We start from the raw sequence: 72,089 nt of genomic DNA, 5'->3' as shown, positions 1-72,089 counted from the left end.
TAGTTGTTTAAGGAACACAGAAATTAATAATTGGCGAGTATCGTAGCAAGGCAGATTTCCTTAAACTTACACTAGTCTGAATTAAACAGTGCTGGTGTTTCCTCCTGGTACAAAATGCCTCTGGCAGAAGCAAGACTTTCCCCAGGAACTTTCCAGCAAGAAGAATATGGAGTTAATGACTCAATGTCAGATAATTCATTATTAGCATGGACACAGATACAAGTTTCACAGAAAGAAACTACAAGATAAAAATCCCTCATGTTTTGTTCTTATTACATGCATAAAATCAATTTAAAAATTTTACACTTTTTCTTCCCATAGAAGTTAATAACAGGATTTAGGGTAAAAGATGGCAGTGTACGAAGGCAAGGCAAAAACCTCCTCCCAAAATCACATAGAACATGAAAATACAGCAAATACAACTAGCCCTGAAAACAACCTGAAGACTACTGACTTCCTACATCTGGGGAAGAAGACCCTACAGAAGAAGGTAAAGTGGCAAAGCCATGATCTGGTGAGACCCAAGCCCTTCCCCCACTCTGGCCCATGGGCAGAAGGAAGAGGAAAGGAGAGGGTAGGGAGTAGAAGCCCAGGATCCCTGAAGAGCTGGCCCTGGAGATCTGCTCTGGGAACATGAGCCCACATTGCATGATGCCCTGGTGATTGGTGGGGCTGGAAACACTTGGGGAGGAACACTTGGGGAGGCTGAGATACCAGCCTCCTGTGCAGAACAGGCATGCTGTACTGGCCTTCCTGAGAAAGAAGGCAGAGTGGGCGGTTTGAAAGACTTCCAGGCAGTGAGAGGGGTGACAGAGGGGCAATGATTGCACAGTGCTCTCTGCTTAGGAAAAAGGTTAGGTGGACAATATCTCCCCAGCCCACCCTCAGCCCAACAGGCTGAGGTTTTGGTAGTTTGCATCTTTCATAGAACTGGTTCATTTAATCTAAATTGTTAAATTTGGAATATAGTTGTTCATACTACTTATTTGTTTAATGGCCATGGAATCAATAATGAATATCCCATTTTCATTTATTGTATTGGTAATTTGTGTTTTACTTTCTTTGTTCCTTTCTTATTATGTTATTTTTGCTTGCTTTAGACCTGTTTTACTCCTTTTCCCTACTTGCCTAAAGTGGAAGCTTCGGCTACTGGCTTTAGATTTCTTCTTTTCTAACAAAGACATTTAATGCTATAAATTTCCATGTAAGCACTATTTTCATTGCATCCTCTAAATTTTGATGTAATATTTTCATTTTCCTTCAATAAAAAATGTTTTTTAAATGTCTCTCAAGACCTTTTTTTTGAGCCAGTGCTATTTACAAGTGTGTGGTTTAATTTCCAAATATTTGGGATTCTCCATGTTAGGCTGGAGGAAGGAAAAACAAGGACATGCAAACAGAACAGAGAGATGCCATAGGGGGAGAACAGACCAGACCCCAAGGTCCGTGCCTTATATGGGAAGGGGACAGCTCTTCCTGAATTCCATCCTTCTGATGTGCCAGCTAAGACCCGGATGTCAGCCTCCTCCCTCTTGGAAGGAAAAAAAGTTTCTAGTTGTCTATTATGTCACCTTTAGCCAATCATACCTCTCCATGTCCCCTAGGATAGCTTGCCCACTCCTCCCCCTCCTAATCCCTTATAAGCCCCCACCTCCCTGACCGGGTGTAACTTCCCCAGTCTGTAATACCCAGTCCACAGAACATCACCCGGGAGTTGCACTCAAATAAACTACCTGGCCCTTTGTTGCCTCTCTTCACCTGCTTATTTCGGCTAAAATTTATCTTATACTCCAGATGTGTTTCTGTTATTATAATACATTTTTATTGTTCTTTCTCTACTAGGTGAATTAAGACCAAGAAACATACCAACTGCAAAAAATGACAATTTTACTTCTTCGTTTTTTATTTGGATGCCTTTTATTTCTTTATAAGAGTGGTGAGAGTAGGTACCCTTGTCTTTTTCTGATCTTAGAAGAAAAGGTTTTTTCTTTTTTTTAACATTGAGTATGATGTTAGCTGTGGGTTTGTTACATATGAACTTTATTATGCTGAGGTATGTTCTTTCTATACCAAATTTACTGAGGGTTTTTTTCTTTTATCAAGAAAGGATATATTTTGTCAAATGCTTTTTCTCTATTGATATGATTATATGATTTTTATTTTTCATTGCATGAATGTGGTGTAGCACATTTATTCATTTGTAGATGACATGATCTCATACACAGAAAAATCCTAGACTTAAAAATCTGTTATAACCAAAGAATTGAGTAAAGTTGAAGCATACAAAATCAAAATATAGAAATCAGTTGCATTTCTCTATACTAGTAAAATATCTGAAAATGAAATAAAACTATCCCATTGTAATAGCATCAAAAACAAAATACCTAGGAATAAGTTTAACCAAAGAAAGAAATGAAAGATATGTACAAGGAAACTACAAGATTTTGATGAAAGAAGTGTTAAGAACTCCTAAACAAATCTAAAGAGACTGTGATCATGGATTGCAAGAATGAATATTTAAAAACATCCATACTACCCAAAGCCATCTATATAGTCAATGCAATCCCTATTAAAATTCCAATGGCATTATTCACAGAAATGGAAAAACAATCCTAAAATTCATATGGAACCACAAAAGGCCTTGAATAGCCAAGCAATCCTGAGAAAAAAGAACAAAAACAGAGACATCACACTTCCTAATTTCAAACTATAACAAAAAGAAGCTACGGTAAGTAAAACAGGATGGTACTGGCATTTAGATAGACACACAGACCAATGGAATGGGATAGAGAGCCCGTAAATAACCCCCCACATATATATTTGACAAAGGAACCAAGAACACTCAGTGAGGATAGCCTCTTCAACAAATGGTGATGGGAAAACTGATTAACCCATGAGGAAAAATGAAACTGGACCCTATCTTGACCACTCACTGACAGAAGTAAATATCAGGTGGAAACACATAGGAGAGAATGATTTAGTGAGACTCGTTGGAAAGCCTCATATTTAGGTTAATTAATATGCTCAGTATTTTATTACTGAAAACTGTAAAAGAGGAAGATTAGTTGTTTTCTAATTGAGGGTTTTTGAGAAAAATTCCATATTTATGAAGTTATCAGAAAACATGTTCATCCCCTTGTATTCGATAAATTGCTCACAGATTATGATTAGGGATTGAGGATCTTGTTAAAAACCAAATCACTTCTAGTGTGGTGGGAACAGATGTCTCTGGGTGGGAACAATTTCTGCACTCCCAGGTGGTGTTTCTATCTGTGGCAACACTGGCAGCAGGTATGTGTGAAGGATGGTGTTAAGACACAGCAGGTTAATATGCCAAAGAATGAGAAGTGTTGCCAGGTAATAAATGTGTTTACACATTTCTAGGTAGTGATGTATGTTCCAGAAATCTGAGAATAAGTTAACCATCAAGACTAAACATGTCAAAAGAGCCTGATACACAGATTCAAATGCTTTTGAGGTATTGCTTATGGACCATGAATTTATTTTAACCCTAAATAGATTTTATCACTTGCTACTGAGCTGCCAAATGTCATGAACAGGTGACTTATGCTAATAAGATACATTATGCACACCTGTGAACATGTCTTTGAAAAATATGCTAATGCATGTTAATTAACATGTGAATGTGGAGGGAACTGGATTTCTAAGTGTGTGAGTAAAAGGTAAAATCTGGATGATTAGCCTTCAGAGAAAAAGTAAGAATAAATTGATAAGTATCTCAGAAAACCTATTTAGAGAAAAATAATCTGATTTAAGGAAGAGAATCGTAGTAATTTATTTTTTATAATGAATTCTTCCTTACATCTTTTTGCTTGAAGAATGACCATTTTGTATCGCCTAATTTCTTTATCAGCCAAAAAGGCAAATTGAAAGCTGTTTTTATTTTTAAATGCTCGGGTTAATTCTCTTAGGAAAACAAACTTATTCTTATCAGATTAAATTTGTCACATTTTGTCATAAATTTGTCATAAGAAATTGATATTTCTGGAAGAAATTAGAATTACAAAATTTAAGCACAAGTAATTGAGGATTTGATTTCAGAGAATAAATGCACAGTTCATTTAATTAACCAATAATTCACTTAAATTTAACCATAATATATGAATAGTATCCTACCGCAGAGGTTAATCAGATAACCCTGGTTATCTTGTTTTGGGGATTTGTAGTTTGTTGTAATTGGATTTTATCTGCTGACAGTTTATTATATTCATGACTGTTTAATTTGAGAGAAAATACAAGATAAGTTTGATACAAAGGATCTATGAAATACAGCAATTTTTTTGTTAGTGCTTTATTTTAAAAAATTTTATTAAATACCAACAAGATTGGAAATGAAATTATCTCTTAAAGTAATTTGCCTTTGTATCATTTAATAATTGATTAAATTTTCATTAACTCAGTGAAGGAGAAACAGGCCATCTGCTCTTATAAATATAAACAAATAACTTGGCAGTTTCTCAAGGAAAAAGAAAGTCTTGTCTTTTAATCTGTGATCCTACATTCTGTTTCTGTGAAATGGATAAAAACCAGGGAACATCACCAAGATGGGGACACAGGATGCTCCTGAATTTCCCTCCTCCCACAGATGCACCAAATATAGAGCTACATACACATCAGTTTCTTCTGGGAGAAATCCAGAAATTACAAGAGTGACTTCTACACATCAGGCAACCAAGAAAATGTCCACATCAAACCTGGTAGGGAAGGCTGAGACACACGCTCACCATCACCCACCCCCAAGGCATGGCACCCTGAAGTTAGGGGGGAGGGAGCCCCAGCTCTCAGCTTCTCCCTGAGGTGTGGCAGGTGTGTACCACACATGCAGTACTCCAGCTTTTAAAGCTGCCACACTAGGGACAGGCTCCAAATCACCAGCAGTGAGAGCTATATGGGCTTGTGATCACGATTCCCAAGGGACTGTAACAAAAGAAGCAGTGTCTCTGATATGGGCACATGTGCACTACCCACACCTATCCCCCTCACACCCCACCATCACCCTTGGTGCAAAACCCCAATTTCCCAGTTTTTTTCCTAGAGGGAGTTTAACTGAATGTTCTCCCAGTTTTTTTCCTGAGGGCCTAGCTTCTAATCCACCCACGCTTTGGAGCCACCTGGGAGGCTCCTGAGAGCCTGGCCCAACTGGTAGACAACTGCCCCTCCTTCTCCCTGTGGCCCCCTCCAGCGACAACTTCGTCACCAGCGTCCCCTGGGAAGAACTTGCTCACACATCTAGCGTACCTACTTTAACATCTACCACTAGAGAGACGGGCCCCAATCACCCAGCTCTGAGAGCCAATGGGGCTTGTACTCCTGAGCCCCACAGCACTATGGCTATCAAAGGAACAGTTTTTAAACAGATGTGCAAGTACTCCATGCAGCTATATACCTGGGCTCAGCACAGAAGGAGGAAAAACACTGTCTTCCAGTTTCTCCCTAGGAGTTTGCATCCTTTTCCAGCCGCTGCCAGTGGGAAGAGCCTGTAAGTAGCCTACTTCTAGGTGCTGACTGAAAATCTCCTGTGAGCCTACAGGAGTCAGGGGGCACCTCTTCCACCGCCTCTTAGGGCTCCCTCCAAGAGTAAAACCACATCTCCAGTTTCTCCCTGAAAGAAACTTGTGCACACACCTGGTGGCCCTCTTGGCTGCTGTCTGAGGGCTGAGTCCCCCATTTACTTAACTGACAGCCAGTGGGTTTAAGCATCCACAAGTCCCACAGGACCATATTAAACAACAAAAAAGTACTTTTCTAATGAGCCACAAGCACTTCCTGCAGCTATGGCCCCTGGGTCCAATGCAGAGGGAGCAGGCTAAGGGGTTCATTCTCCCTGGAAGGGATTTGACTGCATACTTTCCCAGCTGCTGCCTGAGATTCCGGCTTCTAATCAGCCTGCATGTGGGAGCCGACTGGGATTTTCTTAGGAGCCTGGTAGAGCTGGTGGGCACACCCGCTGCTGTCTTTCCCCCACCCCCAGTAAAGCCAGGTCTCCAGCTTCTCCCTGGAAGCAGATTGCCCACACATCTAGCGCCCCAATTGTTACAGCTGCCACCCTACTGACTCCCAAATTACCTAGCTCCAGTCGCTGATGGGGCTTGGCATTCACAAGCCCTCTGGGACCACACAAAATAAAGAAGTGGTTGTTCTTGAGTGCACAGCACTTTGAGTGACTATTCTCTGCGGTTCAGCACAGAATGAATAAGTAAAAATGCCCAGCTCCTGTCTGTCCCTGTGATTGACTAGATTGCATAGCCAACATCGTGAATTTTCCACATTACATGCAGGTCAGGCTCTGTCTCCCACATCCTATCATTTAACTTTATTTTTTATAATATTTGCTTTGAGAATGATTTCATAAATCATATCTCAGAATTCTTCATTTAATTGGTAGTAAGCTGTTTTGTCTTTTTTTTTTTTTTTTGGTTTTCCAGTAGTTACCCTCCACTTCTAAGCTGAAGAAATCCCCAGTTACTTGTTTTGACCCTGTGAGAGTGTGCTGAACTGCTATTTGCGCTCAGATACATCTTTTCCCTTTTCCAGGCTCTCCCATTTATTACAAGGGCAGGACATCAGAGAAACATATTTTTGAGAATTCCTTTCTGGCAGAGGTCTGACTACTTACTTCCCAAGATGCATGACACAAAGTTTAGAAAGTTGAGAGGAACCAGAAGCTCCTCCTGGTCCAGCAGCAGCACATCTGCAATGAGCTTCCATTGACATGGTTTTAGGAACGTGAGCTAAGAATTCCACCACAAATTCTCTGCCCAAATGGTGGAAGCCGTTGCCATTCCTGAATGAAGTAATTGGCACATCTTGAGTGTCTGGAGAATAGAAATGTGAAAGCTGGAGGCAGTTACCCTCATTTTCTCATCTCAGGCTCTTGTAGGGTTTTCTAAGAACCTGAATTCCTATACTTTTTCCTTACTATATGCTGACCAATACAAAGGAATTGTCCACTTTGTATTACAGAAGTAGTGTACACAAGTCCTAATTATCTCTATGCCCTTGCGGACAGGGCTTCAGTACATGAACTAGCTTTGTCTAGTGCTCCTTCCTGGGAAGCAGAGATGAAGGAGCAGGAGCCAGCAGGCGATGTGGTACCCAGGCTAAACAATTACTGATGGTTTTCCTAAATAAAAAGCATTGCACTTTTTAAACGTTGTATAACTACTTAAGTTTTGGCCAGTTTTACAAGCCTGGTTTTCTACTCTATTATTAATTTTATACCTTTCCAATATATATTTTTTTCTTTCTTAAGAAAACAAGGCAATTTCTTTTGCTTACAACCAAATTTTGCTGCAAAAGGAAACAGAAGTCATGTCATCAGATCTGTTGTGAATTATGGAATTCCTTAGAAAGCTTTTATCTAGGAAACTGAAATATAATGGTGGATGAATCCATACGTGCTTTCAGAAATCACATATGAATATAAGCTTAACTATTTGCCCTGGTTATATGAAAGGTCTCACTTTCCAAGATATTAACATCATAGCATCAGTGTTCCTATTTCTCTAGAGAGAGAGAAACTGTGGGTCTTTAGAATCTAGTCTGAGAATACTCTTAAAGGACAATTGGTAAACTTATTTTTGGATTACAATAGTACTTGTGTGATTGATTTATTTTTAAAGAAAGTTTTCAAAACGCTAGAAGATTGATGATGAAATTTGTCATTTAAAACTTCTCTAACTCCACAATATTACTCAATATTTGCTTTCACCTTTAATTCAGAACCAGTCTATCATTTAATGATAAAGTACTTAGTTATCAAAAATCCTTTTCAGAATTTCATATTAACTATTTTTACATCTATTTTTAAAATATGCTATTTATTTTTCACATTTTTGTAAAGAAAAGAAACCTAAGCAATTTCTTTCCATGCTTATTATAAGACATGTAATTTTTAAAATGCTACTTTTCCTTCAAGATTTGGAAACTGTCAGGCGGAATTTTCTGTAACTATAATAAAATGCCTCTTAGAAGATTTTTGTCCCGCTTCAGAGTGGGACAGAAGAATTCTTAATGAAGTCTACTTTGTATTTTCCATATGTCTCCCTTTAAGACTGACTTTTATTTTTCTAATGATCAATCAAATTATTTTATTTTCCTTGAGCATCTTCTTCAGTCTTTAGCATTTCTGCAGATTACCTTTTATCTTAATATCTGATTCGTTTAATATGTAAACTCTAAATTAGAAAGTTCTAGCATATTGGCTGTATAGACACTTTAAAAATCTTGTAAATGTTCAGGATATTTTTCTCTTCTCTAAATTCTCATATATTGAGGTATACACACTGGCATTTGTTCATTATTTAGGTGGTTCAACCCCAATAAAGCAAATATGGGACTCTATAGACCCCAGCTTAAAACTACAGCCCTCTATCTTCATCTTTTGTATTGATCATAAATGTTTCTTCTAGACAACATTTCTGAAGCAATTTTAAAAGATAATTTTGAAATGTCACACATATTATTTAGTTAATTCTGTTAAATTCCCAGTTAGTAGAATATCGGTGGTATGTGAATTCACTAGGAACCCATTACTTCAGTCATAATTACCCAATTTGTCTCAGTGACAGTTTTTCTTTCATTTCTAGTGTTTGTTGTTCAATTTATCTCAATTACCTGTCAATTTAAGTACCAGTATGTCTCGCAGATAATTCTTAATTGCCACCTGGAAGATATACTTTTGTCTCTATTAAACCACACTGAGATGTTGTGAAAGTCTTCTAGATTCATTAATATTTTAAAACATTGTTCTCCCTGAGCTGATTATTATACAGAGCTTCTTTTTTTTGATATTACAACAGCAATAGTAACAAGTTATTGAGAAGCTCACTTGATAGTCTATTGCTTTGCGTGTTACAGACAATTACTAAGCCATCTATTTCATCGTATTTATATTAGTCAAATTAAAATAAATCTAATTTTGTCGTGCTGATTCATCTTCAGTAACGTGAACATACAGTATATACTATAAGATTATTTTTGTTGTTATTATTACCATCAGCTAATATATGTCTTTGCTGAATGCATCATGCCTAGTATTACAATAACCTACTATGTTATGAGCATGAGCTCATTGAACTTTACCACAATATCACTAATGAAAACAGGACAGACCGCATGTGCAAATGTGCACACCTAAAATGCTGTTTACCTGGATGTCTGCATTTATTGGTTGTGCCCCAAAAAAGAACCTTGCAAACAGCAGTAATAAGAAACCACTAAAAGTAGGTATTGAGAAAGGTAAAGCCAGTGATTGTATTAATATTCAGCTACTTTATAGTTAATTTGTTGTGGAAATACTAATTTGTTCTTGAATAATCAAGATAAAGCGTTATTATGGGGAAATATTTAATAACAGCACAACCATACCCCTTTTTTTGTGTGTGTTGTGATCTTTTTTAATGGTAGTAGCAAACTGGGCTACTAAAGATATAACTTTGCTAATCTTTTCTCTTAGAATTAAATAAAAGTCATAACCTTAAAAAAAAGGTGTAGAAAATTAATATGAATCAGGCTTGGGAAGATTTAGAAGTCATTTAAGAATTTACTGTTGCAGGCCCTGAAAGAGGTAGCTAAAAATTACATTTAATTTATGAATTTGAATTTTATCAAGAGTTCAATCAGGAGTATAAAAAGCTAAACATAAAAGAGATCAGTCAAAGATTATTCAGAACAATAATTTAGGAAAAGACCATAAAGTTATATATCATGGTGGAGGATTTTGACAGAAAACACTGACCTTGGAGTAAAGTAAATCAGCCCATATTTATTATGGTGAAAATAATTAGCTTAAAAAGGTTCAAGTTTTCTCACTGGTAGAGGGAATATTGAGCTAGATTGCAGCTTAACAGTAAGTTTACTTCTAGCATATTTGATTTTTAGGTTGTCATAATGACACTGAGACCAAGTTTGTAGTTGTTGGGACTGGAAAGAACAGGAAGAATCCTAAAATCAGTAGGAGTAAATGAAGAAGGAGTAGCTCACGAAATTAGAAAGAAAACACAATTGTTGATTTTTATCTTGAAGCCTAAGTCAGAGACAATATTAAACTCTCAAGTAGAAAGTAAATTAAAAACAAAAGGCAGAGGACAAAATATATACAAATTAAGAAATGTTATTTTGTGTTCAATGAAGTGTATTATTGTATAATTGAGGTTCCCTTAATATGAAGAATTGGGGCCATGTTTGCAAATAAGCCTAGTGTCATTAGAGTCTAGATTCCTTCTAGGGACATTATGAAAAACATCCTGAAGCCATGACAGTCCATTGTCTTTTTTAAAATAAGATGTAATAAGACTAGAGACTTCAGGAAGGTTCTGTCTCACATTAAGGAAAGGAAGAAGAGGGGAAATCAGAATGTCCTTGAAGAGAGAAGAACCAAGCAATCAGCCCCAGCACTGTTGTGACCTGTCATTTCACTTCTGGAAATGAAAAAATCTAGGAGTAAAGAGAACCCACAGTTGTTTAGGGTAAAACAATAGCCACTCAACAAATAATAAACATAATGTAGCATTAAACAACAAATGCACGTCTCATTTTTGTACTTAGAAATAAATCTAATTTTATCTTAAATGAGTCTACGTTTGACATTTAATCTGTGTTGGTATGCTAACCTTTGCCCTTGGTTTGTGTAGGAAGACTTTTTCCTATCTTAACTAAAATCTGAATTCTACAATACATGTTCAAAACTGACCTTTCAAGATATAGATAATGTTCTCCAGAATTATGGAAACTCCAGTAGTAACTCTTTAATAAAAATATCCAATATTAGGAGTTTTTAAAGAATAAAAGTCAGGATTAAAACATGGGAAGTATACTTTTTCAGTACTTCCAACCTGTGTGCTAAATACTTTTTACTAGACTTCCTAACAAGTAGTAAAATGGGGAAAATTGAGGTGTATTTTGGTGAAACCACTAACCAAAAAGAAATTCAGGAGTAGATACTGAAAAGATTTAAAAAGACTAGGCAAAATGAAAGAATATGACCAAGTCCAGAAGGGCTTTACAGGGATTGTGACTTAATGAGGCTTCTGGATTTAAATAGTGTGTATGTGGAATGATTTTTATCCAAAGTAATTTAATTGTTCAAATATATACCTCAAAGAACTTAGTTGTAAATAAAATTTTTATGGCTGGGTATGAAAAATACTATATGTGTTTTTCTGCAAGCATTGTAACTGACTTTTTTTCTGAATAAAAGAGAAAAAGCTCAATTTTTAAATGTATTAGAATAGGTGGAGTGTTGTCTGGATGTATTCCTTATTTGTAAATTTTTCCTTTAAAGGAAGGTAATCTAGTAAATAGGTTTAAAAACTTTTTTGGAATAGATTTTGGGGCCACTCAAACCCTAGATGGTTGTAGGGTAAGGTGAATATGATATTTGATAGACAGTCACAAGTGGTTTTCTTCTATGTATGCTGTTGTTTTTGTTTCTTGTCAAGTTCAACATCCTTTGGTTTACATATCTATAGAACTAAAAACCCAAAGAAATCATAGGAAACTATGTTGTTACTTTTTTCTGTCTTTAATAAATGCCGCATTTTACCCACTCCCCTCTTTACTGAAGAGCCCTCAAAGTCTTACTTGTGCCAAGGAATAATGGCATGCAGCAACTTAACGTTTTTCTTCAACATGGGCACATTGTTATAGTGTGTTGGCCTTTGTGATTTCAAATCCAGGCTGATAGGAAGAGAAATCAACAAGCCCCAGACTTTATACATATAATTTTCCATCATTAACCTTCATATTTTGTTTAAAAATCTTAAAACATTCTTTTATATTTATTTTTATAAAAGAATACTGAGTAAGTTTCTTAATTTCCAGCTTCCATTAAGAAAACTTAAGCCAACTCACACTTCACATTATTTACTGGACAGCGTTTGAAAATAAATTCCTACATACTGTGAGGCAGGGCATTAACATGTGAGTGGAAAGTAGGTGGTAGTCAGGAGTCACATGGGTAAAATTTAAAAGTCACAAATGCTCAGTGAATCAAGATATGAAATTATGCATCCAGGAGATTTGTAGCTATAGAAAAAGCGATAATAAGTAATTAGCAGTTGTGCTTGAATGGTCAAAATACGAGTAATTTGTGACTTTATAAAATCACTCCTTATTTTATATTTTTATGGTATTGAACAATCGGTATTACCCTATAAAAGAACTAGAAAAAAAGAAATGAAAAAAAAAGATTCACAGTGATCAGAATTCTGGTAGCACAGATAGATAGTATTATTATTTAGTTGTTGCAAGAATTGGAGAAACAGGCAACAAGAAAGCAGGAATTAAAATAGGAAGGATTTGGAGAAGTTGGAGGTCTGGCACCTTCCAGTTTGACCATTTATTTAAAACTCCTAAATCAGGGCGCTCCTTGGCCCATAATGTATTCCTGTTCATTTAGAAGCGTGCTGGGACCTGGATGGGCCTTGTCTAGGCTGGGATGTAGCTGTCCTGTTTTGCTGAAGGAGGAGTTTGTGATAATACGTGAAGATTCTGACTACTGGAATGTAGGCTACAGATTTGAACCTTGAAGTGTTAAGTTGGCAACCATGGCCAAGATGCAGAATAAGTCAGTGCAGAGTGCATCTTTCTGGAAAACAACACATAAAAGGGGTCTCCGTAATATCCCTTTTTGAGATACTAAAGAGATTTAATTTGAGGCCAGGGATTCAAATTTTATAAATGACATCTGAAACTTGATTTTTTCAAGACCTCACTCCAGTAATACTTGTTTTTTTACATCCTCTTCAACTTCTCAGTCGGTTGATCAGTTTCTTATCTTTCTTCTACTTTGCATTATGATGGTTGATATTTTGCTTTATCCCAGTCCTCCACTAGGACTCTGACCAAGTCTTGCTCATTTATCTCCACTTTAAACCCAAATTCCTGACTACACCTTAGTCCCCCTATATCTGGAATCTTGCCTGCTTTCAGGCCAGTCTTTCCAGTAATCAGAGGGTCTGCCTTTGAATGTGTTTCTAGTGGCTGGACCATGACCACCTCCCTCCAGAACTAACTGCTTGAATTTTGCTTTTGTCTCCTACGGAACACCCACCCACTGCCCATTTGTTTACTAACCTATCGTTGTTCTTTTCTCCCAGCTAGGTTTATTGAGATGTAGTTGACATATGGTGTAAGCTTAAGGTATCCACCACCATGACTTTAAATATATATATACATATATATATAGTAAAATGACTAACACAGCAAGGTTAGTTAACATATCCTTTATCTCACATAATTATGCTTGTGTCTGTGTATGTGTGCGTGGTAGGGACATTTAAGATCTCACTTAGCAGCTTTCAAGTATTGTAATAATGCATATTGTAAACTATAGTCACCATGCCACAAATTATTAGTTCCCCAGAACTTACTCATCTGATAACTGAAAGTTTGTACCCTTTGGCCAACATTTTCCCATTTCCTCCAGCTCCCAGCAACCAACATTCCACTCTTTGTTTCTAAGAGCTCAGCTTTTATTCATAATAACAAAGACATGGAAAAATCCTATGTGTAAGTTGACAGATGAATGGATAAAGAAAAAAATATATATATTTATATTAAATTGAATATTACTCAGCCTGAACAAAAGGAAATTCTGACATTTGTGACAACATGGGTAAAACTTGGGGGCATTATACTAAATGAAATGAGTCAGGCAGAGAAAGACAAATACTGTATGATCTCACATGTGGAAACTATAAAAGCTGAACTGATCCTTGTTTCTGTGGTTTTTCACAGTCTTCCATCCTTCTCTAAAGACGCTTTCATTCTGACCAGACCCAAACCATTCCAAACCAACTTCTGTTGCATCAGTAAGGATCTGAGGGCTGCACAGAGGCTATGTTGCAGTTCACAACTATGGCCTGACATCTAAACAAAGTGCCAGGGAAGTGGGCAACACACCTTACAAATTTCTGCTTCGCCTCAGACCCCAGCCAGAAATCTCCTTGGAAACAAGCCCCTCTGGGTTCCTCCGTTGAGTTAGGTATCTCTCCTATATATTCTCAGGCTCATACTGGCTTCCACCCTGATTCTCTATTATGTAATTATGGGCCCCATTTGCCTGTTTCCCCATGTTAATCTAAAGTCTACCAGAAAAGACATTGTGTTTATTCACTCTTTTATTCCCAGTGTTTATAAGCATGTCTCTTACATATTAAATAGAATAAACAGACCTGATTCTAAACTTTTTTGTTTACTTTTCCTTTCTTCCTCGTCCCCCATTCTGTTTTTGTTACATACTAACTAGGAAATCGGGGGAAATTGCTCAACATCTCTGAGCCCTTTTTCTTAATTATAACATCTACTTCACGGTGGTTTTGCCCCTATCAGGAAATCAATAGTAAGGTTGGCATGCCTAGATTACTGATGATAACAGAAGGAATTTAATAAATATTAATTGATTTTCATCATAAAGAATGGTGAAAACCTCCCATACCCCTCCTCCAACCCTTGGTAGGAAAGGTAGAATGTCATGTTAACTAACATCTTTAACTACATTGTTTCATTTATACATTAAAATACTCTGAGTCAGGTGTTATTATAATCCCATTTATAAATAAAGAAATCAAGGCTCTTAGTGGTTAAGTAAAACACATGACCTCAGAGTCAGTGATAGGATTTAGGATTTAAACATGGAAAATTTCTATCCAGCGATACACTAACTGTTGCACCATCCTACCTCCTAACCATCTTCATTTTTTTCCTTTGCTGAGGCTTCTTCACTGTTTGAAATTAAGTGCTCAAATACTCCTATATCCTGACAGCATTTCCTATCATACTAAATGTTCAAAAGCCTCTGGTAGAAAATTTTATAGCATCAGAATCCCATCTTCATGACTGATCATGCTATTGCTGAATTGTCTCATTTTCCTGAGCCCCTGACATTGTCAAGCTCTATCTACAAGAATCTTGTTTGCTGAAAGGCTTAGCAAATAACTTAATATAGTGCTACTGCATTAACGTAGAAGAACATGAGATTTTACAGTGTTCACTTTTAGAAAAGTATAGAGCCTGCTTGACATGTAAAAATTATATTTGGACATTGTCCTAATAACTTTTGTTAAGAACAAATAATTGCATTCTGATAGATCATCACATAAATTGCAAAAACCAACTTACCAGGGTGAAAACCACTTATTTCATTCTCTCATACAAGCCATTTTTTTGTATTACATAAAATGCACTTATCTCTTAGTGGTAATTCATACATATCACTTAATTTTTCACATGACAGTTTTATGAGAGTTGCAGATCTCATTCACATTTAAGAATAAAGCATTATGAGGTGAAAATAAGAAAAAATAAGTGGATGGAAACAAAAACTCAGTTTCTGGGCTCAGTTTCAGAGAAGATGGCATAGAAATACTTTCCCTATTCCTCCTGTCAAATACAACCAAAAACCCTGGATATTAGACATAAAACAGAAAGGGACTCAGAAAGTGAAGACAAGAAGACAGCACATCTTGGAACCTCAGGACCCAAGGAAGGACAGGCTGATGAGTGCCGTGGGGTTTCGTGCCTCGTGTACCCAGTCTAAGTGCTAGAGAGGCTGGCAGCACAGAAATGCCAATGGGATCAGACCAAAGCCTGCTCTCACTAGTGAAGTACCAGGAAAAGGGCACCTAGCAAGACAGAAAACTTTTAGATAATAATCGCTCTCCTCTGCCAAACACAAACTAAACGCTCTAGCCCTCACCTACCTCTGCCAGCAAAGGCTGAAGGGAGAGACTAGACTGCCATCCTTGCCAGGCTATGATGAAAAGCCTCAATCCCTTGCCAGAATGGCATCAGAGAAGATCAGATGGGAAACCAGGACATCCCTCCCAGCAGTGGGTAAGCAGGCCTCCCACTCCCAGGACATCTGTGGGCTTCCTGTCTCCATCTTTTTGGTGAGGCGGTGCAGTGGAGACAGAGGCAGGGCTTTCTCCAACACTCAGTGGTAACAGGGCCAGCCCAGTACGGGCATCAGCAAAGAGCAGTAATGAGGTGCCCCTCCCCATCCCAGCCAGGGTGATTTCAGCAAAAGCCCAGTAGGAAGCCTGATTTCCCTCCTCCACCCAGCAGGACCAGAAGCCCTCTCTACTGCCAGGTGTCAACGGTAATGCCAAGAAGAGGAACTAGAACTTAGATGTCCATCCTTACCTTTGCCTATCAGCCTGACAGTCTGAGGAAAGACCTACTGAATGTCTGTGTGTAACATAAGGGTTGCAGGTCATCACACAGATTCTCATGGGCATTTCTGCTCCTATCACATTCCTTCCTTTAGGAAAATGCATCTAGTGTCTCTTCCAAGTAATATACCCTAGCCCTGCATAGTATGATGGCATCATCACATCTAACAGTATTGCTCTAAGGGCAAAAATACAAGATCTTGCTAAATACACCTAATTCCTAACAACATCATGGTACATGCCCCAAAGGAAGGCAAACCTCATTTATGCCCTGTTGATTCCCTTATTCACATTCTGTTTTGGCTGTTCACACCACTGATGTGAGATGCTGTATAACCGTCATGCTCATGCACAAAATCGTGTGGGCAGGAATGGCATCCAGCCTGATACTAATGTCATTGGACTAGTGAGGCAGAACGATTCTGTGGCAGACGGATCCATTTAAAACCGAGCTTAGGTGACACTCTAGAATCTAGATCATAGAAAGCCAAGCTCCACAGTCCTGATGGAAAGCAAACCTTCTTACTGCCTGTTAGGGACTTAACTGTGTCATCCCCAAATTCTTAGGTTGAAGCCCTTACCCGCCATGTGATTATATTTAGTGATAGGGACTTGCATGAGGTAATTAAGGTTACATGAGGTTGTAAGAGTGGGGCTGTAGTCTGATAGGACTGGTGTCCTTATAAGAAGAGGAAGACACACCAGAGATCTCTCTCTCTCCCTTTGCCTGTGCACAGAGGAAAGGCCACAGGAGGACACAGTGAGAAGGTGGCTGTCCACAAACCAGGAAGACAGGCTTTACCAAAACACAACCCAGGCAGCACCTTGATCTTGGACTTTCACCCTCCAGAAGTGTGAGAAAATACTTTCTGCTGTTCAAGTGACCCAGTCTGTGGTATTTTGTTATGCTGGCCTTAGCAAACTATTATACTACCTTGTAAATTGTCCCAGAGCTGCAGGCTGCTACAGTCAGCAGCTCTGGAAATATGTTCAGTTACTTTTAGAAAACATGTTGTATGTTATTAACAGCATGATTTCAGTGTGAGGAAACAAAAAGGAAAGAGTAAAGAGAAGAAAAATGAGAGGGATAAGACCTGGCTAAATATAGTTTCTCTAGAATGTTCTAGCCACAGCTTAATTTCTTAGTTTTACTGCTGGCCCTCAATGACTTTCTGATTACAAAGAATGGCCCTAGATGTGTATATGTAAGGGAGAGTGGACACATGTAAGTGAAAATTCAAAGAAAAATATCAAATATAATGCATACATCTTGCTGGTTTTTGTGACTGATTCATTAAGCAGAAAGGAAAATTTGTGTATAAAATAATCTATTTCTGATCATAACATATACACTTATGTATGAATATGAATAAGCTACTAATTTGGAAATTTATATGCCTGAGTTATCTAAAGAAATTGATATATGTTAGTATAGAGTTCTCTAATTTTAAATGTTAAAATTTTTGTTATATACTATTGGTCAAAAAACATTCTACATCTACGTATCTATCATCTATCTATAAACTTGATGGTTTTTAGAGAGACAAACAAAATATGCAGGATAAGAAGATTCTTGTTAGATTAATATAAATGTAATTGTGCAGCTTCATGGGAATTTTCATGACTAATATTAATTGGCTAGATAATATAAAATGTAACAATGTAATGTAATAGATATCCATTGTAGTAACTGAATAAATTTTGTCTACAAACAGCTATGGACTAAATTGTGTTCCCGTAATATTTATTTTTTGAAGCCCTACCTCCCTGATGTAATGGGATTAGGAGGTGGGGCCCATCAGAGGTGACTAAGTTTAGAAGAGGTGAGGCCTTCTTGATGGAATTAAACCTTACAAGAAAAGACACCAGAGAACTCTCTCTGTCTGTCTCTGTAAGCTGGAAGAGAGTTCTCACCAAGAACTGGCCTGTACCTCATATCCTGGAATTAACAGCTTCTAGACTAAGACAATTACCATTCATCTTATGTCCAAAAAATTCTTGTTTTCTCAATTACTCCCTCTTAAGTGAAATTTATTCCTGTCATTTCTGCCTCTGGATGATATTTCTTTAAACATTAGTGTTTGCTAATTATAAATATAACAAAATATTCTCTCAACCCTGAAAACTTTTCCGTAAATGTACAAGAAAAAGAAGGCAGTTTTATTATTGAATAACCTTTAAACCAGGATGTGATGCACATCACAAGCGATCCACTATAGAGATGGCAGAGACAGAAAGAAATCTCACATGTTTGTATAACTAAGCAGATGCAACCCCTTACATACATGTTCTCAAAAGAAACAAATAATCCTCAAGACTTGACAACATCATTTGTCACTCATATTTAATCTTAAATTGACCACGTAATTCAGATGACCATCTGTGTTAGTTGTCTTTTTATCCAAAGGAAAAATAAGCTTGTCTCATCTTCATGACAAGATGGTTTTACATCTGGAAGCAAGGTGCCCCCTGAAATTATACTCTTATCCTCTCACAGAGACTGGGAAATAAGGGTATATCTTCCTTGTGGATTACATTCAAAGAGATGGTTCTCAGGTTCTTGAGAAAGACATTTCTGGGTTGTAGAAGTGCTAAGAGGCTTATTTAGTTTTAATGATTTATGTACATTTCAAAGAGACAGAGAAAGAATGTAACAGTTACAGATTTCCTGAAGTAATCAGGAGGAAGGGAAGCTCTTTCCTTATTTTGACAGGGAGAATTAAATTTCTTATTTTTAATTTTCATTTGTTCATATAGTAGGATTAATCTTTTTTTCACCTTCAACTTCTGCAGCTTTATTTGCCTTCCTCCTCAACACATAGGCATTTTTAAGTTCCACCACCCTAAAAGAAACACACACCCAGAGAGCCTTCTGCCTCAGTCTGCCCCTAAACCAACCATCCCTCTTTCACCAAGGCTGTCTAGTCTAGAACAATTATGAAATGTAATAGTCTAAATGCATAATACTTACTTTGTAGGCTTGCAAAGTAGTCTTTCTAAGTCAGGTTTGTAGAAGAATACTTAAACTACAGCAAAATTCACACTCTTCAGGTGTGCCATTATATGAATTTTGTTGGTAAATGCACTGGTTGTGTAACCACATCAAAAACCAAGATATAAAACACTTCCATCATTGTGAAAAGTTCCCTCTGTTCCCTTTTTAGTCAAGTCCCTTAATTTAAGCAACAGTGTTTCCTGACTGTCTCCCTGTGGCTCAAGGCTTAGACCCTGTGAGAGAGCGGAAAGTGGGAAGGGATGGGCTGGTGCCTCCCCAGCCTCCCTCAGTCCTCCTGCCCCCCTGTCCCGTGGACCAAGGAAAACCAGTGAATGAGGGTACCTGGTTGTGTGTGGGCCACCAAGGCAGCCTATCCTAGTCTGTGACGGCCCACACTTGGCCTTCCGCTGTTCATTAACTTTATATGCTTCCTGCTGACCCACAAGCAGTCTTGCTGGAGCCTCTGTGCCACGAGGGACAGAATTCGCCTCTCTCCTCATTCAGCCTTTCCAGAAGTTCCAGCTTCGTACCAGCTTTTATGTATTCTGCCTACCCATTGATCCAACTAAATACCAACTGTGGGAGGGCTTTTGTTTATCAAAAAATGTTATGATTGCACTTATTCCAATGATAATAAGTAGTCTTACAACTCCACTAGGCTCTGTAATTTCCCCTGTGACTATGAGAACTTTGTTTTAAACCTTGTCAATGTGAAAATCATTCCATCAATAATGAAAGCTGTACACTTGTCCCATGAACCAACTAAGAGAATGAAAACCAGGCCCCATTACAATATTTTATTAGCTAGAATATTTTAAGCCAGGTTTTTCTTATTTGTTCCTTTATCAGTAACCTCAGAACAATTGCATAGAGTACTTTAAGAAAGCTTAAAATGTTACCTAAAAATTCTGCTTATTTGCAATATTCAGAAAATTCCTTTATTATGTCATTGATGCTGGGAACTTAGTGCTCAAGACTATTCTCATCTTCTAATAACCACTAAAACTGAGATAAATAATTATTTTATGCCCTAAAACTTGTGAAGCTCCCATGTATACAAAAATATCTGAAGGAAAGAATCCAGAACAGTACTAATGAAAGGAACCAATGATAAGAAAACCCATGATGAACCCACCCACCCTCCCTTTAATCTACTAGCTTCTGGGACCAATTCCAGAGATTTGAAAAACCTGTGAATATATATAGAATATGTAGCAAGGAGAGGACTGTGCAGATCAGCAAACCACCAAGAGGGACCTAGAGCATCTCTCTGCAGCCTATGGTCGGTCGCCAGTTTCTGAGAGCAATCGGGGTACCCACTTTATTGGACATGTGTTTCAAGGATGGATGCAGCAATTAGGAGTTAAATGGACGTGGCCTTGGACATTTCAACGCATGGATTGGCAATGGCTGGCTCTTCTTGCACCTTGGGGAAAAGGGTTGGAATCTGGCCTTCTGTGTCTTCCTGTAATAACAGCAAATTGGCCCCCAACGATCATGGTTATTTGCTTCCACGGTCTTTGTGTCCTGGATGCACCCCCTGGCTGCAGCTTCCGTGTGATGGCTGGAATGGACAAGCTTTGGACTTAATCTGCATGGAACTTTGAACCTTGCTGAATCCTCTGGCTTAAGAATTATAATTATGTTGCTGTTGTCAAGAAAATAATGTTTAAAGAGAGGCTTGACTTTGTCTAATGTTTGCTAAAAGTTTTGTGAGCAATCTAGCATGATTGTTAGGAATGAGTAAACAAGTGTAGAAACCTATTTTTGTGCTTAGTGAGAGATTGTGCTGTAAAGTACATTTGCTTAATCTGCATAGACTGAATCCTCTGGCTTGAGGATTATCAAGATTTTATTGCTGTTACTATTGCATGTTACTAGATTGGTTGGTAGAGGGGGATCAAGTAAATTGCAAGGCGAGATTTCTGTAGGGGTGGATTGTGGGTAAAATTGTCACATAGCCAGACTATCTCGCCTTGCTTTAGTATATCCGCATATCAATAAGCATTCAGGGATGGAAAGAAGTATGGCTTTAGTGCATTTGCATCTTTCCCCAGGGGTGGAGAAGTTCATCTCCATATCAATGGGTAATTACCTGGGCAACAGAGGGCTTATCTGTACCTGAGAGCTGAGGGGTAGGGCCGGTGTTGTGGCTGCTGGAGCAGAGAAGAAAGTCTGCTTGGAACTGCAGTTGTGAGCAATAAACGGGTTTTAAACTTTATTTCTCCCTTTGACTGATTTCAGATTTTAGGGGTATTTTGCCCCGGGATTTCCTTTCCCTGGACTGACACAGGCAGATCCAGGAATTACAATGTACCAGAGCAGAAATAAAGGGGCAAAAGCCTCCCCAGAAACCAGTACTGCGGTAGGAAAACCTGAACTGTAATTGATGGATTGTTGGAGCCTCAGTGTAGACAAGTCTGAGAGAGAAATCTCCAGGGCACCCCTGAATTTTTGTGAATTCTACTTTCAGGAGCTTGTGCATAAAATTGCAGCATTTCCAGAATCTCTCACCTGGCCTTCCTCTGCATCTATATCAATAGGTGTTTCCAAGGGGTGGAGAGAAGTGGTCAATCTCCATATCAGTAAAAAGGGGGAGTGAGGGCATATCTAGACAGAGAGGTTGGGTGGAGTCACTTTTACTGAAGCCAGACCTTGAAAGACACCGGTGAGCAGAAGTGGAGGACTGCTTGTAAGCAATAAATGAGTTTCTCCCATGTTATTTCTCCCTTTGACTGATTTCGGCTTCAAATGTATTTTTCCCCCACATTTTGCCCCCAGAATTACAGAGCTCTAGCAGATTCTAACAGTGAATATCAAACAAAAATCCCCTTGTGCTTCCCACAAGGGGAGGAGAACAGGAGCTATTTTTAAATCTTCCAGAGCATTCTGTACTTAACAAGGTCTGTCCTCAGGAGAAACTGTTTTACTGGAACCTAACCTGCTGGGTATTATCAGAATCTAACTGCCCTAGGGGAAGGGAAGTACCCAATTCCCACCCACTCTAGCCACCCTGTCCCATCTGAGGACTGGGGGAGTTGGCTGAAACACACACGTGAAACTCATAGTCCAAAGGCATAGGCTCCATACAAGACTGAGACCTGATCAGAGGACTGCGGAATACTTCCCCTCCCCCACAGCCCTCCACCACATCGCCCAAGACCTATTAACAGCAGTTCTTTTTACCCAGTACATAATACTGAGCTATCAAGACAAAATTATAAGGCATACTAAAAGGTAAAAGTGGGGATTATTTCTATTTGCACAAATTAATCATGTCTTTTGATTATCACAGGATGAAAGTTCTGTATCATGCAAACAAATTTAAGTTTTAACTGAATTGCTGCAGAGATAAAACAAATGATTGCGTTTTCAGGTCAACTTTGATATGCGTTCTATTGAATCCCATCCATCTCTATCCCAAAATAAACATTTCTAGTTTAAAAATTAAAATAAAGTAATAACGTTGCCTCCTAATGTCATGAAATAACAAGCACCTAACCTAATCCCACTCACCCACCAAGTAGAAAACTGGATAAAACATATGAAATGATTGTTTTCAGACACCAGACAGCACACGACATAGGAATACATCCCTGTTAGAAGGGAAATCCAGGTAATACACAATCACCCTTAGCTGTCTGGCTTGAGGCACATTCTAGATCATCTGCAGGCATGGAAATTCTAAGAGGTCTCAATGAACTGAGGAAATGGAGATTTGATTTTAGGAGGACTGAGGTGAGAAAAGATTATATAAACAAAAAATAAAACAGCTTCAGAATTTGTGTAGAAGCCCTTTGTGTCTTTGCTGAGAAATAGGCTACAAAAGCGTAGGCTAAGACTCCAGGAGCAGACAGTATGACTATGGGATTTAAACTAAATAATTCTCTGACCTCACATTGAGTGGGGAGATAGTCAATCCTTAACCAGCACTGTGGAGAGCTATCGGTAATTGCCCAGGGTATTCAGTAATCTAAGAGTATTACACCTTAAGGATAGATTAAAATGAGCCTCTGACTAAAAGATACTCTAGAAAAGAAGAAAAGTAAAAGTATGCTATTTATCTTAGCATAAAAAACATGAAGTTACAAAATATATGTAAAGCATACCAACTGAAAAGTATAAAACATTGCTGAAGAAAATTTAAAGAAAAATAAATAATTGGAGAGATATAGTTTTTATACAGTTCAGAAGACTAAAAAAAAGGTTTTTACATGGCGTATTTCCCCAGATTGGTCTGTAAATTAAATAAAATCTCAATCAAAATCCAGCAGGCTTTTTTTAGTAATTGACATGCTTATGCTAAAATGCACATGGAAATGCAGAAATCCTAGAAAAGCCCAAACTATTTGGGAAAAAATAACACAGTTGGAAGACTTAAACTACCTTCTTTCAATATTACCATAAAGCTAAGGTATTCAAGAAAGTATGCATGTTGGCATTAGGCATAGAGGTCCCAAGGAAACAGAAGAAAGTCCAGATTTAGACCTACACAATATGATCAACTGACTTTTGATAAATGTGTGAACTTGGAGACTAATGAACAGCCAAAGATGTTAGGTACTAAATTCTGAAACTTAGAAATGTTACCATATAAGGAAAAAGGGTCTTTGCAAATATGATAAAGTTAAGGATCATGAGATGGGAAGATTATTCTGGATTATCTGGGTGAGCCCTAAATCCAATCATGAGTGATCTTATAAGAGAGAGGCAAAAGGCAATGTGAATACAGGGGCAGAGATTGGAGCGACGTGGCCACAAGCCAAGGAATGTTAGGAGCCACTTGAAGCTGGGAGAGTGTTTTGGCCCAGTGATACTGATTTTGGACTTTTGGCTTCCAAAACAGTGAAAAAAATAATTTCTATTTTTCTAAGCCATCCAGTTTGTGATATCTGTTATAGCAGTCACAAGAAACTAAACTACTGCCAAATCAATTAAAAGGAGAGAGAGTAATTTTTTTAATAAACAGTGTTTGAATAATAAGGACTTCTATTCCAAAAGTACTCTATAGAATGCACAGTAGAGTATAATGCATGCTTATTAAATAAAAGATGAATGAATGACTAAAGAAATTCATGCTGCTATGTGACTTAAATTGACATTCAAATTAATAGATTGCTAAATACTTTTTTTTTTAGCAAGTAACTTAAATAATAAGACAGGTTCCTAACTACTTTGTTCCCACCAATTCTTACTCTCTAAATAACTAAGAGTTTGGAAATTTTGTGTTTTCCCCAAAATCAAGGGTTGAAGTTTATTATTTTTATTATTCATTCTTGTGTTTTTATTTTTCAATAGATTCATAGTATGTGTTTATTTTACCTGCAAAATACCCCTGAGTAACTTAGCTAAGGTAGTATTGGAATTATTTTCTTTTTCAAATTTATATCAAATTGTTATGACATTGTTATGACACCAAAGTAACTGACAATCTAGTTAAATGGAAGATGAAATGCTCCTTCCTGAAAAGTTAGTCAGATTGGTTCAGTCTAGGATGCCCATTAATTATCTCACCTTAAAGTCATCTGTGCAGGAGCAATGACTCTGTTTTAAGTAAAATAAAATTTGCACAGTGAGCAAAAGCAACTGTTCATTAGCAAATTATAAAGAATTATTGTCTGAAACCATGACACCTTTTATTTATATAATCAGAATCAAAATAGGAATTAAATAGTTTAAAGATTTTTTTAAGAGCCCCACCGAAGTAATTCAATGTCCTCAACTCTGCCCAGTCGCAAATTATTTTAAATATTGAATAAAAGCAGAAAAAATTTTTTCTATCAATGTGCTACTTAAAAAAAAAAATCCTACCAAAATTCTACAGTTCAAAACAAAGAGGTAATATTCTGAAGGGCTTCGAAAGTGGCAGAAAGCTCCAGAGATGCACAAATAAGCATTTTACAGCTAAGTAAGCATCCATTAAATCCACTAGTAGCCTAATCCTTAGTAGCAATATAGTTGATGAGAATTCAGTGATGTAAAATCAGAACTTCAAGAAGCTGCATTAAAATAAACTGAACATTTTCTTTTATTATCTTGCTGAAAATTTTTGCGAAGTTGGAATATATTCCTTTTCAAAGGTAATTGTGATGAACAATGTGAAATTGATATTATTTGTAGACCAAGATACCTTCAATTCTTGTTATTCACGGTGGTTACATTCTACTAACTCTGTACAGTGAGTTAGTGAATACTGAACTATTATACTTATGGGAAATACACAGCTAGGTTCCTAAGAGCCTCTAGTCATAGCATTTTGGGCAAATAATCAATACATAACCTTGTTTTACTCGTGTTCTATTTAAAGACACTATATATGTATGTGTGTGTGTGTATATATATATATATATATATATATACACATACCCACATATATACATATATATATATTTGAAATATATATAAAGATATGTTATATGTATATTTTAAATATATTTAGTATGTATTTAGATACATTTATATATCATTAATTCATTAATATTGAACTCACAATCTATAGCACAATAATTCGTGCTTAAATGAAGCTTATCTAACACATGTATTTTCTCTGGCAGGCACATCACAGTCTTCTTGCACTTAAAAACATTAGACAGCCCTTCAGCACTATGCTTGGGAACCATTTTAAACAGCAAAATAACCAACAAAAGCACAGAAATGGGGAAAATGTGGCATTCAATAGACCACAAAAGGACACGGGTTTATATCACAGGAGCTGGACAAAGAAGTCGAGTGTCCATGTGCAGCCTCAGCTGGCATGTGCACGGCTCACGATGCAAATTTTCTGTAGCTCTGCACATATCCGTGAATGACAGGGGAGGTGCTGCAAAGGCTGGTTTTGGAGTTATGAATACATTTTAGGGAGTAGGCGAGTTAGCAAATCCATGAATAAGGATCAACTGTGCTTTGAGGTGAGAAGAGGCTGAAGCAGACACAAAAGCCCCTTGCAGACAGCAGAAAGTGGAGCTGTGAGCTGGCCTCAACACTCGTGAAAAGGAGGCTGTTTCTCAGAGGAAGGACAGCTGGGGTTCGGTTAAGCAGTGGTTGAGGGCTATCGCTGATGAATACACACTTCGCTGCAAAGTATTTGTGCCTCTCTACATATTGCATTCCTATATTGAAAAAATAACTAGGACTCTTTTTCCAGGAAAAAAAAAAATCATGAAAGGGGAAAGACTACCTTCCACAGATTTGTCCCAGTTAACAGATTTCATCTTTTTCTGTGGCTTATATTCTGCAATTGCTGGCATAAAATGTGTGGGGAATTAATCTACAACTACTGGGCAAGATTTATAAAGGTAATTTTAGTAGTGTAGTGACAAATTTCACAGATGCTTGTCAATATTAGTCATATATTAGTTAGTTTTTATAATATTTGATTTGGCTACAGTATACTCAACCCCCTTCTCCTTGAAAAAAAAATTCCCTGGAAGCTAAGATATAAATGTCAGTTTCTAAGATTCACTCAGACTCCTATCCCCTGATATCAGAATCAAAAAAATAGTTTTACTAATTGAAATAAAATCCTTTCCCTATGTCAAAGGAGAGATGAACTCATTTATCACCTATAGTCATGCCCCTTTGCTGATAAGAGATTAATCACACACAGCAAGCTTTTCCCAACAAAAATACCAGCTGCTTTCACAGGAGCAGACAATCAACTCGTGGAATTCCAACTCTAAATGCTAATATAAATAGCATATACTATTTTGTTTCTCAGGAATGTATGTATGATATATGTCATTGGAATGAAAACATATCAATCAGACATTTGCCTTAATAAAATCTTTCAAACTCAAATGCTTGCCCAGTCAGTGCCAAGGGAAATATACATATTAAGTAGAAGAACTTAATAAGCACATGAGCAATTTGTTGAAAAATACTATCTGGGAAATAATAGCATTTCATGAGTAGTTCCTCCATGAGAAATACTATGTAAGGAGCTCTGAGAAATTATAAAGGGAGGGAACAAATTCTATTTGAACACCAAAGTCTACCTGCTTAAAATGAATCAAAATTTTATACATATAAACTAAAAAGTGTGATAGCTTTTCCACACCTTTCATAAGAATAAAGGGTGGGATCATTTTAACAATGCAGTTTCCTGGAACTCACCTCAGAGCTAGAATCAAAAGTGATGAAGCCTTAACTTACATCGTTAAAAGTTGCCAGGCAATTCTAAGATGCACATGTGAGTTAGGGAATTTCCAGTCAATCTTTTATGCCACTTTATTTTGGATAAAGAGTCATTTTAATCAAAACAATCCTAGAACCTTTTGAAAATCAAATATTCTTTATAATTTCTACATGCTCCTAAAAGAGTGATTTTCAAATATCTATGAACAATTTGCATCAGAATTCCCCAGGCATTCTTATTTGGAATACAGATTCCAAGAATCCACCCCAGGTTTAATTTAAAGGAGTTTCTGAGAGTAAGGCCTCAGAAATATGCATTGAAAACCTGTTACCTCTTGTTTGTTTTTTTTTTAAAGGAATCTGGATTTAAAATTAGTTACAGAGTTTAGAACTCTCTGAAATGATGGAGTGACAAGAATTAACACAGGCTTGATTGCTGGGTGGGTAGTTAGAAAATCAGGGAGTAATTGCTGCTACTCTTATTGCTGAAGAATCACATTTTCTCAAAAAAACCCAAAGCATCAGCACACGTTTTCTTCAGAAGGACATGGTTATACCAGAAATAAAAACGAAACAGATATCCCTAATTTAAGTGTTATGTTGATTTTACCAGGCAGTTTCACAGTTGCCAACGATTGGATAACAGTAAGCTTTACCTAAGCAGTATTCTATCAAAGGATGTGCCACGCACTGACTCTCTGGAGGAGACAGGGACCCGGGTCGGCATGAGCTAAGCAGCACACTGGAGGGCTCCTGCCCTGAGGACACCAGTACGGCTCCCACAGCACAGCCAGCAGTTGCCCCACTTGGGTTGGGGAACGGAGTTCAGTCACGTGGATGGCGGTACATATTCATTTTTGTTTCTCCTTGAATACAATACTCTGTAACCTGACTTTCTGTCACATAGCCAAAGAAAAAAGGAAATCACAATGGAATAATACGGTTTATTTCGTCTACATGCCATTCTATACCAAATGCTATGACAGTGCAATAAAGTCAAAACATTAAAGGGGAAGTCGGTGGAGAAGCTCAGGGGGCCCTTCCCTTTAAGTCCATGCTTACTTTCCATGGAGCAACACTGCAACTAGCATTTCTTTTTTTCCCCGACCTGTAATGTCATCTTCACAAATGGTAACAAAGGTCACATTATATTTTCCATCCTTCCGCTTCAGAAGGACAGTAAAAGCATTCTCATTAATCATAATTGCATGATTTCATGTCAAATATCTCTTTACCAACTCCAAAACTCATAGCTTTTTAAAATGGAATATTGCTCTTCTGTCACGTATTATGATCTTGTGCCTCTGGAGGAACATTCATTATTTATCTGTGAAAAAACAGTCTGAAATCCTAAGTATATGGCAAGTTCTCTTTTTTTATTGAGGTATCATTGATATACAATCTTAAATTGGTTTCAAGTATACAACACAGTGTTCAATAGTTACCAGATTATTAAATCCTCACCCCCACTAGTGCAGTTACTATCTGTCAGCATAGGAAGATGCTACAAAATCACTGGTAAAATCACTGGCCATATTTTCCCTGCTGTACTTATTATCCCAATGACCAACTTATGTTATGATTGAGAATTTTTGTGAAGTTCTTTATTTTATGTCTTCAAGCATTGAAGAAACCTCTCGTGGGTATCAAAAGTAGCTCTGAGTTTTCCCACTTCAGGCAAGGTGTACAAATGAACTATGTGGGCAACAATATTGGGGACAATAGCAGTCTTTCCCACCTTTCATCCCCCTTTCTTCCACTCCCAGCAACCACTGAGTGGCCAGCATGTCTCCACGATTGCTCCTCTTCCTGGCTGCAAACTTTCCTGGCATTGCTTCACAACCCTTCCACTCACTGCTGTTGCTTTTCCTCTTCTGCTCTCTCCACTGGTAACTGCATCCGAGTGGGTAAGAGGCACCCTCCCCAAACAGCTTTATCACACTCGTTGCATTATAACTCTGGGTGGATGTGTACCTCAGTTTATGGTTTTAATGGTGTGGCATATTAAATGTAACTGACTCATCAATTCATTATCATTTTGCTCTCTTTTTATGCCACCCTCTCTGCTCTTCCAGAAGCCAGGCAAAGGTTTCCTAGTATAATAGATACTAGGGCAAGGATCTAACAACAAATTTGAGTATGTATGGCTGATGGTGAAATTAATCTTTACAGAATTTCAGAATGGAAAATCCAATCAAATTCCAACATCAAGTTAAACATATGCACCAACAATGTGAGCTCATGTATTATGACCCTTTCCTCACTTGCCATCCCCTTCTATTTATTACGGTTTGTTATGTCTAATGCAGCCCCCATTCTTCTTGGCTGAGCCACTTCAAACTATAAACACAAACAACCTCATTTGACTTGTTCTGCGACAACTTTTCAACTTACGGGAATCTTATACTTGTTTCTACGAATGCTGATCTCTTGCTTTGTTGATTTGTTCCTCTGTAGAGAATACATTTCCGCATCTTATGCTTCTGGTTTGTATCATATCTCCCACTGCCTTGGTATTTTTTGGATTGAAAAACGGTAACTCTTCATAAATCATGACTGAGTTCTTCCTCCTGTTCAAAGTTCTTCCTCCCTACAGACGCTTCTGACACATGGGGTCAATGTCTTGGATTCTGAACACTGAGCCACTGACTACCTCTGGCTCCTACAGAGCCCTAAATCCCCACGTCCTCAAACTAGAAAGACACGGCCAAATATGAAGTAGGGTCTCCTATGCTGTGTGCTGTCTTTGTAGGGCAACAAAATGTATATATAATCTCTATATGGTACAACTCATATAAAAATGAATCAAAAGCAAAAGTCCTGTATTACAGGATATATTAAGTTGTTGTAACAACGGCCCCAAAACACACTGGTTTAAACAATATAGAAGCATATCTCTCTCACACAATAACAGCCCAGAATTGTAATCCCACATGGTTCTGCTCCAAGTATGCAGGTTCATTCTCTCTTATGGCTCTTCAGTCTCCTTCCATGATACCCATGCTGCCTGGACAGAGATATCTTACTATACTTACAATCTAGCCCAATGAAGGGAGGCAAGAGAAAAAGAGAACACAGGAAATTTGCTTTTCAAGGGATTTGATGTGAAAAACACAACCATCCCCTCTGATCATGTCCCATAGCTTGGAGCTTAGTCATATGGCCCAGCCAAGACGCAAAGGAGGCTAGAAATCCAGTCATTGGCTAGAGATTCACATATCCACTTAAAACCTGAGGGAGGTTCTCTTACTAAAAGAAAAAAAAAAAAAGGAGAATGGACACAAATAGAAATTAGCTATGTCTGCAGCAGATGTGTATCTGTGCTATTCAAGAAAAGGCAAAAAAAATTCAGCCCATCTAACCTGAGCATAACCTTGCATCATGTGATCTGAGGTACCTGCAATGTGCAACAGACCCCCAGCATTTGAACTTCTGACTGGAATCATAAAGAGACAGGTGGTTCTTAACTAAAAGTGAGGAGAATTTAGGAAGTTCTGTCACTTATTCCGAGTTACTCGTTACCATGCAATTAAAAAGCCAACTTTGAGGAAATTGGTATTAGTACTTCAAAAAAGCTAAGTTCCTTTCTAATGCTTACTGCTTCTTAGTGAAATACCTCTGATACCTTTAAACTTCATGAATAGTGAGATTTGGCAACAATGCTATGAAACATGGATCAGTAAGAGAACATATGTTGAACTCTGCATGGGAATGAAGAGGCACATTTTTGAAACAGAGTAATATAAACGGCCTCATTAGCTCACCTTTATCCAACACGTATACAAATGCACAAGACAATAAAGGCTGCAAATTTAGTCCTGGAACCTAACTTTTTAATTATCAAGTCCACCAAATCCTAAAATGCTTAAAAATTGATTGCTTCAAACTGAATCAATAATTTTCTAATTATACTAGATGTTTATCAGAAATAAACAGGAGGAAATAAATTACACATCAATTTTTCTTCTACTCTATAAACATGTTCTTATTAATTGGTAGGTGCCTTGCCTCCTGAAACATTACTGATTCTTACAGAAAACTCTTGATCTAAACACAATGAAACTTGTTTACTGAAAACATGTCTTTGTGCTGAAAAAAAAAATGCACTCAGGAGATAAAGTATCTTTTAGTCTAATGCAAAGTAGTTGGCATGAAGAAAAAGAAGGAACAAGAAAAAAATAAGGAATTATAGATAGTAAATACGTATTTCATTTTTCTCCTCTGCCTGCTGTGGAACTGGGATGAAGAATGGGTCAGATCAGCCAGAGACAGTAAGATTCCTCAAGGGAGGAACAACCTAAGACAGGCAGTCTCAGGGGGGCCATCAGGTGAGATGGGGATCAACAGAGGTGAGGCTTAGAACCTCACCCCCCTTGTTTTGAGAGAAATCTTCTGCATCCGTGGATGTTTTATTGCCCTTGTCTAGCTTGGATTAACACATAGTCTACAGGCACACACCTGATCATCTACATTTGCTCTCTTACAACACTAAACTATGTTTTCTACCTTTATCTTGCATCTACCTACCACTTCAGCATTTTATTAAAAATAATAATAACAATAATAATAATAATAATAAAGGGAGAAATGTGGGATCCACATATAAATCAAGTATAAAAATCAAACGAATATTCATATTTGACCTCATCGTTTATAGTTCATAATGCATGATCAAAACCGAAAGTTTCTGTGATGACTGCCCTTGTACTGTTCACCATGTAAGAACTTATTCACTATGTAAGAATTTGTTCACCATGTAAGAACTTGTTCGTTATGCTTCAGAAGATTGGAGACTGATGAGAATTAGGCTTGGGGTGGATTAATGATTGTGCATTGAGCATTGACTCCCCTATACAGAATTTTATTGTTGTTAACAACCATTTGATCAATAAATATGAGATGCACTCTCAAAAAAAAAAATGTCCATGGGCCTGTCTTCCCTGCTACACTGAGCAAGGAATACAAGCCCCTCCTCCCTCTTGTTCCTTCTTTGCATTACCTAAATTTGGATCTTGGATCCAAAGGTTTGGGTCTTGGCTCTGCTCACATTGGCACTGACATCTGGAAACCCTTATTGCTGTAATTAATCATTGTAAAGTTGAATGACTTCTACGTTTTCACTTTATTACCGCCATCTAACATCCTGCCACTGAGCCATGTAAGTCTTCAAATTTAAAAGCTCCCAGCTCATGAACTGTTCTTGTATGTATAATAAACCTTACTAGGTACTAAAAAAAAAAAAAAGAATGGGTCAGATCATTTCCTCCAGGCACTAATGATTGGTTAGACAGTCCTGTTAGGATTTTACCCGTGACCAGTCCCAGTATTTTGCCAAAAGGTTGGTTTTAGAATTCTTTCTGCAAGAACGTGCTAATGCCAGATCCAGTCCATCCCTGAGAGATCTGAATGAAAGATTCAAGTCATAGACCAATTGGAAGGTACGTAGAAGAACGAGAATCGAATGGGAGGACTGGAAAGAGGAATTGCTCATGTAAACGTTTCTGAGAGAGCTCAAGAGGCTCAAAGCTCTTTACACATTTCTACCACTTGTATGGCAATCCCAAGACATTGAAGGTGACCCATTCATGTAGGACAAATGTTTCCCATAGGGTGTTCTGAGAAAGCACTAATTTCTCAGAATATACTAAGAAGAAAGGTGGAAAGCAATATGGAGGTTCCTCAAGAAACTAAAAATAGAAATACCATTTGACCTGGGAATACCACTCCTTGGAATTTTCCCAAAGAATACAACTTCTCAGATTCAGAAAGACATATGCACCCCTATGTTTATTGCAGCACTATTTACAATAGCCAAGATATGGAAGCAACCTAAGTGTCCATCAGCAGATCAATGGATAAAGAAGAGGTGATACATATACACAATGGAATGCTATTCAGCCGTAAGAAAGAAACAAATCCTACCATTTGCAACAACATGGATGGAGCTGGAGGATATTATACTCAGTGAAATAAGCCGGGCAGGGAAACACAAGTGCCAAATGATTTCCCTCATTTGTGTAGTATAACAACGAAGCAAACTGAAGCAACAAAATAGAAGCCGACTCACAGACTCCAAGAAGGGACTAGTGGTTACCAAAGGGGAGGGGTGTGGGAGGGTGGGTGGGGAGGGAGGGAGAAGGGGATTGAGGGGGTATTATGTTTAGTACACATGGTGTTGGGGATCGTGGGAAAACAGTGTAGCACAGGGAAGGCAAACAGTGAATCTGTGGCATCTTACTACACTGATGGACAGTGACTGCATGGGTGGCGACTTGATAATACGGGTAAATGTAGTAACCACATTGTTTTTTCATGTGAGACCTTCATAAGAGTGTATATCAATAATACCTTAATAAAAAATAATAATTTATTTATTTATTCATTTATTAAATAAAATTAAATTAAATTCCTTGGGGCCCTCAGTAATTTTTGAGAATAAAGACGTTCTAAAACCAAAAAGAAAAAAAATTTGATTATTTATAAAATTATGGCATAAAAAAGTAAATATTAATTACATATATGCAGCTCATTAGTGTTTGGATCTCTAAGTGAATCTTCTAAAAATTGGTTACTTTTCCTATTAAAATAAAAAGAAAAGAAGTTGAACAATATTTTTAATTTGCTTTTAAATGACAGTTTTTTCCCCAGAATAGTAATTATTCATAATCAGCATCTATTTAAATATCATGGCAACAGCACTAATGCTTTTGATTTTTCTGAATGCCTATGTTTTCTCCAAAAGTAAACTTTCCACTTTAATGTTATTCTTTTTTCAAAAGAAAATACAGCTTTCTGACAAACAGAGAAAAACACCATTTTTTATGTCATTGAATTGATTAAGTGTTTACATATTTCCAAAAGTTGTTTACTTGTTCTTACCATGGCTAAACTTTAGGAACTCTAATATGAGGAATGTGCCAATTTTAGAAAATGGCAACAAAACATGGGATCTTTTGTTTGAATGTCTTCTTAGTAGCAATGTATCATACAGAAAAAAATGGGGTAATCAAAATTAGACAAAAATTTCAAACCTATAGCAGAAAATATTTAAAAATGTGAAATTGCTTGATTTCAATCTAAATCACACAAAATGAAAGTATGACCTTCGTACTTTAAGGAGTTACTTGAATCAGTGTGGTTCCATGAAACAGGTTTTTCTTTTTGTTTTCAACTTTTCATCACTAAAAAAACAGGAATACCTAGTAAATATTGTGCTAACTGGTTTTGTAATTCAAAAACATTTGACTTAAATCCTATCCCACATGTAGTTGGAATGCTGAAATTTGGTTTTAATTTCTCCAAAAACTTGATTGCAGCTTTACATGTGTTCTGGTTTCAAAGTACAGTGCCTTATGTGTTTGTTCCACATAGTCTTTTTCTTTGCATTCTGTCACCAAGACTACCAATCAATTATTGACTATGTTTATTTGACCACTGAGAAATGGTCAAGTAAGTAAAAATGCTTTCAGGGGAGAGCAGAGTTAGGGCATTCACAGCAGGGAACTGACCTCCTGGGGGAAGCTCCACACTCGGGAGTCCTCTGCTCACTTGGAGCAGAGGACGCCCAGACTGCATTTTTTTCTTTCTTCATCTCTTTTATACTTCTCTTTCCCCTTCTCTCCAGTCCTTCATTTTTCTCAAAGATGTAACCTAAATATTTTGACCTCCTCTTCCCCTTAACAAGAAGTAATTTCCACTCAGTTCTTTCGTTTTTTCAAAAGCTTTAATAATTTTTGTACATACCTTTAAACATGAAGTTGAAAGCTGTGTGATATTAATTGTATTTGTTCAAGTGAATTGTCTGTGTATAAAATTCTCTGTGTGGTAAGAAGTTATTTTCCTAAGTGTAGAATGATGAATTACTTTAAAAGGCTTTTAAAATGTGTACATTTACAGATAGTCATGAATCAAATTAAGCCAATAATCGAATTATTAAAATATCATATAATATTGAATGCATGAGAATTATTTTAGGAAAGGATTTATGCACTGTTAAGTACTAAATTTCAATCTCCTCCCAATTCAGATGATGCAGAAGCGTATTTCAACTTAGATTTAGTCCTTTTTCTTTTGATGTAGTATTTATGCACAATTAGGTACAAAAATCTTAAATCAACATTTTCTGTGATTTAATAAATACATTCTTCTGTGTAACCAAAATCTGTGAGTTAGAGAATACTTTCAACACCTCAGAAAGTTTCTTCATCTGCAATGGTCAATATCCTATATTCTCTGCAGAGGCAACTGAGGCTCTGTTTTCCAATGATAAATTAATTATGCCTATGTTAAAGCATCCTATAAGTACCATATGCAATTTATACTGTTTTTGTAATGATTTTGGATCAATCCATATCTTTCTATGAATCAGTCGCCTCTTTCTATCTATTCATGAGTCATATTCCATTATATGAATTTTTTTACAGTTTATTCTTCTAATGATACCTGAGCTATTTCCAGTTTTGGGTTATTACGAATAAAGCCTTCATGAACATTCATTTAAAAATCTTGTAAACACATATTCATCTCAATTGTGTCATGATCGAGAACTGTAATTGCTGGTTCAGAGGTTAAGTGATATTGATTGTATTTGTTCAAGTGAATTGTCTGTGTAAGAAATTGCCAGATTTTCCCCAAAAAGCTGCACAATTTTTCACACCTTCCAATAATAGATGAGTGTTTCAAATACTTCTCATATTCTCTAACAGTGGTGTTGCCAGTCTTTTTAAATTTACCCATTAAGATGAGTGTGAAGTATTATCTCATGGGGTTTTTACTTTGCATTTCCCAGTGAGTAACGATGTTGAACACATTCCCATATGCATATTTTCCATTTGTATATTTCTTTTTGTTAAGTGTATGTTCACATTTTTCCCCCGTTGTTCACTGAGTTCTTTTGTTGTTGTTGTTATTGAATTGCAGGAGTTCATATATGCTGGACACCAATTTATTGTCAGATATTTGTTTTGAAAATATTCTACTCTGTCACTTGCTTTTTCATCTTCTTAAGTGTTTTTGTTAATATGAGTAATTTATCGTTTTGTAAAAGGTAATATATTGACTTTTCTTTTATTTATTGTTTTTGCTTTTTTTGACCTAAGAGGTATTTGCTTATACCTGATTCATGACTATATTCTGCAATATTTTCCTCTACAGGTTTATGTTTTTAGGTTTTATACCTAGGTCCAATCTTGAATTATTTTTTGTATGTGTTGAGAAGTAAGGTGTGAGCTTCATTGTTTTTTCTATGTGGATATCAAGTTATTATCGAATAATTTAATGAAAAATCTTTCTCCGCAACATTGGAGAGCTTTGGCAATTTTATAAAAAATAAAATGACTGCAAAGATGTGCAATCAATTTTCTGGGCTGTCTATTTGTAGATCTTTATTCCAGTATAATATTGACTACTGTAGTTTTATGAAACTCATTAACACGTGTAATGTAAGTTGTTTACCACTGTTCCTTTATTTCAAGATTGCTTTGGTTACTCTAAGTTATTTGCACCTTCACATAAATTTTAAACCAGCTTGTAATTCTTTTTTTAAAAAGCCTGCAGATATTTTCATATGAATTAAAAATAATCCACAGATCAATTTGGGGAAAACGTTCTTAAAAATATCAGATGTTCCAATCAGTGAATATAAACTATCTTTCCATGTATTTAAGACTTCTTTAATTTTACTTAGCAAACTACTTAGGTAGTTTTAAATGAAAAGATCTTACATGTAATTTTTTATTAGTACCAATAATTTATTTTTGATAGTATCATAATTAGAATTTTTAAATATCACGTGCCAATTATTTTCTGTAAAAATATACAGATGTGATTTTCTATGTTAAACTTGTGTACTGAAAGTTTGTTTGGTCCATTATTAATTATAGTTTTTGTTTCTTAGGACTAGTAGCTTCTTGGTAAATAATTATGTAATTTGCACAATGAAATGGCTAGAACCTTCAATTTAATGTTGAAAGGATGTGTTACAAATGAGTATTCTTGTGTTATTTAGGGGAAAATCCTTTAAGTTCACCAGCGAATATGATATTAGCTGCAGGTTTATAGAAACTCTTCATAAGATTGAAGACATTCCTGTCAATTCCTCAATGGGTGATTTGTGTTCTTGCTTTTGTAATTTAGGTATTCTAGTTCATGATTTATCCATTTCATTGAACTTTTCAAGGAACTGAGTTTCACCAGTGTTAATTTCCTCTGTTGTTTGCCTCTTTCCTAGTTCATTTGTTTCTGTTCTTATACTTACTGCCTTCTTATTTTGCCAGTTTTGGTAATTGTGTTTTTAAAAGAATTTATCCATTGGAAGTATGCAGTCAAATTCACTGGAATAAAATAGCTCATGACATCCTTGTAAGTTAAAAAACAAAATTCAACTGAGTAAATTTTAAAGATCCTATTGGGTTTATTCAATAATTCATGAACAGCATCCAGTCTGGCAGACAGCAAGGATCGCTGAGAAAATGTACAAAATGAAAGACTTTCATAGGCAGAAAGAAGCAGGAACAAAGAAGTTCTACTGGGCAAAAAAGCAGGTTGATTATTGCAAGGTTACTTTCCTTGGGGATGGCAGGGGTCTATTGGGCAGATTATTGACTAGTGCTGATCAGGTGATTCTTGATGGACTAGTTAAGATTCCATTTTTGGGATATCCAAACCTGTAACTGTTAAATCTTGCTTTGGTGATGTGGGGCTTGGCATAAGTGACTCTATTTTCAGGCTGTTGTCCTATTTTCAGCACTTTTTATAACTTTTCTTTAATATTTTTATAATATGTAATCAGGTACAAATCCTCCAGAGTACTGGCTCTGTAAATTTACCACAATAGCCAATTTTTATCTGTAAATACTACCTTATTACTGAGTGTTGTAATTTTTATGTATACCATTTAATACCTCTGATAGACTATGGTAGAAAATCACAAAGAAATTTGTTGTTATTGTTTTACTTACCAGAATGCCTCACCTAATTTTTTCTCTGATTTTCTTTCTCATACGAAAAGGAGATTCAGTGAAAATGCTACCTGAGAAATATAAAAGTTCAATAAGGAATTGCATTTTAGATAAAAGACTTGAAGATACCAGTATGTTGTTTTTTCTAAGAAACTAAGTCCAGAAAAATTGGCTTCTGTTCTCATCTCCATTCCTATTTAACCAGGACTGTATATAAACACTTATCCTACACATCTGTTTATTCAGAAAAGCATTAATATCAAACCCACTGACATAATCAAATTTAAAAACCAATTGAAGAACATAAAATTAAATATATTGATTAGCTGGGTTATGGGGAATTTAAAATGGGGAGAAAAACATGACTGGCTTTGTTCTTAGGAATGGGGTCAAAGTATTCAGAAGCATTCCTCCATGGTTTCCATCAAGATCCACCTTTTTTCTTTAAGTCACTGCACCAATTAAAGAAAACATTTGCTTTTCTTGATTAAAGAAAAACATTTCCTGCTCCCCATATGCCTTCTTCTCCAGCTGTTCATACAACAGCAGAGTATCCATAAGTTTGTAAACAGTGGGCCTAATGGTAAATTTTTGCCCAAGTTTCACTCTGAGAAAAAGCCTATTGCTGAAGATGACTGTGCATGCTTTTTCTGGTCAACAACTAAAAAGTACCGCAGTCTCATTTGCATTAGACACACAAAAAAATCTCAGACTCAAACTCACTGCCTAAATGCTTTGAAGGTGCATTTTGTTTACTTCAAATGGGAAGTCATGTATTTTAGCCTTGAATGTCTTCTTTCACACTACATTTTAACTTCCAGCCACTTAAATGATCTTTTTAGAAAGCAGCATAACATTAAACTCTAGGGGAAAAATATGGAAGACTTTTCTCTATTAAAAATAAAACTACTTGGTTTTTTCCTTGTAGCAGTCCCTGGAAATGAAGCTTAAACTTACTTATGGTGCTTTATTTCTTAATGTACCAAGGTCATCACTAACAAATAAGTTTTATAATGGGAAGTGATGAAATCTTTTTGAGTGAACAAAGCAAAGTCTGAAGGGAGCTTCTTAGTTAATGAAAGTGAGATACAGTCAATTTTATTATTTACAGGGACTTGGGCTTCCTCTCTCCCAACAGCAGAACCAGAAGCTTTTGTTGTAGGCAGACCCACTCAAAGCCAGGAAAGAATGCTGAGGCAAAACTTCAAATTAGATTTAAGATTTGTCAGATGGATTCAATTCTATTTCCACAATTCCCTCTTTAATCCTATTCCTTTTTTTCCTACATCTGGCTAATTATATCTCTGACAAAGTATTAACTTAGCACATTCTTCTCCTCAACCACCCACACAGAGATATTGACATCTTTGCAGGATAGTTTTAAAGGGTAATAACTTAGAATACCAAAGAAATTCTTCCAAGAAGAAGAAGTGAAACCCAAAGTTAGTATAAGGAGGGACATAAAAAGACCAGAGCAAAAATAAATAAAATAGAGAAAAACAAGCAATAGAAAAAAATCAATGAAAGCAAGAGCTGGCTCTTTGAATAGATAAACCCCTAGCCAGACTTATCAAGAAATAATGGAAAGGATACAAATAAACAAAATCAGAAACAAAATAAGAAAGTTTACAATAGACACCACAGAAATACAAAGAACTATTAGAGAATTCTATGAAAAATTATATGCCAATAAACTGGACAACCTAGAAGAAATGAACAGATGCCTAGAAAAATACAAACTTCCAAGACTGAGCCAAGAAGGAACAGAAAATTGGAACAGAATTACCAGTAACAAAGAACTGGTAATCAGAAAACCCCCAACAAACAAAATCCAGAACCAGATGGCTTCACAGCTGAATTTCCCCAAACATTTAAAGAGCTAATACCCATCCTTCTTAAAGAATTCCCAAAAAAACAGAATAGGCAAGAATACTTACAAACTCAGGATACCAATATCACTCTAATGCCAAAACCAGACAACACTACAAAAAATGAAAATTATAGACCAATATTCCTGATGAATATAGATATAAAAATACTCCACAAAATATTAGCAAACTGAATTAAAAAAACACATCAAAAGGATCATCCATCATGGCCAAGTGAGATTTATTCCAGGGATGCAAGGATGGTATGATATTTGCAAATTAATCAATGTGATACACCACTTTAATAAAAGGAACGATTTAAACCATGTGATAATCTCAATAGATTCTGAAAAAGCATTTGATAAAATTCAATATCCATTCAAAGAAGATGTGATACATATACACAATGGAATATTATTCAGCCATAAGAAGAAAACAAATCCTACCATTTGCAACAACATGGATGGAGCTGGAAGGTATTATGCTCAGTGAAATAAGCCAGGTGGAGAAAGACAAGTACCAAATGATTTCACTCATCTGTGGAGTATAAGAACAAAAAAAAACTGAAGGAGCAGAACAGCAGCAGACTCACAGAACCCAAGAATGGACTAACAGTTACCAAAGGGAAAGGGACTGGGGATGATGCATGGGATGGGAGGGATAAGGGGGAAAATGGGGCATTACGATTAGCATGTATAATGTGGGGCTGGGGGCACGGGGAGGGCTGTGCAACACAGAGAAGACAAGTAGTGATTCTACAGCATCTTACTACGCTGATGGACAGTACTGTAATGGGGTTTGTTGGGGGGACTTGGTGATGGGGGGAGTCTAGTAAACATAATATTCCTCATGTAATTGTAGATTAATCATACCAAAATTAAAAAAATTTTTTAAGTTCAATATCCATTCATGATAAAAACTTTCAACAAAATGTGTATAAAGGGAACATACCTCAACATAATAAAGGCCATATGTGCCAAACTCACAAATGACACATATTCAATAGCAAAAAGCTAAAACCTCTTCCTCTAAGATCAGGAACAAGACAAGGATGCCCACTCTCACCACTTTTATTGAACGTAGTGCTGGAAGTAAGTCCTAGCCAAGGCAGTCAGACAACACAAAGAGGTTAAAGACATCCAAATTGGTAAGGAAGAAGTTAAACTGTCACTATTTCCAGCTGACATAATACTGTATGTAGAAAACTTTCCAGCAGAAAATTATTAGAACTAGTAAATGGATTTGGAAAAGTTGTAGGATAGAAAATCAATGCTCAGAAATCTGTTGAATTCATATATACTAACAATGAACTAGCAGAAAGAGAATCAGGATAACAATTCCATTTACAATTGCATAAAAAGAATAAAATACCTAGGAATAAACCTAACCAAGGAGGTGAAAGACCTATACTCTGAAAACTACATGACATTCATGAGAGAAATTAAAGAAGACACCAAAAAATGGAAATCTATCCTGTGCTCCTGTATAGGAAGAATTAATATTGTCAAAAAGGCCATCCCGCCTAAAGCAATTTACAGAGTCAGTGTAATCCCTATCAAAATATCAATGACATATTTCAATGAATTACAGCAAACAATCCTAAAATCCATATGGAATCACAAAAGACCCTGAATAGCCAAAGTAATCCTAAGGAAGAAGAACAAAGTTGGGGAGATTACACCTGCTTACTTCAAGCTCTATTATAAAACAGTAATCAAAACAATTTGTTACTGGCACAAAAACATATCCATAGATCAATGGAACAGAATAGAGAGTCCAGATATAAACCCACACATACATGGTCAATTAATATACAATAAAGGAGTCATGGATATACAATGGGGAAAAGGCAGCCTCTTCAGTAATGCTACTGGGAAAACTGGACAGCTACATGTAAGAGAATGAAACTGGATCACTGCCTAACCCCATACACAAAAGTAAACTCAAATGGATCAAAGAACTGAATGTAAGTCATGAAACCATAAAACTCTTAGAAGAAACACAGGTAAAAATTTATTGAACATAAGCATGAGCAGTTTTTTTCTGGAGACAGCTTCCCTGGCCAGGGAAACAAAACCAAAAAGGAACAAGTGGGACTACATCCAACTAAAAAGCTCTGTATAGCAAAGGACTATCAACAAAACAAAAAGACAACCTATGGTATGGGAGAATATATTTATAAATGATTTATTCAGTAAGGGGTTATATATAAAGAACTTGTGATTTAACACCAAAAAAACAACCCAATTACAAAATGGGCCTGAATAGACATTTTTCCAAAGAAATACAGATGGTCAAAAGGCACATGAAAACATGTTCCACCTCACAAATCAACAGGGAAATGCAAATTAAAACCATAATAAGATATCGTCTCATAGCAGTGAGAACGGCTACTATCTAAAATACAAGAAATAACAAATGCTGTCAAGGATGCAGAGAAACAGGAATCTTCCTACAGTGTTGGTGGGAGTGTAAATTGGTGCAGCTACTATGGAAAGCAGGATGGGGGTTCCTCAAAAAACTATAAATAGAAATACTATCTGACCCAGTAACTCCACTTCTAGGACTCTACCTAAAGGAAACAAAATCTCTGATTCAAAAAGATATATGAACCCCTATGCTTATTACCACATTACTTACAATAGCCAATATAAGGAAGCAACTGAAGTGCCCATCAGTAGATGAATGGATAAAGAAGTGGTACATATACACAATAGAATATTATTCAGCCATAAAAAGAAAAGAAATCCTGCTATTTGCAACAACATGGATGAACCTAGAGGGTAGTATGCTAAGTGAAATAAGCCAGGCGGAGAAAGATAAATACCATATGATTTCACTTAAATATGGACTCTAAAAACAAAACAAAACAAAATGGACAGAACAGCAGTGGACACACAGACATTGAGAAGTGACTGGTGGTTACTGTGGGGGAGGGTTTTAGGTGGGTGGTTGGATGAGTGAGGGGGATAAAGAGGCACAAATATCTCAATCATAATGTAAGTTGGTTACAGGGTTGGAAGTACAGCATGGAGAATATAGTCAATGGCTCTGTAACATCTTTCTACATTGATAGTAACCACACTCAACATGGTGAGAATTTAATAGTATGGGTAACTGCTGAACTGCTGTGTTGCATACTTTAAACCAATATAATATTGTACATCAACTATACATAAAAAAACAAAGAAATGTTTTCATAGTTGTAGAGTATTGTCATAGGCAGTGAAAATATTTTGATGGTGTGTTTTTTTGTGTTTCTTTTTTTGTGGTGGGTGATATTCATTCTCTTATTCAAATCAGAAGAGAAAATAATATCCTTACATGAACATAGTTCCTTCATAGTTTCTTTACAGTTTTCAGTTTAAAATAATAAAAACTGTCATTACCAAACATAATTAACTTACCATATCAACATAGCCACCAGGTTGGCATTATAAAATTTGGCCTTTTCCCACAAACTGAATCCATTCTCAATTTTTAAAAAATTGCTATAGACAATGCTTAAAAGAGTAGGAAGCCTTTATGTGTGTTTTCCGAAGAAAATCATATTAAAAAAAGGGTCTGAGTCATGGAAGAATCACTGAAAATATGTTTTAACCTCTCAATAGGACCCCTCTGAATGAGCCAAACACTCCCTAGAACTGAACTACTTTAGTTGAAATTGAAACATGGTATTATTTAAATTGAAGCTGATTAACACTGATATATGCTATTTAACATGGTTATTAATGTCTGGCTAGGAGAATAGAGAAAAACCCACAAAATGGAAATCAAGGAGCATTGTATCTTTCTCTCCATGTTACAGTCTTTCTGGAAGGAGCAGGAATGGACAGTTACAGAATCGTTTATAATACTGCATTAGTAAAACTCACTTGAAAATAACAGAATTTCAACTTAGCTTAAAATAAGAAAGTAACTAGTTCGTTTTTGGAAGGGGAAAATCTACAGCACAGCATAGCTTCAGATATGGATAAGCACTGAGGTTTAAACAAAATCAGCAAGTAACTGACTCTGCTTTTATCAGCTTTGCTTAGTATGTGGTGGCATCATTCTCAGGCAGGCTCTCAGGGGGGCAGGGGGGCGCCGTAGCAGGTTTAGAATTTCAAAACTTAATGAACACTTCTAGTGAAATTGACCTGCTTCTCCACTGTTTCATAAAATCACAAGTAAGATTCTGATTTTCATATCTTTGGTTATGGAAACACCCCATGGTAAGATCATTATGTGGAATGGGAGCCCCTCAGGCAAGAGGGAATGTGACGCCATAAGAATGAAGAAGGAATTTGAGGCAGGTAAAATCAACAGATGTCTTTTACAAACACTCAGTCTATTTCCTTCAAATTTAGAGCACACAGTATGGAGGATTACGGCAATGGCAAGAAGTTCAGCTTCATAGAAAAGGAGGGCCAGTTCAATATTTCATGAAAAAATTACTCAATTATTATTGTTATTGTTGGCCAGTGCAATCATCACTCTCCTGGGGATACTTCTCTATGATAACCTCTGTTAACCTGTCTCCCTCACTGGACTCCACATTTCTTCCAAGTAAGGATTCTGAATATTTACCTTCAGTAACACCTAAGTGAATGTTAACATTTAATATTAATTCAAATTAAATATTTAAGACATATCAAAGTTTGTTACCACATGGCAGATTATAACTCTGGGAGGAAAATATGTTCCCAGCCTGGGGCAAATAACCTTTGAAGCTGAAATCAATCAAAGGGAGAAATAAAGTCAGACAAACTCGTTTATTGCTTATAAGCAGTTGTCTACTTCTGCTTGCCCATGACACTGGCCACCTGGGTGCAAAAGGGCACCCAACACACCTCTCTGGTCCCAGTGCATGCTTGCTCCCAACCACCTTGTATCACCTATTGATATGGAGATGCGCTAAGGCCAGATGAGAGATTCTGGAAATACTGCAATTTTACCCACACAGATGCAGACATCTTATTATTTCAGAATTTAAGCTCCGAATATTTCATGAAAAAATTACTCAATTATTATTGTTATTGTTAACAATATTAAGCCCTTGAATTTGATTTTCACTTTTTGATTTCCAAGTGCTTTCACATACTGGGTGTCTTTTGGACTTTGAACCGTCTTGTGTGTTTCACAGTTCATGGTTAATAAACTTGCCTAAGGAGATATTATTATTATTTATCAGAACTAGTTCAAGGTTTATATTTTCTGGCTATTTACCCAAATTTATTCCTACTATCTGTGCTGGATTCTTCTATACTACACATAGGATAAGGTAAAGTAAAATATGAAGCAGAGGAATGTTCAGAAGAGGAAAGGTAGACAATGAAACAAAAATAATAGAGCCAACAACAATAAGACAAACAATGTAACAGGAACAGCAATAAAATAGAATTTTAGACAAAGATGCTAGTGTACATTATAATTTCATTCATTCTTGGTACCTGCTGGTCATGTGTCCTTGGGCAAATAAGTCAACCTTGAGAACTCAGTGTCAAGCTTTGTCACAATCTGGTACAGTGCGAGCATCTCTCACTGTTCTGACATTAAAATCAAAATAGAAAACAGGCAGAAAGGGGACTAGAAAGAGGAAGACAAGTAAGATACCAGACACTCAGCTAACTCCAGAGTACATGCCAACTAAAGTTAGCCTTAACAACTTACAGAATCCTTTTGGGACTGACCAGCACTAAGGCCAAGATCCTTCAAGCATTGTAGCTGAGTAAAAGCACTGTACTTGTATCAATAGTGAAAATACAAAAGGCAATTTCTTGCTTATCTGAAGGCACATTCCTTGAGAGTTACTAAAATTTTTTAAATCACTAAAAATGAGTGATAAGAAACTGATCATGGTATCCAGCACCACATAAAATTCCTATTCTTACAAGGCAAGATTTGGAATTAGTGACACCAAGAGTCAAGATGTAATTTGTAATGATGGATAATTGGCTCAAAACCTAATACTGAACTATTTTAAGAAAGCAGATGTGTGGAGTTCAGGAAAACAATGAACAAAACTCAATGAAAATTATATGTAGATACACTTAGAATAACTTTTGCAGACAGAACTTATATCTTTCAAACAGACCCAGAGGGATACAGGTTATGAATCACTGTTAAAGCTTTACTGGTTGTCCTAGTAACTTACCTCTCACAGATTGCTTAAACACAGAAAATAGTTTTTAATCAGTTAAGTACATTTAGTAATCCTGTAGTGTGCCTAATTAAACTATATCAATTTTAACTTTAAATACTGGGTTCCTAAATTTTTTTCTTCTCTAGATAAATGAGTTTGCACTTTTCTGAACTGAATTATATTCAAATATTCCTTGAACTGATCAAGAAATATCTTACAATAACATTCTTAATTTCTTTCCACTTGTTCTAAAATTGGAAAATATTCCCAACTGTACTCTTCGTCATATTCAGAGAATGGAGGTTAAATGAAACCAATCTCTATGGTAATCCTGTCCCTTTCCTCTCGCTGTAGCGCATTGTCAGTGACGACTCACAGCAGCTGCCCTGTGTACCTGCGATAAAGCCTTCCCCTCCCACCACAGCCTGAAGACCTCTTTTTCTTATCTGAACTCTTCAAAAACTTATAATTGATGCCTCTCAGTTGGCAATTAATCATTTTCTCTTCTGCCTCATGACATAGTTCCTAGCAGATGCTTAATACCAACTCAAATTAAACTAAGTCAGGGAGTATATCACTATTTATGTTACATTCATGCTCCACTAATAAAAAAAATTGTGGAAGAGTTTTTTCTATTCTTTAAGAGTTGATTGATTTTTTTTTTCTTGTAGAAAAAATATGTTTATGGCATGAAATTTCTATTTGGTAAATGAGGCTTAGGTCTTTCATATTTGGAAAGAGCAACCCTTCAAAAGAGAAATTACACTCACATGTAATATTCTGGGGAGACAATTATTTAGTTAAAATAAGGCAATTTGTTTTTATTCCTTAATTAAAACGTAACTGAATCATAAATGCCTTTTAACAAGTGTGCTCTGTCTCTGCCATATCTGGCTTTTTTATTTAGATTTAGCTTCCATCTCTTACCAGAAAATACACAGAGCTTAGAATTGGAAATGCATGGTTTCAGATCTCAGCTAGAATATTTCTTACCTCTGAAATGTCATTCCCTCACATATAATACTGGTCCATACCCAACCCTGTTCAGAAGATTGTGATTTAGTAATAATCAAATAGGAAATAGGCAGGCCATTGCTTTGTAAGCTGTTCTATTCATATGTAAAATATTACATTATTATTCAATTTGATTTTGTATTACCTGCTTGTCTAATACATTGAACCTGAAACTAGCACTACATATGTTAGTGTCCACAAACCTGGTGAACCAGGACTAAGAGAAGCTAGTATGTACCAGACAGTCGTGAGTCACTTTGGGTCACATACCATTAAACCTCAATATCTAGGATGGAGGAGAGAACTGAGTTTTCAGTTTTCACAGCTACAAGTACCAGAGCTTGCATTTAATCTGGCAGTCTTGCACCACAGTTCATACTCTGAACTATTCATCTATTCTGCCTTAGTACAGTTAGAATTTTGTGTCATGCTTCTTCAGCAATCCTGAAAGGCCCATTTCCAAGCTTCTCATTAAAGTCTAGCTTAGCAAACTCCCTGCCTGGTGTTTGTTTTTATAAACTTCAAAAAAAAAAGCTAAAAATTGTTAGACCCTGTTAATATATATTGTACCTTTCTTTGTCAATATGGCAATTAAAAAAAATTAACTTTATCAATTGAAAACCATGAAATAGATGCCCTGCTATAGTGGACCTGGTCCTGCTTTCCATGGGGTATATAAGAGCCCTCAACTACCTTGGATATGTGGGACTGTGTTTAGTGACGCCACATTGGTAGCTTGAAATAAGCCATGTTGGAAGTATTCACACCAGAAAAACAGGCAAATGAACACCCCGCCCTCCCACCCAGTACTTCTCCCAGTCCCCAGAGGTGGTTGTTAATTGGTTACCAGCACACTACTAGAATCAGGCGAATTTGGGTTTATATCCTAAAGTTATGACCGTGGGTAAATTATTTAACATCTCTGAGACTCAATTTCCTCCCCTGTGATATAGTGATAATAAGATTACCTATCAAATAAGATAGTTTTGATAATTAAATGAGAACATTGTCATTTAATTGTTTCTACCACTTTATGGCTTCAAGAGCTTCTGCATCTGACTGGCATATCCATTTCTGTAATATCTCTGGATGCCACTCTCTTCAGACTTCAGTGCGGTGGTTTGCTCTTCCATTTCATTTCTCTGATCAACCCAACGAAAGTCATTGATTTTCAGTTTATCCAGCTTTCTCTAGTTTTAAGGACAGGACTGATGAATTTCAAGCACTTTGTATAAGAGAGCTTGGGACTTGATTTTAGTAGCCTTAAGCATCAATCTTACTCTGAGGTCCCAGATTTGTTGCGTTAAGAAAATCTCTAACTACCTGACTGTCATAAAGCAAGTTATTTCAAGTTTATGTGCTGTCTGAAAAAAAGAAAGTAATTTTACTGATTCTACTACTATATATAAAGTACTACAGAAAAATTAAAGTGATATACAAAGAATATCAATTATTTATTTTCATTGTTGTTATTGATATTAAATGCATAACATTTTGCCACAAGGATTTTCTCTGGCTTTAAATCTCTGATCTGGAAATGCCTTAAGGCTTTTTTCTCCTGTTTCTGTCCTACCTTTCCTTTCTCTAACACTGATGTTACAGGCTGATACATGCTACTTCTGCAGCCACTAGTCCATGACTTTTCAGAAGAGACTTCTATAGAGACATCCCAACCAGTATGTATAAAGTGCATCAGCCTAGGCTAACCATTTGTTTAAGAGATATTTTATGTAAGCCATATCAAAATATCCTGCCTATTCAGTGAGATGAGATATCTTCATGGAGGTGAGAGGAATGAGATTCACTAAATGCTCTGGATGATTACCCATTTTAAGAGAAGAACATAAATTAAAAATCCACTTCCTTGTTAGTAATGCAATTTCTTTCCACCTTCTCTGCAGGCAACAATAGTCACTCAATCTTCTGTGTACTGAGCTCCAGGCATTCATTCCATTCATTACAAATGCTCCGGGAACCGCCCAAGGTAACTCATATTCCTAGCTCCCAGCCATAGAATTACTGCTTCGGCTCCAAATATTTCACAGTATGATTTAACTTTTAGGGCATATACTCTGAAATATTCTGCTAAATCACAAATCTATTTTCCATCTGCTCTTTGCACTATGAAATATCTGATAAAAAGCACAATATTAACAATACTAATTTTAGGAAAAGAAATCAGACACATTTAATAGCCACTCTATCATTCTTTTGCTTCGTGCAGTGGTTTAAGACTCCTGTTTTAAGACTCCTGATAGTATGCAGGATTTCTTTGCCTCTTACAGGAAAGCTATGCAATTGGAATTAAAGTTTTTCCCACCAGAATGTAGGAACAGTCATCAATGATTTAATTTAAATTGGCATTGTGCATGCTATGGTATCAAAAAATAGCCGTCTATTTTATCTTTGGAAAGATAGATTGTAAAAAAAAAAAGATTTACCCATAATATCTACTGACACTATTTTAGTATTAAAGGGCAACTAACTGTTGTCACAATAAAAATTAATATTTATTTATTTCAGAAAATCTCAGTTAAGCTTATTAAAGTGAAAATATTTAGTTTAGAGTTTTCAGAACTATGGATATTTCTTATTCACTTATAAACTTACAACCCTTAGCTTTCTTGTAGCTATTATTTTTCTCAATATATTTTCCACTTAAGGGAGGTGATTACTGTATTTATGGAAGATGAGCTCTAAGTAGACAAAATAAATAAAATAAACACAAACAATTACAATAAGTCATGTAAGGCTGGCACGACCTTGTTAGGACTTCTCCAAGAACTGCTTCTTATCCTCAGAGGTCCTCCCAAATGGCGGTTCTCTTATCAGTGAAAATTCTAATCGCATCCATTCCTGATTAACAGTAAGAGTTCATTTTCCTTAATTAAATCCGCATTGCTGTAGGTAAACAATAAATACTAGAATGAGTGAATAAATGAATGAACAGCAAAGCCATAGCATGTTAATTTTCACTTAAGTTTTCTTGGCTTTAATTTCTGTTGCAAGTGGCCTTGTGTCAAGAGTAGAAATTACTCAGAGATCTAAAACATGAGTCCTGAGTTACAAAAAAGAATAGTTTAATTTGTATAGCCCATAAAATTATCGATAAAATCACACTATCATACATCACAGAGACGCTAGAGATACTACTCATGTGTCATTTTTACTTATTTAAAGTGTAAGTGAGACTAACCGCAGTTCTGGACAGAGATTCAAAAATTTCACTCCATTTTTATAGAACGTCTACACTACTTTTTACTGCTTACTATATATCTGTACACAATGAGGGTTCTGCTGGCATTTTTTAAAAGGAACTTTTTTATTATAACAAATTCTATTCTACAAGAATTTAAATTTAAAAACTTAAATTTTAAAAACTGCCTTTACACTACTACCTTTAAAATTCAGAAATATAGAATATATGTATTAATAGAATGACCAATCATAGAACTTGTGAGGAGACATACCCTTTGAGATTACCTAGTTCCATTCCTAGTGGCCTCTGGAGGGAAAACAAATTGCTCTTTACTAAATACATAACTTGAGGTAAACCCAGAATTTGATGCTATATATTCGTATGCTTTGTTTTTATTTAGGTTCCCATTCTATTTTAGCCTGGCAACATGCATGCAAACACCACACAATTATTTGTGAGACAGCCAGTTGGCAGCATTTATACAAGTTAATGTTGATTACACCCTAATGAAATCTTGGCTGGGACAACCCTATAAATGTCCTCTTTACTGAGGTTATGGAGCCAGCACTGTACTGAGAACTGGAGACCATAAATACTTGATCTGTAGGAGCCAAAGCTCAAGAATAGGAAAGGACGTGTTTTAATTTGTTACATGTTATTACTCAAGAATATAAAAATTATGCATGGTTGGATTTTTTAACTTTAGTTTTGCTCTTCTCTTACAAATGGTGAGTCTTTGAACATTCATTTGTCCTTCCACTGGTGCTCAAACACAAGAGTGTCACTAGGGTATATAACTATGAGTAGAATTACTCGGTCATAAAGTAGATACATCTTTAAATTTACTAAGTATTCATAAGTTTTTTTCAAAGTGATTATATCAATTTGAATTCTCACAAAGAGTATATAAAAGCTCTGATATTTGCTATTTGCTTTTTTATTTAAAAATCTTTTGTGAACAAATCTATTACTTCTTTACATTAGGACTGGTATGCCATTTAGTTAAGGTGCTATACATTAAGCCATTGTCATATTGAAGAGCATATAGACCACTTTCTACTTTCTGCCATGACAAACAGTTCATATAACTCTATAGGACAGATTCCAAGAAAAATAAATATGCAAGTTAATTAATGTGCATGTGTTAGTTTAATTGAATCATCCCATGTTGCCTAAGAAACTAGGATCACAAAGGCAAAGTAGCAAGCTAAGATTTTAACTGTCGTTCAACTAATGACAAAGCCTGTTGTCTTTCATTACAGCACAACCAGGGGCAAATCCTCCATCAGCTGAGACCAGGGGGAGGACCCTCTGCTGCTCTCCAGGGTCCTCTCTCTGTGCAGTTATCTTTCTCATTTATGGCACTCTGGTCCGTGAACTCGAGGTGACCTGGCCTCCCAAATCTCCTACTTCTCAACCCAGGGGCAGCAAGGAGCACTGCCTGGGTGCCAACTCCCTGCCATGACCTGTAAAGTCCCCAGGCAGTAAATTGGGATAATCCTGGCTCACTTCATTTGTTTCCCACCTCTCAGGGTTTATTATCCTCAGTTGCTTGATGGACATTGTCTTAAAAACCATTATTTCACACACTGTATCCATTTCTTCAGTTACTTCAGGTTGGAGGGTAAATCTGGTCCTTGTTAATACTCTTGGCCAGAAGACCAAGTGCTACTGGCACACAGACTATCACCACGGCCTGGAAATAATGCAAAATCTCTCCAGGCTCCACCTCTCATTTATTTCCCAGAAATTTTCCTTGGGGAATCAAAGGAGAATTCAAAATATAAATGAAAAAAGCAAATTTCTTGACAAACTAGACTTACCAAACTGATGAAAGATGAAATAGACAGTGGAATCATTCCAATTCCTTTGGCATACTGAGTGCAAGCTTTTCGCTGCACTTCTTATGGCCAGAACCATTTCCGTGTCAACTGCTATCCTCCAGTTGGCTTGGTGTGCTTCCCAGTGGCTACCTATCAGCTCTTGTTTTGTGTTCTACTGTTTTCCAGTTCATTAGATGTCCACTGCTTTCTTCTGCTTTTACTTGCTCAGGCATAAAGAGCACGTAGGTGTTGCTGTCAGCAGTTTATTCCACCCACTTGTGTTTTTGGATTTATGGAGATAACTTGTCACTTAAATGTTGGCTGTGTGGTTTCATTTTGCTAACTGTTCTGTTTTCCTGTGTGTGTGTAAGAAAATCCAGGGAGACTGGATCATGGCCACCACCACTGTCTTTCTACAATCTTCCCAACATCAATTTTAATTATTTTAATTGAATTTTAAATTAATTATTGTAAGTATATACATTTCTTCAGGACTCTCAAGACACTGCTCCAATGTTTACCTACATCCAAAATCGGTGATAAAAAACTTGATGTCAATAGAATTCTAAATTACCGTATGTCAAATCTTTTTCTCTCCTTTTCTTCTATATTTAAAAGCATTTACAACTTTCTGTTTATCTTTGATTTTCTAAAGATTCACCATGCTTGTCTTGTAAATGTATCTTTCTAAGCTGTAAGTAATTCCTTTCAACTTGAAGGCTAATGTCCTTCCTCTGCTTGATAAAGTTTCTTCTACACTTTCCTTTACTCTCCGTCTTGGCTTTCTAAGTACATGCAGACCACAGCTCTTTTATTTTACCTCAGTAACTCCTCTTTTTCCTTTTTCACTTTGTACCATATTCTTACAGAATTTTCCATTCTACTTCTTCTTGGAGCTCTCTTCTTCACTCTTCAGTGGTGTACATTTTACTATCTACTCCTCTTTTAAGTATTTAGTATACACAATATATAATTTATATTTTCATGACACTCTATTCCCTTTAACAGATACTATGTCCTAATGTATCTGTGTAAAGATAAATTAAGCCTCTTTTAACATCTTTCTGTATACTCTTATTTAGTTTGTTTAGTCTATTCCTTTTGGGTATTGGTTTTTCTCAAATAGTCAATGATTCATTATGTCCATTTTGGTCTCTGGAATTTCCTATTTGTCAGGCTACGGACACTGTTTAGGTTCACTGTGGCCAGACTCTACATAGTGGTTGATGGACAGAAGACCAGAAGACGTGTTGAGAAGCACAATTTGCCAATAGCTGCTTTCCTTCTAAGGGGTCTCGCCATTTCTCTGAGGTTTTACCAGCCACCTGGAACCTTACCTGGTTTCTTCAGCTCGCGTGTCCACCCTCAGTTCTCCAGTTACTGGCAAATACATGTAATACTGGCTGCTTAGTGTATGTGTATGTGGTTCATGAGTCAATATTTCTAATCAGTGCTACAATACTATTTCTCCCCATCCATGTATTGGAAACACCAAACCTGGATATTCCCAGAGTTGCTCCTGCTTTTTAAGTGCTACTTTTATTTTGTGTACAATATCTTCATCTAATCCAAACCACATCATCCTCCAATTTTCAGATATTGTCCAACCAATGAGAGCCCTTTTCCTTTCCTATGAAGTTACAAATTTTTAAAAATATATATATTCTACTTTTAAAGATTTTTCATGAAGGGAGAAAAGAAACCTTATTACTCAATTATTTTTACCCTAAATTATGAACTTTGAAGACTGTATTAGATAATTTTTATGAATTTATAGATTTCAGTATATGTTTATTAAAATAAAAGAAACCACAGCCATAGCTATTTAAGGTGTCAATCAATATTTATTGTGACATTCATCAACTTTCAGACTCTATAGGGCAGTGTAGATTTCAGGGACTTTATATTAGACAAGCACCAGCCCTGCTTTTTATCACATGTGTGAACTTGAACGAACCACCTTAATTCACTGAGCTAATTTTTTTCCTTTAAAACATGAGTTATAAGCATCTGATATGATGTTTTGTATTTTAAGTGGATAATGAATATGACAGAATATAACATAATTTCTGAGCCATGACACCCTCTTTCTCTCTTTTTTTGTCCTTCTCACTTTTCTTTGTTTTGCTCCCTGTGACAGATGCCACATTCTCTGCAGCTAAAATATGCTATTTCTAGTTCTCAAAAAGACAGTACAATGAAGACAGGATTCATTTCAATATACTTTTGCTGTTGTTTTGAGCACCTTGAAATGCGAAACAACATAGTAAAACAACTTTGAAACCAGCACAACATTTGTTAATAACTTCTTTTGGGCACTATTGAAATAGCTGAATAAATATGACTCCATTGCTGCTCCTGGAACAATATATTTGCTTTTGTAGTTTCTTGGAATTGTTCAAAATTGCAGTAAACAAGTCAGCACATAGTTTGCTTGAATCAATGTTAAACTTAATTCAACTCTCCCTTGACATTTTTCTGATGTTTGGAGTCAATATGTTGTGATTTATGTCGATGATTTATACTATAACTAAGTATACAGAAAGACACACACATGGTTTTAAGGGGTTGGTCAGGATGGCTTTCTTAGTTAAAAGTAAAAACTAATGAACATGAGAGCATAGATTCAAGTCAGGAAAACACCCTTTTGTTTTAACAGCTATCACAGAGACAAGTTACACCCAAATGTGGCCAGCTGCTATGGAAGTTTATAACCATCTTCTGTGTATGAGAAAGTTCAAATCGAATGGAAATGTTGATGCTACAGTGCACGGTCTTGATCTTTAGCCAATTTTTGTGAACCCAACAATTCAGGAATGTTTTTAGCAGTTAAGCTTTGAAAATGTGGTCAAGTTTATACATTATGTTTTCAGCAAATTATGTAATATCTAATGGAAATGCTTAGGGAAAGCTCTGAAACTCCAGCTTGAGAAAACCATACCAACTACACTGTTAAAAGGAATTCAGTAAGGAATGTGGCTGGATCTTTATATCATCTAACATACATATTATCACTAATGGAAAGAACAAAAAGCTAAAAGTGCATTTATTACAGAGTGCACCCCGGTTCCTTTGATTTCTTAAAAGCATCACAACTAATTATAAAATTATTAAAGACCTTAACACTTATTGTCTGAATTCTATGAGGGTCATACTTAGACCCAAACAAAACACCTTAAAGTCTCCCTGCTTTTTTTCATCTTACTACTTCCCTTCCCACCAACTGATGTTAAGATTCTCTGCTTTAATATCCACATGCTTTCAACACCTCTGTCCTCATACCTTGCCTTCCCTGTCTCTGCACTGATCCCTTTTTGCTCCTGATCTATCATAAACAGTTTATCAGGTGAGGCATGACTTTTTCTGGAAGGAAAGGAAGTTACTAGGGACATACCTGTGTTTGTGTTCTATGCCGTGACACATATACATGAGAAAGACCAATCTGTCATTATGGGGTTCTTCCTAGAGAATATGGTGAACATATGCACATATTCAGTGCAATCACAGCCTCAGGGCAAACTTAAGGTGGTAGTAAGAGCTCCTTTGACAGTTGGGAAACTGAGGCCTGAAGGAATTAGTTACCTGTCCGAGTGGCAGAACAGTACTGAGTTCTGTCTGACTTAGCCCATATTCTTAACTACCATGCTCTGCTTCCCTTCTATTAAAAACAAAACAAAGACTATATAACTACACACATACTTCCAAAACATGCTTCCCATCCTAAGTACCTTTAATTGAGACAACATGTGTTCATTTGAAGATGCATCTGATTCTTGTAAAAGAATTCACTTTTTTCGAGCCGAGAGTATGGAATAAAGCAGTTCAATATACTGGACAATACAGATTTGGATAACGAGGAATGTGTGGATACAAAATAGAACAGCTCTTGTGTGTGATTCATGAGCTGATTCTAAAGGTAAGTCCCAAAATAAAGTCATATGCTAAGCAAAGGGATATTATTGGAATAACCACATATAGTGACATTTTTAAGAACATACATACCTAAAGACATGCATGCTGATATTTGCCATTATACTGTAGAAAGAGTAAAGCAATAATCAAACACTCAGGATTTAAAACACATATATGCATATATTTACTTGTATGTATTAACAATGCATGTCACTTCAGTTGCTTTTATCAGTGATAAAAGGATTATGAAGTTAAAAAAGATAAGTCATATAAACTGTTTAGCATAGGAGTACAGTATTAGGCACATACTAAACATGTCTATTTCTTTATAGTCATAATTGTATACATTGTGCCACTGCAGAAGATTTGGAATTGTGAAATAAGACTTATTTAATAAAGGATAAAAATGTAGGATACAGTCATTTAAAGTAAATACCTTATTAATGGCCAAATGAACGCAGAAATAAACTTCTCAAGAGACTTTGAAAAACAGCCCCTCAATTAGGCAAAAGCATGAGTTTAAAACCATCAATAAATCTAGAGCATTTGCACAAAATCTCTGTAGTTTAACAGGATAACGATTTATCTTTCAGGAAGTGATTTGACAGCATTTATGAGAAATGCCATTACCTAAATTGACAGGCAATTAAATGAGAGAAACCAACTTTAGTGGAAAGAAAAGAGACATGGTTTGTTTAAATATGGATGGCCTAATGGGTTGCTAACAAGTCCATATACCAAAGGTTTTCTACTGATTAAAGTTTTAATAAAGATGACATTTGGAAGTCATCTTTCAAAATTGCTTCAAAAATGTTGAATTACTAATGGCAATTTTCCTAACTGTAGCACATGCATATGTGTCTCTTTGATGGGGGGCATGAAAAGCACTCGCTCCTTCCATTAGCTCAAAAGATGGCTATGAGAACATCTTAATTCTTTTAAGATTGTCTAGCTAATGGAATAACAAACAGTATTACTTATTTGTAATTAGAATACATATATTCAAGGGCAAGAATAAAATGAAGATATCTCCTCAAAAGCAGAGAAAGGATTCAAAATAATGGGGTGGGAAATTTTGATGGAACATTCCAAACAACATTCTTTTCATCCTTGATGCTTACCTTATATTTGCCTCTATCCTGGCCCAGATATTCCTCTCCCAACGTTAAGATCTGCTGGAGACAGAAGGCATATCAATGATGTTCTTAGATTAGGACCTGGACGTGGCAGGGGAATCTCAGAGAAGTTCTAGCTAGTTGTTAGACCTTTGTCTGTAGAGGCACACACTTTCACAGAAGCCCACCAGGTTAGGGGCCCAGTCCTACACACCTATATCTGTCCATCAGAAACAGACGTCTGTTTCATAAATAGTTCCACTTCCTCAAGGTAATTGCATCAGAAGTGAAAGCTTCTCCTTCATTAGCTCACTTTTTAAGTCTCTCGAAGTGAAGAATTATTGTCACAACAATACTATTTTACTTGAAGGGTCAAAACATTTGCCAGCCAGATCTCTTTATTTTAATTTTTAAATAAAATATACTTTATATTTAAACTTGAAGTATTCAATATTGCTCTTACTGCTTTTTCCAACAGTAGCAGTAATACCACCTTTCTGTGGGAAATCTCCCATACTCCCAACCTACTACAGTCTTTCCCCTTTTCTTCATTTCATCAGAAGAAATAATCACATCAGGGTTCTTAAGAATTTTTCAATGTAATGTGTTTTCAGAAAAAGGAAATGTATAAACCAGAACTAGCTATATTTTTCATAGCCAAAATACTTCTTAAACTCTTGTCTGCCTTTTTTGGAGTTATTTCCCTTGAGTTTTGTTTATGAAGCCATATCAAAAATTGTGAATTATTAACATATATAATAGAATCTTTCTATATAGTATATGTGTGTGTGTGTGTGTGTGTACCTGTATGTATATGTATTATGTGTGTGATTATATCAACCAGGTAGCTTATCTCACAGTTCTGGAGGCGAAATCTGAGACCAAGACCCCAGAATCGTTAGTTTTAGGTGAGAGCTCTCTCCTGGCTTGTACATGTCTGATTTCTCTCAGTGTCCTCACCTAGTGGCAGTGGTAGTGGTGGCGGGCAGGGACTCTCTGGTGCCTCTTCTTGTAAGAACACTAATCCTATCAGACAAGGGTCTCCATCCTCATGATCTCAACTAGCCTTAGCTACATCCCAAAGGGCCTCATCTTCAAATACCATCACACTGGATGCTAGGGTTTCCACATATACATTTGGGAGGAACACAAACAATCCATAACACTAGGGTACCATTTCTCACCAGAGAATGCGCTGTACAATATATTTTCAGGGAAAAAATATTTTAAAAGTGAAAACTTACACTAACATTTTGCATATTCCATGTTATTAAAATACATTATGAAAAGGTATCTGCTTAGAAGATCCATAGTAGTGTTATTACTATGCAAATTCAAACAAAAGTACTTAAGGATTCATAGCAAGAAAATAATAATATTGGAGCACAATTAAAAATTTTTATATGAACAGAATAGTAAAATTAGTTACCTTTCCTTTGAAATTTTCAGAGTAGATTATCAGATTCAAGTGCAGTATGCTCACAAATACACTCTAGAATTCATCCTAAGGACAAGGCCAACTCAGCTAGAAAAAAAGAGGAAAAATCTAAGTACTACAGATTATTGAGTCAATTTTAAACCAACAAGAACCAGCTTCCCCTATACCCAGCATTCAAATTGGCCCTAAGTTTCCATACTGATGTAAAGAGTATTAATAATAAAACATTTTATTTCCATTTGATTTAAAATGGAAAACTAAAAATGATTTATTTTTAAATCTTAAAATTCAAATATCTCAGAAAGAAAAGTGTCAAATTAGTTTAGATTTCTAGATGTTAAAAACATAGTCTGAAAGAACTAATATATACAAATTCTTAGATCAGAAATATGCTGTGAAACAGCTAGTAAAAAATGGATAATTTTACTGGGAACATCAAACCACCCTTATCAAAATCTAGAAAAAGTTTTCAAATGTCATTCAAGAAGATCCAGGCAAATCTATTACTTTAACATGTTTGCAAACACCAGTATTAAACCACTCATCCACATGGAAAGATTTTTCTCTCCGAAGGGTGGGACTGCCAATATTTTTAAAAGTTAGTTCTATTTTTAAACATACCCCAAGTAAAGTTGTATCAGTTAGTGATGTTATAACTGTTATCACTTAGGCACTTAAAAACAAAATAATTTCTACGGCTGATATCAGGTAAGATTTTCAGATAACAATGACTTAGACTCTACAATTTTAAATTCACCATCATGGAGATTGCAGGGTTTTTGTTTTGCCCAAAATGAAAGCAATTAATTGAAATATAAGCAACCATATTTTATTAAGCCCATGGCATTTTTGTATGTAAAATGGTCCAGTACCAACATCCCAGGTGACAGCACATGAGCAACATGCAGATACATACCAAGGTTCTTGGCTGTTCACTCTAGTAATAAATGTTTGCTTCAGGTGACAGTATTTATATTTAACTCATTTGTTAACCTGCAAGCAGCAGCCCTATTTGCTCTGATAATGCTTCTTCTAAGAAGTTTCTTAAGTCACAGGTTTATCTCCAAATAAACTTGTTGTATTTATTGAAATTGTTCTCTGCGTATTTCAATAAGTTGTGCTAAAGAATATTCACAAACTGATAATTTATAATGAATTTATTCCACCTCTGACTTTCCTAGAAAAAATATAAGGGGATTGCACTAACATTTCTCAGCCACGGAAACTAAAAACACAACAATTACTAACAGAACTCCTGCTGATTTCCCCAATAGGGGAATAAAAGCAGCAGACAGATCAGAATTCAGTGGTAGCATGCAGACATCAGTACACTAGGTCTTTGAATTCAGATTAGATAGATAGATATAGATAGATAGATAGATAGATAGATAGATAGATAGATAGATAGATGATAGATAGATAGATGATATAGATAGATAGATACTGTGGGTAAATGGCAGAATTTCCAGAATCTCCTGCCTGGCCTTAGCCATTTACATATTAATAGGTATTTACTTCTGCAGCCTCCCACAGCCTCTAGGGCAAGGGGTGAAGAAATAGTGACCATTCTCTCCTCCCCTTTATTCCTGGTACATAATTGGTCTGGTGTCTGTTAGTCACCAAGGACCCACCAATGAAGTTCCTCTCGGAAGGGGCAGGCAGGAAGTAGCACTGCGAGGCGAGGTGGCGGAGGGCAAGTGTGACTGGAGGAGATGGATGGGCCACACTTAGCTAGAAAATTTGAGCAAGCTGTGAGCAATAAATAACAGTTTCTCCCAATCCAGCCTTTCCCTTGACTTGTTTTGGTTTCCCCAGTTTCATAAGGGAATCGTTTAAGGCCAGGAATACTCTTCCCCCCAGAACTACAGATATATACAGAGGAAAGCATACTGAGAGTATTTTCACTTTTGTGTGCATATCCACATTAAGTGTCCACAGTAGGGGATCATTTCCATTTCAAAGGTCGTGATAACTCTGGTACAGTCTGCTGCTTTTACAAATAAGTACTGATGTTTATCTCAGCTGAATCCCTTAAGAAAAAGAACTAGAGAAATATATTTAAATGAACTGGAACATCTAAGTTGCCACTGAGGAAAGACTTCTAGTCTGTCAGAAAAAAAAGTATGGGGTAATCTGTGGCCCAGTCAAATTGACATAAAATTGACTATCATAGGTTTCTCATCATTTTATTTTTTGCTGGGAGGCAATGTTGCCTAGCAGTTAAGAGCGTATTCTTTGAATGTAGTCTGACTTGGCAAGAAAACCCACCTCTCTGAACCTTCTACTTTATGAGGATATTCAAAGTATTACATAAGTAAGTGTATGAACAATGTAGGATAGTTTTCTATTATTACTGAATTATTGCAGATTTTGAAAGAGTCTCTGGGGCATAACACCTTAATCCCCTATTTTCCAAATTCTTTTCTTTACACAGGATAAAGGTGTAAATCTGGGAGAGAAACAAAGTAGAAGGGAATGCAAAAACATCCTTGAGGCTGACTGAACTTTAATAGAAGCATCAGCTTCTGAGTCAGGCCTGAGTTAAAATATTGTCTGACTCCCACAACACAGAGGACATGTGGCCAAAAAGCACTCTCCAGATGCTGCTCTCTTGATGGTGACTTGTAGTGTTAACCTCTATTACACTGGGACTTTATGGCCACAATTCCAGGATAATTCTAAGAGTCCGTTTGAAAGTTGATTGTGAGTTAGTTTGCAGGGAATAATAGCAGTCTTAACATGCTTCACGAAGTTTCATATACACCACTGCCTATGAGGTAAATGGTGATGAGGTAGATGACAGGGCTTACATTTAACATAACCAAATTCTAAAACTGAACTTTTCCCCTTTAATCCTTGAAGTAATCCACCTTTGCAACTCTCTGTGAATTCACCATACTGTTTATGAAAATTTTTCACCATCCAGTTGTCCATTTATTTGCAGTCGTTTTTTGTAAACAGGAAGAGTGTGATATCTCAACTCAGGGGAGCCAATGCAAAGACAATTCTAAGAATTTTGCAGCTGCCCTCTAAGTGAAGACAGAAAATAAACCTAGTAACTTAAATTCTAAGAATTTCTATTTTAAGTTTTCTAACTGATCAGAGACAAAGTGCCAGATGCTATCATTGTTTATTTTTATTTTTATTTTATTTTGCTATCATTAAAGTACAATTACATGAACAACATTATGGTCACTAGACTCCCCGTATTATCAAGTCCCCACCACATACCCCATTACAGTCACTGTCCATCAGCATAGTAAGATGCTGTAGAGTCACTACTTGTCTTCTCTGTGTTGTACTGCCTTCCCTGTGACCCCCCCACTACATTATACACGCTAATCGTAATGCCCATTTTTCCCCCTTATCCCTCCCTTCCAACCCGTCCTCCCCAGTCCCTTTCCCTTTGGTAACTGTTAGTCCATTCTTGGGTTCTGTGAATCTGCTGCTGTTTTGTTCCTTCAGTTTTTCTTTGTTCTTATACTCCACAGATGAGTGAAATTCTTTTATACTTGTCTTTTTCCACCTGGCTTATTTCACTGAGCATAATACCCTCTAGTTCCATCCATGTTGCTGCAAATGATATGATTTGTTTTCTTCTTATGGATGAGTAATATTCCATTGTGTATATGTACCATCTCTTCTTTATCCATTCATCTACTGATGGATACTTAGGTTGTTTCCATTTCTTGGCTATTGTAAATAGTGCTGCAATAAACATAAGGGTGCATATGTCCTTTTTCAAACTGTGCTCCTGCATTCTTAGAGTAAATTCCTAGGAGTGGAATTCCTGGGTCAAATGGTATTTCTATTTTGAGTTTTTTGAGGAACCTCCATACTGCTTTCCACAATGGTTGAACTATTTTACATTCCCACCAGCAATGTAGGAGGGTTCCCCTTTCTCCACATCCTCACCAACATTTGTTGTTGTTTGTCTTTTGGATGGTGGCCATCCTAACTGGTGTGAGGTAATATCTCAACATGGTTTTAATTTGCATTTCTCTGATGATTAGTGATGTGGAGCATCTTTTCATGTGTCTGTTGGCCACCTGAATTTCTTCTTTGGAGAAGTGTCTGTTCAGCTCCTCTGCCCATTTTTTAATTGGCTTATTTGCTTTTTGTTTGTTGAGGTGCATGAGCTCTTTATATAATTTGGATGTCAACCCCTCATCGGATATGTCATTTATGAATATATTCTCCCATATTATAGGATGCCTTTTTGTTCTACTGATGGTGACCGTTGCTGTACAGAAGCTTTTTAGTTTGATATAGTCCTACTTCTTCATTTTTGCTTTTGTTTCCCTTGCCCATGGAGTTATGTTCATGAAGAAGTTGCTCATGTTAATGTCCAAGAGATTTTTGTCTTATGTTTTTTTCTAAGTGTTTTATGGTTTCATGACTTACATTCAGGTCTTTGATCCATTTCAAGTTTACTTTTGTGTATGGGGTTAGACAATAATCCAGTTTCAATCTCTTACATGTAGCTGTCCAGTTTTGCCAACACCATTTGTTGAAGAGGCTATCATTTCCCCATTGTATATCCATGGTTCCTTTATCATATATTAATTGACCATATATGCTTGGGTTAATATCTGGGCTGTCTTCTGTTCCACTGGTCAGTGGGTCTGTTCTTGTGCCGCTACCGAATTCTCTTGATTACTGTGGATTTGTAGTAGAGCTTGAAGTCAGGGAGCATAATTCCCCCCATTTTATTCTTCTTTCTCAGGATTGCTTTGGCTATTAGGGGTCTTACGTGGTTCCATATGAATTTTAGAACTATTTGTTCTAGTTCGGTAAAGAACGCTCTTGTTATTTTGATAGGAATTGCATTGAATCTATAGATTGCTTCAGGCAGGATTCCCATTTTGACAGCATTAATTCTTCCTATCCATGATCATGGGATGTGTTTCCATTTATTGGTATCTTCTTAAATTTCTCTCATGAGTGTCTTGTAGTTTTCAGAGTTTAGGTCTTTCACTTCCTTGGTTAGGTTTATTCCTAGGTATTTTATTCTTTTTGATGCAATTGTAAATGGAATTGTTTTTCTTATTTCTCTTTCTGCTAGTTCATCATTAGTGTATAGGAATGCAACATATTTCTGTATATTAATTTTATATCCTGCAACTTTGCTGAATTTAGATTTTAGATCCAGTAGTTTTAGAGTCGATTCTTTAGGGTATTTTACATACAATATCATGTCATCTGCAAACAGGTACAGTTTGACTTCTTCCTTACCAATCTGGATGCCTTTCATTCCTTTGTGTTGTCTGATTGCCATGGCTAGGACCTACAGTACTATGTTGAATAGAAATGGGGAGAGTGGGCATCCTTGTCTTGTTTCCAATCTTAAAGGAAAACTTTTCAGCTTCTCGCTGTTAAGTAAAATGTTGGCTGTGGGTTTGTCATATATGGCCTTTATTATGTTGAGGTACTTGCCCTCTATACCCATTTTGTTGAGTGTTTTTATCATGAATGGATGTTGAGTTTTGTTGAATGCTTTTTCAGCATCTATGGAGATAAGCTGTCATTGCTGATTGTTCATTTTTTCCTCGCTTGGACTTTGAACTCTAAAAATGCTTAGGTGATTTTTTTAAATTGTAAGATTATTTCATTTAGTGCATCCTAATGTGTTACATTGGCAGAAGTCTTTATAGTGTTCAGAGAGTCTTCTGAGTTCTTATGCATTGTAAGATTATCTTCCTACATTTAATATGTGAGCTCTGTGTGACAGACATTATTTTTTAAGAGAGAGAGTGAAGGAGAGATTGAATGGTCACTAAACTAGTTCACAAAAATGGAAGCTCCATAGGGCTGGTAATTTTGTCTGTTTTATTCACTCAGGTATCCCCAGTGCCTGGAACAATGCCTGGCACATAGTATATGTCTGTAACTTTGCTTGAAATTAATCTACTACTCTGATTAGAACTAAGAATAGAATTCAGTTCTACAGTTTGCAAACTTTTATATTACACCTTTTATATTAGCAAGTGTTATCTGTCTTCATTCTTCCCCAATTTCCTCTGTCCTTTCTAGATGCAACTGTTGTTAGGCTTGTGAAGGCAAAGCCAACAGCCTAGGTTGAAGAGAATATTAGAATCCTGCAAATATTGGCAGAATAACTCTAACAGTGACTTCTCTTGACATCTGAATTTCTCCACTGTCAATTTTTGATCTGTGTCTGTGTATTTTGTCCCTGACATTGCACTTACTAGTAATCTCTGAGCATCTGAAGTAGGATGAAATATATTGTTCAAAATGTTGATTCTTAATTAGTGAGGAGCCATCTGAATCACCACAAAATCAAGTTGTATTCTGTAAAATTTCATTAAGGATATATTTTTGTATTTTTTCTTGAAAATTTATAATCCATATCCAGGCAGTTTGGTCACTTAAAAAAAAAAAAGAGAGTATTCGATTAGTCAGACTATCTTATTTTCCAAACACACCAAAAAACAGAAAGAATGACTAAATAGTTTTTGTATTTCTAGATCTTTATGGATCCAAATATTTATGATCGAGTATATATATAAGTAGTTCCCACACATAGGGAACAATTTTTATTTAATGAGTTGCATATATAAAATTGCACTTTTCCCCCTTTTAGAATGAATCAATTTCGCATTACTTCTCATTTCATATTTCAGGGGAGGGTTGTTCTGGGAAAGAAGCCTGTGGTAGAGTGGAAGTTTAGATTTATTCCCAAAAAGTGACACTGTTAATCAAGGCACTACTGTGATTGACAGTTTCTGCGGTAGAAATACATCTGCCATGACCCATTCCAAGCTTAAAATATCTTAATAACCAGTTCACAAATTCCTAAAAATGTAGCAGTCAGTCTCCTAAGGCATTGTGAGCCAGCTCCAGCACATCACTGTTACTTCTGATATCCTTGCAGAATAGTTGGAAGGAGCGGAGGCACAGATGCAACAGAAGAATGTTTGCCACAAGGAATATATATTAAAACATGACTTGAAACGCTACAAATATATTCTATACTTCCATAAGTCTCCCAGGGTTCCTTTACTCTCCATTGTAGAAATTTAGAGGAAGGAATAAAAAACAAATCAGAACCACTCTGGAGATGAGGAGGTCCTTCAGTTTCCAACATTGGAATCTCATACTTCCAAAGGTGGTTCTGAGGACTGCAGTTTACCAAGAAAACAGAACCCCAGCTCATTCCCCATTCCCTCTCCACGCTTGCAGCCAGTGGAGCCTAAAGCATAGAATGTGGCATGAGTAGTGAATATGAACTAAGAATAGAACTAAGATCAAAGCCTTCAGTTAGAGGGAAAATTGAAATTCATGAAAAAAACCCAAGATCTAGAAGTCGTAGTGTCTGCTCAGAATCTCTTTACCTACTAATTGTATCCAGCTTCCCTTAGCCATCAGGTCTAAAACCAAACAAGACTTGGGTCCCTTTTTTAGCATTTCCTTTTAGTTTGATTTCATTTGGGTCTGTAAAGACATTTTCACCTTCATAATTTAAGGGAACATTGCATTCAAGCCTTTTTCTTCAGAAGAGCCAAATTAGAAATTTATTGTCTCTCTGGGAAAGAATGATGCATATTCACAAATAGTTTTTGTTTATTTTATGACTGTTTTGGGTTTTGTTTTGTTTTTCCAGTTCTTATTGAACACAGAATATTTCCATCACCTTCGCCATAGGTCATGGAAATGGAAGCAAAGGAAGATATTTCCGCTCTGGCAAGAATCACTACTAGATGGTGACAAGTATTCTGGAACCTTCTTTGTAGCAAAGCTGTGAAGAGAGATGCTTACAAATGAACTGAGCAGCATGTGATCACCGACCTAGAAAGCTCTGGCTGAAGCAGAACTCTCTTAGGTTTCCTAACAGCCATCCTCTTGTAAAGGAATGAAACATTTCTATCTGTTTGATTTAAGCATTTGTCTTTCAAAGATGTTGGATGGTATGAGTGCTTTTTGTTGTAGATAAGTCTACATAATTGACAGAACAGAAATTTAGGGGATATATACTTTGATTTGTGAGAAGGAAGCATGTTGTGCATGGCTTTTGGTTTCCTATACTTAAATATTCAGAAAGCATTGCCATTATAATTTTATAACATGTCAAAACATTTACGGAATACACTTTGCTTTGTTTTCTTTTATTTCCCAAATGAACAACTTGCTACTGTCCCTGTCATTGGCATACACAGCTGATAAATGCTACAGAGCTCCCAGTACTATGCTGGGTGCGGTGAGTTCCGGGATGGTGGCAGTAAGAAAAGGGATAGAAAATCTGGCAAAAGAAATGAAACAAATACAGCAACATTTTTAAAAATGATGTTATAAAGGACTGTCTTCTAAGGCAACACATCACATTGCAATAGATATACGTAAACATTGACCACCACGAGAGAAAGACGTTTGGACAGGGGAGCACACTCTTATCAGGAAAATAGGTTATTTTCTTTTATTAAGAAATTAAGCATCAAGAGGAAGTTCCAACCACAATATAAAAAACAAACAAACAAATAAAGAATGAAAACATGAAGGGCACAGAAGCTCTGTCTGGATAAAGCCAAACTAAATACTCCCACGATGGTGGAAGAGGCAGAGTTTACATTAGAAACTTCCTATATATACCCTTCTGGGAAATGGAGAATTTTAGCTCAGTAGCAATGTACTCCGCTGAAAATTAGGATTATTTTTCGAAAGAATGAAAGAGAAATTATGCTAGATTTCTACCTAGCATTCTCTGCCATCTGTTATCAAATATGTATGAATCCCAATGTGATTTATTTGTCAAGAGAGTTTCATCCCAATGCAAATACATTTGTTGTCAGGCCTTTTCACCAGTGTCCTATGTATATACCCAGATACGCATAAATAACAGTGATGTACACAGACTGTAGCTCACACTGAGGTCTGTGCTTCATCTGTGTACAAATATTTTCTACATTGTAGCATTATTTATAATAGCAGAGTCCAACTGCCTGTCCCACGATAAGGGAATGATCAAATAGAAGATACTTTTGATGAAATAACCTTCATAAAATTCATATTGAGGAGTAGCTAATTAACATGAAAGATAGTCACAAGATCTTCCTTGAAGATGTAAACTATAAAATAATATATACAATAAAAATACCTTTTTTTTGGTAAGGCATCCATATTTACTCAGGAAGAAAGAACAGAAGTCGATAAACAATGGATTTTTTTTTTTTGATAATTATTTTTTTATTGAAGGGTAGTTGACACACGGTATTATATTACATTAGTATCAGTTGTACAACATAGTGATTCAACATTTATATACATGACAATTCTAGGTACCAGCTATCACCATACCAAGCTTTTAAAATATCTTGACTATATTCATTACATCCCTGTTACTTATTATTTTACCATTGGAAGTGTATACTTTTTTTTTTGTTTTTTTTTTGTTTGTTTTTTCTTAGATAATTATTTTTTATTGAAGGGTAGTTGACGCACAATATTACATTACATTAGTTTCAAGTGTACAACACAGTGATAAAACATTTATATACATAATTCTAGGTTCCAGCTATCACCCTACCAAGCTGTTACAATATTTTGACTATATTCCTTATGCTATACATTACATCCCGGTTACTTATTTATTTTACAATTGGAAGTGTGTTTATATATATATATATATATATATATATATATATATATATATATATATTTGTTTTGTTTTGTTTTGTTTTGTTTTGTGCGGGCATCTCTCATATTTATTCATCAAATAGTTGTTAACAACAATAAATTTCTGTATGGGGGGTCAATACTCAATGTACAATCATTAATCCACCCCAAGCCTAATTTTCATCAGTCTCCAATCTTCTGATGCATAACGAACAAATTCTTACATGGAGAACAAATTCTTACATAGTGAATAAGTTACATGGTGAACAGTGCAAGGGCAGTCATCACAGAAGCTTTCGGTTTTGTTTATGCATTATGAACTCTAAACAGTCAGTTCAAATATGAATATTCATTTGATTTTTAAACTTGATTTATATGTGGATACCACATTTCTCTATTATTATTATTTTTAATAAAATGCTGAAGTGGTAGGTAGATATGAGATAAAGGTAGAAAACAGAGTTTAGTGTTGTAAGAGAGCAAATGTAGATGTTCAGGTGTGTGCCTGTAGACTATGTGTTAATCCAAGATAGATGAGGGCAATAAACATCCATGTATGCAGAAGATTTCTCTCAGAACATGACGGGGGAGGTTCTAAGCCTCACCACTGCTGCTCCCCATTTTCTCACCAGATGGCCCCCTGCGACTGTGCCTGTCTTAGGTTGTTCCTCCCTTGAGGAATCTTACCCGTCTCTGGCTAACCAGTCATCTTCCGGGGCCATACAGGGAAATGTAAAGTTGGTAAGTGAGAGAGAAGCCTTATCGTTTGAAAAGGTTAGCTTTTTACTTCTTTGCATATTTATGCCCTGTGGCTTCTATGCCCAGCATTTGTCTTGAGGTGTATTTACCACTTGGAAGAATTATGATACTCGGTAAATTCGACATGTGGCACGAGTTCTATTTAAATGTTGTGATTAGGTAGGAAGAAGAAAAGCTATAGAAGTAGCAGGCAGAAGAAAACCTGGGAAGATTGTTTATTTCTTTGACATATCTTCTTGTAGAGTAACTTCAGCATGGATAGGTTTTAAACTACTAATTAAATTGTGCACACACATTAACATAATAGGAATATAGTTACCTAACCAAAGCATACCTGTAATTACCAGCCATCTCCAGTGAAACCAAGAAAACCAGTTAGGCACCTTAGGCATTTGTGAAAACTTATCTATGATATATATGGTGGATATTGTCCAACTGAACTTGAACAGTCTGAGAGAATTCAGATAAATTAGAACAACCCATTCCTGGGGACTGTTCACATCCCATATGTTCTCTTAACAATAAATAGTCTGTGGTTGTAAGATTTTGGAGTGCTACAATTAGCACTTCTCCTAATTCTTGGTTGAGTTCCAACAGTATAGATCCAGTACAATTTGTTGTTTTACTGCACAGGCCAGCTTAGATATCTCCTTCATCATTCCCATGGCAAGTCCAGGAACTGGTGGGATGAGTGCATCTACACCTGTGGCAGTGCGTGGATCTTTGTTGGGGTTTTTTTTTGCTGATCATCTTCTGTCATGAGTCTTCCCGAGAGTACTGATGTTGGAAGTTCTTTTTCATATCGTATCTTAGTTCATTTTCTGGGTAGCCCAATTAGGCTTTGATCCTCTGTATAAACACTAACAGACCCTTTGACTACACTTTTATATGCCCTTTATACCCTTGTGTAGAACTCATTGGAGGTTACCACACAGGAACTGCCTTCTTCTTTTTTTTTTGGTATCACTCATCTACACTTACATGATGAATATTATGTTTACTAGGCTCTCCCCTATACCAGGTCCCCCCTATAAACCCCTTTACAGTCACTGTCCAGCATAGCAAAATGTTGTAGAATCACTACTTGACTTCTCTGTGTTGTACAGCCCTCCCCTTTCTCCCACCCCCCCATGCATGCTAATCTTAAAACACCCCTACTTCTCCCCCCCTTATCCCTCCCTACCCACCAATCCTCCCCAGTCCCTTTCCCTTTGGTACCTGTTAGTCCATTCTTGAGTTCTGTGATTCTGGTGCTGTTTTGTTCCTTCAGTTTTTCCTTTGTTCTTATATTCCACAGATAAGTGAAATGATTTGGTATTTCTCTTTCTCTGCTTGGCTTGTTTCACTGAGCAAAACACCCTCCAGCTCCATCCATGTTGCTGCAAATGATTGGATTTGCCCTTTTCTTATGGCTGAGTAGTATTCCATTGTGTATATGTACCACTTCTTCTTTATCCATTCATCTATCGATGGACATTTAGGTTGCTTCCAATTCTTGGCTATTGTAAATAGTGCTGCAATAAACATAGGGGTGCACTGATCTTTCTCATACTTGATAGCTGCATTTTTAGGGTAAATTCCTAGGAGTGCAATTCCTGGGTCAAATGGTAAGTCTGTTTTGAGCATTTTGATGTACCTCCATACTGCTTTCCACAATGGTTGAACTAACTTACATTCCCACCAGCAGTGTAGGAGGGTTCCCCTTTCTCCACAGCCTCACCAACATTTGTTGTTGTTTGTCTTTTGGATGGCAGCCATCCTTACTGGTGTGAGGTAATACCTCATTGTAGTTTTAATTTGCATTTCTCTGATAATTAGCGATGTGGATGGAGCATCTTTTCATGTGTCTGTTGGTCATCTGTATTTCTTTTTTAGAGAACTGTCTGTTCAGTTCCTCTGCCCATTTTTTAATTGGGTTATTTGTTTTTTGTTTGTTGAGACGTGTGAGCTCTTTATATATTCTGGACGTCAAACCTTTATCGGATGTGTCATTTTCAAATATATTCTCCCATACTGTAGGGTTCCTTTTTGTTCTATTGATGGTGTCTTTTGCTGTACAGAAGCTTTTCAGCTTAATATAGTCCCACTTACTCATTTTTGCTGTTGTTTTCCTTGCCCGGGGAGATATGTTCAAGAAGAGGTCACTCATGTTTATGTCTAAGAGGTTTTTGCCTATGTTTTCTTCCAAGAGTTTAATGGTTTCATGACTTACATTCAGGTCTTTGATCCATTTTGTGTTTACTTTTGTATATGGGGTTAGACAATGGTCCAGTTTTATTCTCCTACATGTAGCTGTCCAGTTTTGCCAGCACCACCTGTTGAAGAGACTGTCATTTCGCCATTGTATGTCCATGGCTCCTTTATCAAATATTAATTGACCATATATGTCTGGGTTAATGTCTGGATTCTCTAGTCTGTTCCATTGGTCTGTGGCTCTGTTGTTGTGCCAGTATCAAATTGTCTTGATTACTATGGCTTTATAGTAGAGCTTGAAGTTGGGGAGTGAGATCCCCCCTACTTTGTTCTTCTTTCTCAGGATTGTTTTGGCTATTCGGGGTCTTTGGTGTTTCCATATGAATTTTTGAATTAATTGTTACAGTTCATTGAAGAATGTTGCTGGTAGTTTCATAGGGATTGCATCAAATCTGTATATTGCTTTGGGCAGGATGGCCATTTTGACGATATTAATTCTTCCTAGCCAGGAGCATGGGATGAGTTTCCATCTGTTAGTGTCCCCTTTAATTTATCTTAAGAGTGACTTGTAGTTTTCAGAGTATAAGTCTTTCACTTCTTTGGTTAGGTTTATTCCTAGGTATTTTATTTTTTTTGATGCAATTGTGAATGGAGTTGTTTTCCTGATTTCTCTTTCTGTTGGTTCATTGTTAGTATATAGGAAAGCCACAGATTTCTGTGTGTTGATTTTGT

The 72,089-nt window shown here is 36.4% G+C and overlaps 1 long non-coding RNA gene across 1 annotated transcript in view; it reads left to right on the top strand.

The window, feature by feature from the left end:
• The window catches only part of LOC130684060 (uncharacterized), a 25,651-nt gene extending 23,972 nt beyond the window's left edge, over positions 1-1,679 (top strand). The window contains exon 4 of the long non-coding RNA XR_008998189.1: positions 322-1,679. This is a non-coding gene — a long non-coding RNA (uncharacterized LOC130684060). The remainder of the gene's footprint in view (positions 1-321) is intronic.
• Positions 1,680-72,089: the final 70,410 nt, after the last annotated feature.

The sequence above is a fragment of the Manis pentadactyla genome, chromosome 6 (genome assembly GCF_030020395.1).
Source record: "Manis pentadactyla isolate mManPen7 chromosome 6, mManPen7.hap1, whole genome shotgun sequence".
NCBI lineage: Eukaryota > Metazoa > Chordata > Mammalia > Pholidota > Manidae > Manis > Manis pentadactyla.
This window is presented reverse-complemented; position numbering and strand designations above follow the sequence as displayed.